The 62,749-nt window shown below is 34.0% G+C and overlaps 5 protein-coding genes and 2 long non-coding RNA genes across 12 annotated transcripts in view; 5 read left to right on the top strand and 2 right to left on the bottom strand.

The window, feature by feature from the left end:
* The first annotated feature begins 5,399 nt into the window (after window positions 1–5,399).
* On the top strand, window positions 5,400–6,887 carry LOC111375754 (probable CCR4-associated factor 1 homolog 7). The gene is made up of 2 exons (XM_022998622.1): window positions 5,400–5,588; window positions 5,744–6,887. Exon 2 carries the CDS (start codon window positions 5,839–5,841, stop codon window positions 6,667–6,669), a length of 831 nt encoding a protein of 276 aa, XP_022854390.1. The 5' UTR covers window positions 5,400–5,588; window positions 5,744–5,838; the 3' UTR covers window positions 6,670–6,887.
* A 573-nt stretch (window positions 6,888–7,460) lies between these two features.
* On the top strand, window positions 7,461–12,982 carry LOC111375753 (deSI-like protein At4g17486). 2 transcript variants are annotated; one of them, XM_022998621.1, is made up of 4 exons: window positions 7,461–7,530; window positions 10,807–10,928; window positions 11,235–11,522; window positions 12,524–12,982. In XM_022998621.1, exons 2-4 carry the CDS (start codon window positions 10,811–10,813, stop codon window positions 12,769–12,771), a joined length of 654 nt encoding a protein of 217 aa, XP_022854389.1. In that variant the 5' UTR covers window positions 7,461–7,530; window positions 10,807–10,810; the 3' UTR covers window positions 12,772–12,982. The 2 variants fall into 2 exon arrangements, with proteins under 2 accessions (XP_022854389.1, XP_022854387.1); XM_022998619.1 differs by lacking the exon at window positions 7,461–7,530 and having other exon boundaries at window positions 10,062–10,928.
* Window positions 12,983–24,142: 11,160 nt separating this feature from the next.
* LOC111375745 (ethylene-responsive transcription factor ERF003-like) lies at window positions 24,143–25,321 on the bottom strand. Its single transcript, XM_022998612.1, has 2 exons — window positions 25,108–25,321; window positions 24,143–24,894 (listed from the first exon to the last, which is right to left on the bottom strand). The coding sequence occupies exons 1-2, from the start codon at window positions 25,188–25,190 to the stop codon at window positions 24,429–24,431; spliced, it is 549 nt and encodes a 182-aa protein (XP_022854380.1). The 5' UTR covers window positions 25,191–25,321; the 3' UTR covers window positions 24,143–24,428.
* Window positions 25,322–35,582: 10,261 nt separating this feature from the next.
* Window positions 35,583–39,110, top strand: LOC111375752. The gene is made up of 4 exons (XM_022998618.1): window positions 35,583–36,165; window positions 37,976–38,038; window positions 38,146–38,217; window positions 38,532–39,110. The coding sequence occupies exons 1-4, from the start codon at window positions 35,857–35,859 to the stop codon at window positions 38,775–38,777; spliced, it is 690 nt and encodes a 229-aa protein (XP_022854386.1). The 5' UTR covers window positions 35,583–35,856; the 3' UTR covers window positions 38,778–39,110.
* A 3,433-nt stretch (window positions 39,111–42,543) lies between these two features.
* On the top strand, window positions 42,544–43,681 carry LOC111375751. Its single transcript, XR_002699356.1, has 2 exons — window positions 42,544–42,680; window positions 43,193–43,681. It is a non-coding gene; the product is annotated as an uncharacterized LOC111375751 (long non-coding RNA).
* A 1,998-nt stretch (window positions 43,682–45,679) lies between these two features.
* On the top strand, window positions 45,680–47,646 carry LOC111375749. 3 transcript variants are annotated; one of them, XR_002699353.1, is made up of 4 exons: window positions 45,680–46,476; window positions 46,552–46,752; window positions 46,837–46,912; window positions 47,092–47,646. It is a non-coding gene; the product is annotated as an uncharacterized LOC111375749 (long non-coding RNA). The 3 variants fall into 3 exon arrangements; XR_002699355.1 differs by having other exon boundaries at window positions 46,837–46,939; XR_002699354.1 differs by having other exon boundaries at window positions 46,837–47,231; window positions 47,351–47,646.
* Window positions 47,647–57,475: 9,829 nt separating this feature from the next.
* LOC111375748 (histone deacetylase 19-like) overlaps window positions 57,476–62,749 on the bottom strand; it is an 8,296-nt gene continuing 3,022 nt past the window's right edge. For 2 of the 3 annotated variants that reach the window (XM_022998616.1, XM_022998615.1), the window contains exons 3-7: window positions 62,381–62,749; window positions 60,319–60,549; window positions 58,854–58,924; window positions 58,705–58,762; window positions 57,476–57,961 (exon numbers count right to left, since the gene is read on the bottom strand). The exon at window positions 62,381–62,749 is cut by the window's right edge and continues 72 nt beyond it. In XM_022998616.1, the coding sequence (XP_022854384.1) occupies window positions 57,890–57,961; window positions 58,705–58,762; window positions 58,854–58,924; window positions 60,319–60,549; window positions 62,381–62,749 (801 nt within the window). In that variant the 3' untranslated portion in view covers window positions 57,476–57,889. The remainder of the gene's footprint in view (window positions 57,962–58,704; window positions 58,763–58,853; window positions 58,925–60,318; window positions 60,550–62,380) is intronic. The other variant, XM_022998617.1, reaches the window with a different exon arrangement.

The following is a 62,749-nucleotide window of genomic DNA, read 5'->3' as shown; positions in this document are numbered from 1 at the left end:
TATTCTTGATTATATAATAAACGTGCATTCAAAAATCAACAAAGCTACCTGAATAGGGTCATGTATGCCCTGTTCAAATAGAGGCGCCAACTGACACCCCCTATAGGTGGGATGGCACTGTTCAAGTAGCGTGGTTCTTCAAAAATAAGCTTTAATTTGATGAAACGCTGTAGAGCCGTAAAATGTACCTAATGGCAAAAGGTTTTCATCTAATTTTAGAGTCGACTACTTAAGAGCATTTAGCACTTGTCTAGTCTTCATTTTCTAAATTTAATTTTTCTTCAAAGTAATTTTCAATCACACATTTTACGTATTTCACAGATTTTATCCACTATTCAACTACACATTTTACTAATAATTTAATTAAAACAACTAAAATTTTTAATTTTTATTCAAACCAAATTGGGCTAAATCTACTTGTTAAGCCTTGTAGATTTCACATTACGTAGTGTATTGTTTTGTGTTTGTTGTACAAATATTTTAAGAAATGTTTAAATCTTCCTCATAAATTTAAATTAATTTGATTTTGTTTCAGTCTTAACTTGGGGTTTAATATTCCATTAGGATACACCATTATTGCTCACATTTCTAAAAGTTCGACTTCCATATTTATTGTATATGAAAATATATTATATTTTATGGGAGTTGATTCCATCCACCATTATTATATATCTATCCCAGTTAAAATTTTAAATTTTTTAAAAATATACTATTTTGATTCACATTATATTCCATATTTCCCTTATTAAATTCATTAATTTACACACTTTACATCCAAATAAGCCATTTGAGCATAGGATTCAAGGGCTTGGATGATGCAAGGGGGTTCCATTGTAGGGCAGTGGTTAGGAGGTGTCTGTGGAGTTGAATGAGCGTTCTTGAGGCCGAGTATGCAGGCTCTGAATAATGACATATAAAGCTTCATGATTACATCAAGAATAAAAAATTTAGTTGGAGGTCCCACAAGAAAGTAAAATTTAGGGTAGATGAATTTCCAAGCTAGAAGAGAAGAATAGTTTCCTGAGGCTTGAATTGTAGGGAAAGCAGAAGCTATGCACAAAAAAATGGGTCAATTTGGGTCCATAGAAGCACGCGTTGTGCGAGGTAGTGAGCATTGGCGATTGATGTTCAAAACATGAACTCAGAAAAAATCAAGAAAATAGTTTAGAGTTCTAGTTTAAGCCCTATTTGAGCCCCATTAATTTGAAAAAAAAAATGTATTATAAAATAGTGATTGATGAAGAATATGAGGTTAAAAAAGAAGGAAATTTTTTATTTGCATGTAATAGTATTTTAATGAAGAATATGTGATTAAAAATGAATACTGTAGAACTAATAATGAGAAATAATGAAAAAAAATTGATGACAAACAGGTGCTTATTCTAAAAGAATATGAAAATGTCCAAAAGAATTTAGGGTTTGATTGATTGTAAAGATGAAATTTGGGTAGAAAGATAACGAATTTCAAAGAATTGAATTACCTAAAAATCATTTTCTTGGGAATTGTAAATTATTGTATTTGATTGATATAATTTTTTACATAAAAAATATTGAAATAAAAATAATTTTTGGTGTTCGTTTGACTTTGTTTTATATGAAATTGTCAATTAAAGAGAAATATTTTTTTTATAATAATTCTTAGATTTTGTTTCCATTGCCAACAAACAAAAAAATAAATAAATAATGAAAAAATTGATGGAATCTGAAAGATCACCATACCCCATGGGAATTCAATTTCGCTCAAAAGCTGAAAAATTTGTCCGTGTGGACACTGTTCATGGATGAATTTGGAGTGATATATTTTTATTTAATTTTATATATGTCTATTTAAGTAAATTTATGTCTAATTAAAAATATAATATAATTTTCCTTTTAACTTATATTTTAACAACAAAAAGAAGACATGTTTTAACTTTTTCGTGCGGTCATGCACATAATGGAAAATATCGCTACGAGTTTATTGAGCCATTGATACTTCCACAAAGTCAAGGAAACTAATACAACTTTAGGACGAATGTCATTGATGCGACTCTTCAAATCGCAGTTATCTAAACTATTGTATAATATATTGTTTAATTATATTTATTATATTTTGTGAATTATATTTTTCTTTACACTAATCACATTTTCCCAAAGTGTCTCAAGGCTGTGAACAATTTACAACTCAAGTGATATGCTGAAACAAATCAAACTCTGTTTAGCACATGTTTGGCTTAGATGAGAATCAAAATTTTAGATAGTTTTGATAAAAGTTGATAAAATATATGTTTGAAAAAATATGGATCCCATTAAATATATTACTAACGTTAATTATTAATTTTCACTAAAAAATTTAATCAAAATTTTTAATTGTACTAATCAGGGGCTTAGCATCCATTCACTATGATGAAAGTGTGTTTTATCCTAATTAAGAACTAGATCCCTACATTACTTTATTGTGTCAGTCTTATGTAACTAAGCTCCAGTTTTGTTTAGCTAAAATTAAACTTTTAAAAAATTTTGATAAAAGTTGATGAAATATATAATTGAAAATAAGTTTGAGAAAAAAATGAGTTTTAAAAAATGAGGGGTCAAACAGGGGCTAAATAAAGTCAATATTTGTTATGCATACCAACATCCGTGCAAAGGCACGATTCGCTCTTTACACAAGTGATATTAGACCACGAAGAATCTATAAAGCTCTCTCTGTAGCTCTCGTTTGACGGTCATTATTTGGCAAAATCAAAGTTTTGAATAGTGAATTTTTGAAAAATATGTGATTAAAACGTATTAAAAATGTTGGATTTATGTGCGGAATATTTCACCGTATGAGTATATGATTGAAAATGAGTAATTACAATAAAAAATTTGAAAAAATGACTGTCAAATAAGTGGCTTAGTATGTGAATATAGAAGGTGAATCAACAATATTGTTGAGATACTTGATAAAAGGTCTTGTGACCAAACCAGTATTAATAAAAAATATAGATAAAAAAGTAGATGGACTCAAATTATTGAACTGATATTCAATTAAGTCATTTCATTTTCTCAATTTATTAATTTATATAGGAAGTATTAATAAAAAATATAGATAAAAAACGGATGGACTCGAATTATTGAAGTGATATTCAATTAAGTCATTTCATTTTCTCAATTTACTAATACATTTATTATGTGGATCCCATCATTTTCCACTAAATGTAATTAATTAGATCCCGACACGATATAATCCAATTTATTAGTGTTAATAAAAAACAAACAAATTGATGTCACTTCCGTGTTATACCACAATCAGACCATTGACTGGATTGACCAAGCACCTTTAAATTTGTGAAATATATTCCAATCATGTTATATTGCTGTCTCGACATAATTTTTGATAGTATTACATGGCATTTTATCACTAGACAATTTAAAATATAGTCAATATTTTCGTTCAATAATCTATTGCTACAAACACACCTGTCAATCTTTTTGTCATTTTTTTTTTGGGAGCAAAGTAAATTAATTCAATATATTCATAAGCAAACCTAAACAAATGTTTGACAATCATTAAAACAACTTTAAAAAAAATTATTTTTAATCACACGTTCTTAAAATGAAATATTTTGTACATAAATTCAAAAAAAATTCTTATTTTTTCCACATATTTTCCACAAATTCACTATTCCAAAAATCTTTTTTTAATAAAAAATAAATATACTTAATTTGATTTTTGCACAAATTATTCACCATTTTGGACTTGACACATATAAAAATCACATTTCAAAACTAACAAATTTGTCAAATCATTTCAATTAATAATATATACAATATATAATTAATTGAAATCAATTGTCTCCACCCCAAGTTCGCACGCCTACCCCTACCCCTATCCCTATTCCTTACCCACCCACTCTACCCTACTTGTAAAAATTTTTCAAAAATTGAGAAATCTGTGTTATCTATGATTAATTGTGTTCAATTTTGTTTTCAGTGTGTCTGCCTGTAATCATATCGTTTAATTTGTGATTTTATATAACCAAGTTACATACTGTTACAATTAAAATAGATTTGGTCATAGACAATCACAATGAAGATAGACTTGGTCAGACTCGATTTTCGTCGCCACTATCACTTTGGCACTGCCACTACCCCCAACAACGTCAAGAACCAAATGTTCACTACCAAACACCTTCAACAAATCCTAACCACCATCGACATCACCGCACCATCACCACGACTTAAAAGATCCGTTGCTTGTAGCTGCAAGTAGTGGTGTGCCTCATTTGAAGCCTCCAAACATCAGCCAACCACCAACTAGCTGTCGAACTCCACCACCACCATGACTACCTCGACCTCTTTTACAAACCTCAACCAACATTTAGGCATCCCAAATGCACCAAAAATCAAGCCAAACCCAATAGCTACGGACTGTCTTTAGGCAACACCACCACCTCCGAGATGCCCACATCGGTACTATTACACCAATCGACCATACTCATCGAGGGGCATCTATTTATGGTCTTATATCAACAACACGTCAACACCACAAAATCCAAATTTATAAACCCATTCTCCGCACAGCCGAACATGCACATTAAAGTTTCAATTTTCAGTGCCGTCAATGAGTCCCACGGTGGCAAACCACCTTCTCCAACATCCCAACACCGTGTCGCATCTATTGCTACCATGAGCTTCGCCTTGTTGCGTTGATGAATAAACATATAATGTCATGAGAAGTGTTAAATTCACAGTTCTTTTATGTGGGAAAAAGGGGAGGTAAGTAGAGGTCCCCCGCGCACAAAAACGTCGAAAAAAAGAAGCAGATGGGTAGGATCTACCGCACATAGCGGCTTGGGCTGGTGGTCGGGTGATAAAGAGAGAGGGAAGGAAGAGAGAAGAAGAAAATGAAATTGATTTGGATTGAGTGGGAGGTCGCGTGGGTGCGTACGTAGATTATATATAATGTATATAATTTTTTTTTTAAAGCCCATTTCATATTCTAATATTATATCAAAAAATTTGAATTAAAATTTCTTAACAAAAAGTAATATCTTTATTGTTAGAATGCCCGTGCATTTAAAAACTATCTGAAGAAATATTCCCGACAACTTGGAGAAGAAAAAGTATGTGCTGTTTATCATTTAAGCTTGTCTTCTTTGATTTATAATGTATATTTTAAATTTTAATTATCAGAACTCAACAAGAGTAAAAATTCCATAGGAGATAATTTTTTTTGTACAAAATACTTAGACAAGAAAAATAATTTTTTTGAAATTTTAAGCTTCGCTAAACCGTGTTTTTCAGTTCCGAGGAAAGCAGGATTTTTGTTCCACTTGATCAAATGTTTTACCGGGTCAATCTTGGCTGCCAAAGTCAGCCTCAAGCCATTGACGAAGTCTCAATATGCAGCGACGTCGTTTTGCATTTACACATCTATTCCGCTATAGTTTTGCCAATGCTCCTGTGATTATTTTCCTCTCTTGTCACTGTCTATCTCTTCATATGATTCCGGGGTCGCCCCCAAATCCCCTCGCTCACTTTTCATCGTTCCCTTGTTGACACCAAGATCGGTTGACAGAAAACTCAAGATCTGTTCTATTCTTTCATCTGTTAACCAATTTAAGGTCAGATCTTTAACTTTAAATTTGCTATTTGATTGGTTTTCTTTTAAACTTTTAGTTGCTGTTTAGATCTGTTATCTACTGTTTCCGTTCAAAGATTGAATCTTTATGATTAATTTTTTTTCCTGGGCTTGTCTGTTTTCTCGTAATATTTGCAGATCTGGTTGGTTGAGTTGAAGACTACGCGTTTCCTGGTTGTTTTGTTGCCGAAAGTTATTTTCTTTGCTGCCCGTAAAATTGAAAGTTGACCTGAATGGAAGAAATCTCGGAGTTGCAGAAAAATGATTCTATTCAAATCAGGGAGGTATGGAATGACAATCTTGAACAAGAGTTTGCTCTAATTCGTGAAATCGTGGATGACTACCCCTATATTGCGATGGATACTGAGTTTCCGGGTGTGGTTCTTCGCCCCGTCAGGAATTTTAAGCATATTAACGAGTATAATTATCAGACTCTGAAGGATAATGTTGATATGTTGAAATTGATTCAGTTAGGTCTGACATTTTCAGATGAAAATGGGAACTTACCTACATGTGGAACTGATACTCATTGCATTTGGCAATTTAATTTCCGTGAGTTCGATGTGAACAAGGACATTTTCGCTAATGATTCAATTGAGCTTCTGAGGCAAACTGGGATTGATTTTAAGAAAAACAATGAGATGGGCATTGATGCAAACTATTTTGCCGAGCTCTTGATGTCTTCAGGAATCGTTTTGAATGATAATGTACATTGGGTGACTTTCCACAGTGGCTATGATTTTGGATATCTGCTTAAGTTATTGACTTGTAGGAATTTGCCCGAGTCTCAGTCGGATTTCTTTGATTTGCTCAACATGTATTTTCCCATGGTTTATGATATCAAGCATCTGATGAAGTTCTGCAACAACCTTCATGGTGGTTTGAATAAATTGGCAGAGCTCCTGGAGCTTGAGAGGATTGGCATTTGTCACCAGGCAGGTTCAGACAGTTTGCTTACTTCTTGCGCATTCAAGAAGTTGAAAGATAACTTCTTCAATGGTTCCACTGAAAAGTATTCTGGCGTTTTGTATGGACTTGGTGTTGAGAATGGGTCTGAAAAATAAGTAGGAGTCCCCTATGTATGTTCCCTTCTGTATTAACATGTAAGGCATGGAAATCTCATGTTGGTTGTAAACATTTTCAGAGAGCTGTTGCTCATTAGTTATGTTGATTGCTTTTTTAACTCCGTCTTCCCTGTAACTGAACCCGTTATGGGTGTTGTAGTTTGAATACTGTAAAATATTGCACTAAGTGTTTCAATAACAGTTTTATCTTTTCCTCAGTTCTTCTCAAGTTTCCATTTTGTTTCAGTTTAACATCTTGTTCATGTAGATGAAAAATAAATATAGGCATACAAAGCATTCATGTGTTTGATTTGCGGTATTATATTTTTCGTAGCTTTTCCGCACTGTACATGGCTATGATGTTACCTTGAAAATGATTATCTCCTTCCAGTTATATAATGTGCATTTTCTAATGGAGTTAATTACGCGTTACATGAAGATGCAGGCAGAAACATAGTAACCGGAACCGTCCCTGGCCCTGCCCCTGCAAAGTTCTGTACATGGCTATGATGTTACCTTGAAAATGATTAATCTTCTTCCAGTTATATAATGTGCATTTTCTAATGGAGTTAATTACGCGTTACATGAAGAGGCAGGCAGAAACATAGTAACCGGAACTGTCCCTGCCCCTGCAAATTCTGTTCCATGTATGTGTAAGAGAGTGTCAACAATGTATTTGCGTGTGTTTTCGTTTCTGTTTCTCTATCATTGTCATGATTATGGCAAAATTAAGTGACATGAGTTGTATGGGATTAAGATATGATAATAACGGCTCCTTGATATGTGCAGAGACTTTGAGCCAAGGAGGAAGATAAGCAACTGGAATGAAGTTGATGTACGCTATGACCTGCTCGGAAAATGGTATAAGCTCTTGCTTGTCATCAATTTGTTCTGAAGTTTAGAGAGTAATGTTTGGGTAAATATAGGGAGAAAATGTTGGTATACTTTTATGGTTCAAACTCATATCTGAATGATGAATTGTTTAGGCCAGTTTCTTGGATAGTAATCATTCATGATCTGAACTCTCTCTCACGGGGATCGCATTGTTATTTGCTGCTTTGGATCATGTCTCAAGTAGCTAAGTTTATGACCTTCTTGTGCCGACTGTACGATATCGTTGATCTCTTCTACTCTCTACAATTAACCTTTACATGCTATTTGGATTACATGGCTCGCCGCTTGTGTTCATTGCCAAATTTCTACAATTTTTTTGAAGTTTTGCAGGCAAGTTGAGCAATCACTTTTCTGCACACATTTTCATCTTAAAACACCTCTCTAATAAGATAACAATCTTTGGACCATAATAGCACACCTTTAACAATATAATGACCGCAAGCATGGCAAAGATCTGCCAATTGGTGCAGTTAAACCTATTCTGGAAAATGGATCCTACTAACTGTACTACATGAATAAGTTATATTTTGTTTGAGTTTGGTTGTATATATTCACTTTATTTCTCGTAAATGAATATATTCGACTTTTGTTTACTTAGCATTTATCGGTTGTTTCTAGAAATCTCATATTTTTGACACGGACATGTAACCTATGTTTTCTTTTGACAGCAAAATATATTTATATAAAAATATAGCATAATATATTGATCAATAGATTTATTTTCATTCCACCGTTCCCTTCAAAGCAGTATTACCTGCTAAAACTATTTTGATTCTTCCACTTGAAGTCGTTATTCCCTGTTGCTGCATCGCCAAATTGGCATCTATACGAAATATATGCTTGTATTTGCAAATTAACCTGCCTCGTCCAAACCATTTCAATACCTCTCTCTCAACTTCATCTCTTAAGTCACCAAAGTACAGCACCAGCAGCATGTCCTTTAGGCTTTAGGGTCTCCATATTTGGAGCTCTTTTTGGCTCTTCTGTTACTGATGGGATGTCAATTGTGTTAACGTCCAAACCTGATAGCGCTTCTTGTGATTTCAAGTCACAAGTTGAATCGGGCTTTTACAGAGCTTTGTTGTGAGTTTTCAGAAAAATGTTGTGGGATTGAGTTATAATCCTGGCGGTTTATGAAATCCCAAGGCTTGGAATTTGAGCATTACCTTTTGGGAATGTGAAAAATTGAATGAAATTCCTTTTTTTTCTGCCGTTTATGTATATACAAGAACGTGACTGCAATTTGATGAAAAATGGGCAATCGTGAAATTGTGATGTTGTGTTGATAAAATTATAGAATCTGGTGTAGTTTAAAGGAAAGGGAGGATAATAATATATGATACTGTAGTTGATTCTAAGGCCCCAGTACTCCACATTTCCATGACTTCTCTCCCTCCTCTAAACTGGCAAGATTTGATGAATTTTGATGCATTCCTTTTAAGACCAATGTTTGGCAGCCATGCACTGTATTAATTGTGGCATGCTGGATAGTTTTCTGAATATACTTGGATGATCTTGTGTAAATATGACTGCCAGTTTATCTTTATTGAATTTGAAGTTTTGATTTAGAACAGTAGTGAGAATAAACTGCTAAGATGTCAAATTCAGAAGTGAAAACCAGTTGTTATTTACTAACTCCTGACTTTTCATTTTGAATTTGGAAAATATATTCATCATACAGAAAACATTTATGCCTGACATCATACGCCCATTATGATCTCTGTTTTGTTGGAATTAGGTGTAACAAAACGTTGATTTTATATCATCTTCAGCCAAGTATTCGGATACGTTCCGATAGACAATTCACACGTATGAATAGACTAACTTGTTCTACTGGCCGAGTAGATGATCGTGGTGTATTTGGATTCACAAAATCAATTTCGGATAAATGAGAAATTGATGTCCAAAGTAAGGTTGAAAATTTTGCCATATAACACGGTTGCTTGAGCCGCCGCCTCGCAAGCAGCTAGTGGCCATGTTATTGAAATTTTTGCTCGAGCAGTGAACAAGGTGGTCGGCTAGTGGTCTGAAGGACTGTGTCTTTTCGTGGAACATGCTGAATTTTGGGACGTGTCTCTCCGACCACAATCCCTCAACCTCTATAAATTGGATTCTCTAGGTGGTTTAAATTCATTCCATATCATTTTTTTTGTTCATATTGCTTCAAAACACACCAAAAATTCTTGGTTTTCTTGCATAAAATATCATTCAAGTCGAGAGTGAAACTTCATTTTCGAGTTTATTGATTCTTTGACGTTTGAGGTGCTTTTACTGCAAGGAGATATCATTATATATTAGAAGACGATTGCCAAGACTCCATAATTATCTTGGTGAGGTAAATTTGTTTTAATGACATAGTGTTAAACTCTAGTCTCAATTTACAATTCTATTATTTTGTTCTTGAATTCTGGTTTCGATTTATCACTCCAAGTAAGTTTTACTTTGTTTTATTTTACTCAAGTCACTCAAATTATAATTTGCAATTCACACACATATACATAATACACCAACAAGTTTAAGACAAATTTTTGTCGTTTTGCTTGTTATAATTTGAATGTCTTCACCGGAATCCACCCTGCATGGGCTTTATGACATTTTTATGCATTTTGACTGACCATCAAAGCAATAGTTTGGCGACATGAACAAAATGAATGGGACTCAAGTGGAACAAGTGACATAGTTTGAAAACCTCATATGCAAATTTCTCAAACTAAAGAATGTGAACAGCCTTGGCTCTTGGGCTTCCCACCTTCCGTAGTTAACACTCAAGGGTCCCAAATCCCAATTTGGCAATTTGTCAGCCCCGTGGGAAACCTACATTTCAATGGAAGAAAAGGGTTTTTAAGGGAAAAGGAAAAAACTTCCTTAATACTTACGCTTAACCTTTTCCAGTAGACAACCAAGCGATAAAAGCATCTTGTGTGATGCAAAATTATTTTATTAGTTCTGTAATTTAATTTCTTTATTCGGATTGGGCTTGGATTTTTTGCATAAGCTGATACAATTCATGCGCGTAAATGTCGTCAAGTGAGGTGCAGTGGAATGTTGGTATTATAAAATAATTCATTATTGTAAATATTAAAGAGGGAATCGGAATTCCAGGGAAAGTAAAATGGGATTTCTCCTCTGATTCCTCGTCTTCCTCAATCCCAATTCCAAATTCAGTAACTCTATTAAACAGGGGATAGAAAATTTGTTTGTGTGATTTTTATTTTTTTATTTTTGAAAAAAAATGCTGCGCAGAGTGATGGGGCGGAAGAGGAAGACCGGTGAAGTTCCGGTGTACCTTAACGTGTACGATCTCACTCCCATGAACGAGTACGCGTACTGGCTTGGCCTTGGAGTCTACCATTCTGGGGTCCAAGGTTAGCTCTCTAATCTAGTTATTATAGCTGTGTTTTGATTTATTCCAGTTTATTTATCTCGTGACAAACGGATTTGGTTCTGAAATCTTAATCCTGTGAGTGCTAGCTGAGGAAATTGTGTAAAGGAGTGTTCTGTGTCAGTTTGGATTTTGTGTTCCCTGTCATTTGATCAATGTGTAGCTTATTTGAAGAATACGAAGAGGTTGTACTGTGAAATGTTCGTTTTGGCTAGAAGAAAAAGCAATGCATTTTCTTAATAGAAACGCAGAAATTTTATGACAATTTTTGCTTTCTTCAATATGGCAGTTCATGGAATTGAATATGCATTTGGTGCTCATGAACATTCAACATCTGGAATATTTGAAGTGGAACCAAAGAAATGCCCTGGATTCACATTCAGAAAATCAATCTTGGTTGGAAAAACGGATTTGGGTCCCAAAGAGGTCCGTGCATTCATGGAGAAACTATCAGAGCAGTACTCCGGAAATACCTATAATCTCATTGCAAAGAACTGCAATCACTTCTGCAATGATGTTTGTGTTCGGTTGACCAGCAAACCAATACCAAAATGGGTGAATCGACTTGCTCATCTGGGTAATTACTTATCGAAAGCTAAGAATTTTAGTTGTTTTCTTTCATTTTGTATCTGGATTATTTTGAGTTCTTTTATTTATTTATTTTCAGAATTATACTTGTTTGGCATGATACTATCCCTTTGCCTAATCATGTTGGAAGGTTTCAGTTTCTTAAACACCTTAAGGACTTTCATAGTTTTGTTCTAATGTTTGGCACAAATAACCGAAGTTTGGCATCTAAGATACTTCTAGCATTTTTATAGTACTGCTTTATTTATTCTTTACGCCATTAGATTCTCTTTGTTAGCATTTTCTTTTATTTTTATTTAGTTTGCTTTTGAGCAGAGTGAGGAAGTAAAGTTGAAAGAATGCTTCATTAGGTGTATTAAGTTTTCCTCATTTAATTAACAGAGTTTGGATAAGATAATTGTTGATATAGGCTCCTTGCTCGATGTGCATATTGTTTTAAAGCCCGTATTGACCTACACACAATTAGGTGGTCCTTGGGTTCTCATTAATTAAGTTGGTCCTTCTGATCCCACAAAATACTAAAGTTTAGGTTATCTCTTACGAGTTCTGGATCTGATAGACTTGGATACTTGATTTGCTAATGCTAACCCTCCTGTCCCAAGATAACTTTCACGTTAGTTGTTCTGTGTGGAGGTGGAGACGTGAGTTTGAAGCGCAGAATTGATTTTTGGAGTTTTAAATAAGAAAGGTGATCTTGTAAGAAATCTAGCAATGAACCGAACAGAGTAACGAAAGAGGATTCATAATATTGAGTCCAAATTTATTAGGATCAACTCTTAGCTTTTTGTTGTTCTTGAATCATAGAGGTCCTTATATGACTCACCCTGCATTGTGGATTTCAAAATCTACACAAAGTGTAGAGAACATCTGCAGCAATGGATGGTGGAGATTTATGCTACAAACTTCTGGGATTTTCCCCTACTCTTCGCTGTTTATAGATTCTGTCACCAAAATTACAAACCCTTATATTATATCTATTGAACCTTGCAGGCTTGTTCTGCAACTGTGTTCTACCGGCAGGTTTGAATGAGACTAAAGTTCGGCACATTAAAGCTGAGGATGGGGTTTATGTGAAGAAAAAGCTAAGAAGCAATTCAAGTAGGTTTGCGTCTTCTGATCTATGTCAACCAGCGGAAAATCCTTCAAGAGGTAGCAAACATCGAAACCATCATCCTGCTTCTTCATCTTCATCTTCATCTTCAAAGCGTTCTAGTTCACCATCAACTACCAAGCTTTAATTATTTAGGGTGTTCAATTATCTATTCAAACAGCAAGATTGTCCATGTTTCACATTCTTGTTTTAGTTTTTGATGATCAGCAGTTTAATGATAACAGAAACAGCTGCTGCATGACAAGTCTTGCATTATTTATTTCCTTGTACAGTTTCCTGTTGAATGAACAATTATTGAACTGTTACAGTTATAAACTAAAACCTCTGAAATTAACCAACATTTTCGTTCTTAGTTATTTAAATGTGGTTTAATTATTTAATACTTTCTTTATAAAGAAAACCAATCTTGCGACGTTCTTATAGTGGCGGTACCTTGTGCTAAACCTTGAAGACAAAAGCAAATTCAAAGTTAAGCAAGGGATGACCCACCACGTGCTAAAGATTGGTTTTAGGCACAATTTGGTAATAGGGGAAATTTACAAAATATGTCTTTGGTGTATATATAATTTGTACACTGTATGGTCTATATTTACATTTTATATATTATCTTTTACAACTAATGATTAGAAAAGTACTTTTTTTTAGTTGAAAAATTACAAATATAATATTCGAAATAGTTGAATAGACTAAAATATATTTAATTTAAATAACTAAACATACATTTTATGTTCACTCACCTATTAATATCAGGAATTGTTTTATTTGAATTTTTTTTTAAAAAATTTTACTCATTGAACATAATTCAAAAAAATTAGAAGATGGCAATTATCGGTTTTTATTTGTTTACACAATGTTGAAAAATAGTAAAAAGAAGGTGCAATTTTATATATTATCTTTTACAACTAATGATTAGAAAAGTACTTTTTTTTAGTTGAAAAATTACAAATATAATATTCGAAATATCTGAATAGACTAAAATATATTTAATTTAAATAACTAAACATACATTTTATGTTCACTCACCTATTAATATCAGGAATTGTTTTATTTGAATTTTTTTAAAAAAAATTTTACTCATTGAACATAATTCAAAAAAATTAGAAGATGGCAATTATCGGTTTTTATTTGTTTACACAATGTTGAAAAATAGTAAAAAGAAGGTGAAATATTTTTCAAACAATTATTAACTTGTTAAAATTAAGATCATTATTAAGAGATTCTCTATTTATAAAGAACATCTCAGATAAAAAAGAATTTTTAAATTTAAAAAGAATTTGTTATATTCTAATAGTGGTTTCTATTTTGGTCTTTTCATTTTTTTCCCCAAAAATGTTTACTATCAACAGTTTAGCACTCGTTTGGTAGCAATTTTTTACCTCCAAAAATTATTTTTTTGACCGTTATTTCACTATTACAACCGTTATTTTTGATTTTCTTACTCACAGGTGGAGCCGACTTTTCTATCTAACGATCAAAAAAATCAATTCATATAATCACTATCGAGCATGCCCTAATTTATTTAATATATTTTTCAATTTAGATATGATTTGAAAGTGGAGTATTGAGATCTATAACTCATTAAATGCAATAATTATAAAGCAAGGATAGAGAGTGAATTTGATTCTTCAAAATTGGAGAGTCAATCTCAATCTTTATTTTGAAAATGAACACAAAGAGTCTCTTAAAACTTATTTTTAAACATTAATTTTTTAAAATAAATAATATTTTATACCCCTCCATCGCATTTATATAGGCTGGTTTTATTTTTTTACACTAATTCAAAAAATTTAATGTTATTGAAAAAATAATTGTTGCCAAAAAAATGGTTATGATTAGGCATTTAAATAACAGTATATTAGTAAACGAACAAAATAAAACGTTCTCAATAAAGAAATATGATCATATAATTGGGACAATAAAATAAGAAAAGTCAACCTATATAAATGAAATGGAGGCGTATTTAGACAATCCCTTAATTTTTGCTCAAATCAATTATTATCATCTAGTAAAGTCACATGTGGCTATGGATTTGAATGTGACCTCACTCTATTAACTACAAACACTTGCAATCCTAATTATGCAATTGGATTGGAGTAATTACCTACTGCGAAAAAAGGAACTTATGTATGAAAAAATAGTTATTCCCCTATGTAGAGTAGGGATAAATTTAGTTGTACATAATTTTTCCTTCCATAGAGGTGTCCATATTCTCATATGAGGTGGGATCCACTTGAATAAAATATTTGAGTGGGTCCCCACCCATGTGAGTGTATGGACACTTTTATGGATGAAAAATTATGTACAATTAGCACAACCTGTAGAATAAGGATAATTACCTACTGCGAAAGGAACATATGGTAGAACAGAGAGTTATTCCCCTTGTATAGGAACAATTGCCAGGGCAATTATAGGTGTTGTTTTTTTGGGGCCATCTTGCAATGAAAAAATGTGAAGCCTTCCTGTAAATTCTTTGACACTATTCCCCTTTACACCAAGCACTGGCCAAATGGTTTGTTAAGGCTCAACCAGCTAATTGGCATGGTTCGATGGTAGCACATCGACCAACGGTAACTACCGGTAGCACCACCTCCAACAATGCACCCACCCCAACAACCATATAGATAAATGGAGAATACTTCTTCACGAGACCTACCTCCATGACATTGACTCCATCCATGTCTCCCTATCTAAATTTTGCACAGAATATCTCATCTCTTGAATTTTTCCCATCTTTTTGGTTGTGAAGGACCTGATCATGGAGGATACAAAAAGTTACTCTTTCTACCCTCTAAGCGAACTTACTTTTTCAGAAAATAAGTCTAAACTTACATTTCTTTAAAATAACTAAGACAAATTCAAATTTAAACCTAAACCTCAACCATTCTTTTTGGACAAGCCAACGATGGAGTTGGTTTTGTGCTTGAACGTCGTTAATGACAACAAATAGATTCTGGTAAATTTCTTTCGCAATAATTATACTTTCACTCAGATAATTGGACTTCAATTTTACTGAATTAAGTAACTACGCTTTAATACAATTTTATTTAGGTAGCTAAACTTTCATTCGATTTCAATCAAGCAACTAACTTTAATTTGATTTTAACTATTGTATCTCTATCCAATTTCGATAAAAATAATCAATAACGTGACAATCAATAAATGATTATTATCACACATAATTGTTAGTTTCTGATATAAAATAACTACAACTTATTGATATCATCGATTTCCACAAGTTCAAGTGATGGAGTCGGATGGAGTTACCCAATTGAAATTAAGTTGGAGTTACTCGATTGAACAAAGATGAAGTATAATTACCTAATTGAATTAGAGGGAAATCATAAATACGGTAAATGTCATTTACTCAATAGAAAAAATATATACAAATACACCGGACATTCCTGAGCATACGAGTCCAAATCAAGTACATATATAATTACACCAGGCATTCCTGGGCAAAACAAACTGTGGATAAACAAGTACAACTAGTACAAACTAAAGATCCATAGCTAAGGACTCATAATGAATCAAAAATTCGGATACAAAGAAAACACGACTTTGTAAACGTGTGTTTTGATTCGTCGAACAATACTATCAATATGTGATTTAAAATTATCAAAAATCCTTCTATTTCTTGCCATCCAAATGTGGTAAATGGTTGTAATAAGTACAATCCGCTTAGCTTTGCTGTGCCAATAAGTACCCTGACTTTTCTTTTTAATCCACTTCACATCATTGGAAAGTGTAGACATAGATTGCCTAAGACCCACTCATGTGCGGATAATTTTCCAAATAGATTGGCAAAATGAACAATCAAAGAATAAATGACTTGTCTCATCCATGCGTTCACAAAAACAACACTTACGGTCAATCTGGAGATATTCCAATATGCCCTTTGTGAGTAGTTTAGATTTGATTTCCAACCACAAGATCAAAGAAGTAAGCACTATGCTATTTTGGATCAACCTACCCGATTTGCCTTTGGAGTTTTGGAACACAAGTGCCCTGGGAAAAATTGTGTCTAAGGTAGGTAAACCTATTTCTACCAATAAAATCACGACCACAAAAGGAAGATATCTTATGCTAGAACTTTAGTTGAAGTTTATGCATCTATCGAGCTTATAAGGGTTGTTAAGATTAGGCTTCCTAATGGTAAATTAAGGGAACAAAAAATCCTTTTTGAATAGGAGTCGTAGTTTTGTGTTTCTTGTAAAGCTTTTGGGCATTCCACAAGTGGATGTAACTACAAAAAACATGATGCCAAGGATGCGGGTGTTGGTGGAAAATTCATATAAAGCCATTACGACTACTAAAGAAGTGCGGGCTAATCTAGAGGTTAATGAAGGGGAGATACGAGATAAAGTGGGCCAAAATTATAGGGATAGATTGGAGGAACCATTCATTTAGGTTACAAATAGGAAACATAAAACCCAGTCGAAGGGACACAATGCAGGCACACGCAACAGGAATCAGTAGGTTGCAGCCAGTGAAGGTAGGACGCAATCAGGCCAGCAACCGGACCCTACAACAGATTGTGATAGGCCGAGTTCTAGTACAGTTTGTGATGGGCTGCTTAATGGGACTGATTGTAATGAGAAATTAAAGGGCAAGCTTGATGATCAAAGGACCACAACTATAAAAAAAGATGTAAAGAGGGGATAATTCCCTCGTTATTTCATCATGAAGATTGCCTCATGGAATATTAGGGGTTTGAACCGTCCCCTAAAACAAAATGGCGTTTGGAGTTTTATAAAGGAACATGACATTGACATTATGGGTATTTTGAAAACAAAAGTTAACGCAATCTAAGCTTGATTGGGTGATGCAGAATAAATTTGGGGGTTTCTGGAGATCAACAACTATCATACTCATCAAACTGGCTGAATTTTGATTTTGTGGAATCCCATGAAAGTTCAAGTGGACGCGGTGGAGATTACATCTCAAATCATTCATTGTTAAGCTACTTGTAAGGTTAGTTCACTTACATTTTTTGTTAGCTTCGTATATGGTTTTCATACTATTATCATAGGCTACTTCGAAATAACATGTTGGATTTTGGATCAAATTGTTCTTTGCCTTGGTTGGTCTTGGGTGATTTCAACAATGTTATCCACTATGATGAAAACTGCAATGCCGTGGATGATACCCTGTATGAGGTGAAAGATCCTACTAATATGTGCATCAATGTCGGACTTACGGATGTGAGATCTATTGGTTGTTTCTACACTTGTACTAATACTTCAGTGTGGAGCAAGCTTGATAGGGCTATGGTGAACAAAGATTGGCAACTAATGAGATTTAATAGTCTTACTAATTTTCTACCATCGGGACGCCTCTCCGATCACTCACCATGCATTGTATCACTCTTTGGGCTTGATGCTAGTAAGAGGAGGCCATTTAGGTTCTTCAACATGTGGACCAAACATGAAAGTTTCCAAGAGGTAGTACAAAATTGTTGGGAACTTGATTTTATGGGATTAAGGCAATTTATTCTATGTAAAAGTTGCAACGTCTTAAGGAGAAGCTCAAGAAGCTTAATGTGAAACACTTTGGCTGTATTTCCATAAGGACCGAAATGGAAAAGTTGGCTTTGAAGGAGGCACAATTGGAATTGCATGATGATCCTCTTAATGTGGAACTTCAAAATTCGGTGGCATGTATGAGGAAAAAAGCTATGAACCTTTGTAAAGCAGAGAGGAGTTTTTACTACCAACATGCTAAATGTGAGTACCTTAAGAATAGTGACAAGTGCACTAAATTCTTTCATTCGATAGTTAAGAGGAATGCCAAAAGAAATTTCATTGCATCGATGGTTCATATACTTCTTAATTGGAAGAAGTGGCCGAGGAATTTGTGGATTTCTATAGTATCTTACTCGAAAAAACTAGCTCATTGACATTTTTATCTTGGGGGAAGGTTCCATGCTATCAGAAGAGCATTCTTTGGCACTTATTCGAGATATTTCGGAAAAGGAGATCAAAGATGCATTATTTTCTATTGGTGATGATAAATCGAGTCTAGATGGGTACTCTTCTTTCTTCTTCAAGAAATTTTGGAGTATTTTTGGAAGAGATTTTATGGGAGCGATCAAAGAGTTCTTTACCTCGAGTGCTCTTTTTAAGCAAATGAATCATGCGGTCATTGTTTTGGTCCCCAAGGCAAATCACTCTACTTCTGTTGGTGACTATAGACTGACTGATCTTATGTTGTAATGTGTTCTACAAAGTTATTGCTAAAATCCTTGCATCTCGGTTGGGGCTTATTCTTGGATCAATTGTGGATCAAGCTCAAGGTGCATTTGTGCAAGGTAGGAGTATGATGGAAAATATACATCTTGTACAAGACCTCCTTAGACAATACAATCGTAAGAGAGTTTCTACTATATGCCTTCTCAAAATAGATCTTAAGAAGGCGTATGATTCGGTCAATTGGGAATTTCTCAAGAATGTGTTACACGGTTTTGGATTTCCTATGAGGTTTATTGGTTGGGTGATGGAATGCATTTCGACTCCTTCATATTCTATTGCTCTCAATGGAAGCCTTCGTGGATCTTTTAAAGGGAAAAATGGTCTTCGTTAAGGTGACCCTCTTTCTCCTTTTTTGTTTGTCATTTGTCTTGAGTATTTTTTAAGAATGTTGAAGGGAGCTACGGAGAATAGCGAGTTTAATTATCACCCCAAATATGGCCCTTTAAAGATTACACATTTGGCATTCGCGGATGATTTGACGCTCTTTGCTAGATGAGATCCAATTTCGATTGGTATCTAAATGGATTGTTTGTCTACGTTTGGAGACACATTGGGATTAATGATGAATGTTAGCAAATCTTAGTTGTTTACAGCAGGGGTTCATGGGTAACTGGGTAAGTGCTTGAGGAGATATTTCAAGTGACCAATATGTCCAAGAGTACCATGCCATTCTCATACTTGGGGATTCCACTTGCCGCAGTGAGGTTGAAAATTAGCTCGTATAACTCTCTTCTTAACAAAATCACAGCCCACATTTATGGTTGGTCTAAGACATCTTTGTCCTACGCGGGTAGAATGGAACTCAATAGAGTTTACATTTACCGATTAAAAAAGAAAAAAAAAAAGATGTTCTGGTGTCATATATGAGTTCCAAAAAGGGCTGGCCTAGATTACCTTAGTTCCACAAGATAAATTTTACAACCTTTTTGTCCTTAAAAGTTAAATTTCTTGTAAACAACATATAAGAACAAACAAAACACGAACAATCACACAAACAAGTATAACATTTTAAACCTTAATTTCTTGTGTGAGTTTTGTTTTGTTTATTTTCATTCATTTATTTATTTTTTCAAGAATGACTCACTTGATTTGAATAATCTAAAACAAAAGAAAATGATACTAAACCAAACCCCACGTTATGTACAGAAACAGAAATAAATTAGTTTAAGGCCTTTTTGTTTTGTCTCTTCTCCAACATTTCCTCGTGAGATTCCATTCACATCATCATTTGGTTTGACCATTAATTGTGAAACTTCACTCACCATGAAATTAAGCTACAGAGACCATTTTCCTTTCATTTTTTTTTTCCTTATATGTACCTCGGAAAAGTGAAAACCTATTTGCCAGATTTGATGATCAGTATTTGAAAAAAAAAAATATTTTGAATGGTGAATTTTTGAAGAATGTGTTGTTAAAAAATAAGAAAAATTTTGAATCTATAAACAAAATATTTTATCGTGTGAATATATAGTTAAAAATTAATATATAGAAAAAAGAGTTTCGATAAAAAGCCCATCAAACAAGGGCTAAAAGCTACTTTTCTAAAGATGTAAATTTTTCAGTCTCCTTGAACTTACAAGATGTTCAATCTCGGGCCATGATGCATCAATCCTTACAATTTGCTTAGAGTTTAGAGAAGGAATACTTGTATGTATTCTCCACTTACAATTATTAGTGAAATCTTCCTTTCGTGTGCATGAATATGTCAGATATCCAACAATATAAATCTTTGTATTTTTATGTTTATATTTTTGATAATATCTACCTCTTTTGAGGGGTAAAAAGACTTTTTTTTGTATGTAAAAAATATTTTTTGCGTGAAACGTTTTTCTTTCTTTCTTTCTTTTTTTTTTTTTTTTTTTTTTTTTTTTTTTTTTTTTTTCATTTTTCCTTTTTTTTTTTTTTTTTTTTTTTTTTTTTTTTTTTTTTTTTTTTTTTTTTTCTTTTTTACACATTAGGCCGATTTGAATTTTTTGAGTCCAATCAACTGAAAATATTTTTGACAGGTCTGATCACTTTCGTGCGTTTGGCTATCATATATTTTGGCTTGGTAAGAAATCAACATATATAAACCATTAAACTTTGTCCCTTTTTTTCTTGTTCGCTTATTGCTAACATTATTATTGAATATACCCAACTGAGTGTTATGTCATAATAGACACTGCAACATGCTTTGTACCCTTGAGCTTGGTCTGAATTTGACCTGAGCATATTGCATCAATATCTATTGCTTCTTCACTTTTTTTTTTTTTTTTTTTTTTAAGACGGGACGGAACAGGATGGGAACAAGCTTCTACCATGCATCATTCTTGTTGGCAAGAATAGAACAACAAAATACATGGCCAACTGGATTAGGCTGTGAGCTTTACTTATTTGAAAGAGAATGGAAAGCCAGACAAAGGGTTCTGCTTCTATTCTTGATTAGGAGCTTTTTTAGTCGCTCTTGAACTTCTTCAAAGTTACGAAGCGGGAAAATGGTCTAAATTAATGACATTGATGAAAGTTGTATGTGATATGATCAATTCGACCAGTCTACAGAAATTTGGTGGCCCGTGCTTCGACGGGGTCAATGAAGGATGGAAAATGTCATATGTATAGGGGTGTAGTTTATAGGTTTTTTACAGAACACTCACGTGGAACTCACTCAACGTGATTAAAATATTGTCAAAAAATATCACTCACCCACTCCCATGTGTGTATCCTCTACAGGGTTTGTACCGATAGCTTTGTCCACAAAGGGTTGATATTGTAGCTCGTTGGGCACTGCTATTTTGATTGACGTAGTCTTGAGATTGAGGAAGTTGGTAGGTCAGGTGAAATTTCATGGACACAAAATTCAAACAAATAATGATGGGAAACTTACTGGCAATGTCATTATCTGGACAACTTTAGTGATTGAAAAGTGATAAACAAAAATAATGAGATTTTTCAATTGTGGGAGGCATAATCAATTTCCAAACAGGACACAATCATGAGTTACACTGGAGAAGATGGGACACCAAAAATACCTAAAAGTGAGCATGCATTTAGAAAAACATTAACAATCCAATAATAATGGTACGAACGGTAGTAGTATTCTTTACAATATTGTCATAAGAAATTGTTCTCTTGTTCGCAGTGGACGGTATAAGACTGTCCACGTGCTAATGTGGTAAAAAAATTTTACGCACTATTCTTTTCAAATGTGAGAACCTTAACTAAGGTTCTTTTTAAAGTGAGTAAAATAGAACTTTTTACCATGGGAAGGAGAACATGATTGTATTGTCATATGCCTTTCACCATAAAAATCAGTTTGATATAATGCAAGTCAATCATTTAGCTTTGTTTGTTAAATTAAAAATCAGATTTACAATAGGATTTCATAAAAATTGATGAAGTTCATTCTTACAAAGTTGTGGATCCATAAAATATGTGATTAAAATTACTATCTGAAGTTTACTGAAGGTGTTGAAAAGTGCAGCATTTCCTTGATAAGAGAACGGGACTTTTATTTCATTCAATATGACCCTTTTGTGAATGCGCTTTGGAGATTATTGACTTTAATTTAAATTTTTATCAACTTTTTAGCTAAATCAAATACGGGCTTACTCTTGCTGAAGTGTTGATAAATTTATGTTTACATATTTTTATTCTTCTTCTAAGTCTTACCTTAGAGCATTTCAACACCTATAATCTAGGTCCAATTATATACGCCTAACGTAGTGTTATGTTTGAAATGTTGAATTGAACAATGATTAAGTAGTTTAATTTGATTTGATTAAGATTAGAAATTAACCGAACAAAATATCAATAGAAATTTACACATTTAACAAATGATTTCGCTTCCAGTAATAAAATCGAACTAGGTCAAAATTGGCAGTCCCTGATTGGGTTCGACGTGATTCTTTCATATACTTGAAAATAATATTGTAAAGTACAAGCTCTCGCGTAAATATTCTAGTTTCATTGTCATTTTTTGTTTAAATGGTAAACTTTTAGAATACATACATATAACAGGTTAAAATGAGATTCAACCAATTATGAGCATAATAAGGTAAGTACACGTTTATATATAAATTATTTTTAATCGCCGCATGATTATACCTGCTTTTGGACTAATCCACATTTTTCTATGATTTCAATAATTTAGTTTTCTCATGTCAATTTATTCCCCTGTTTGGTCTTACTAAAATATAGATTTTTAGTATATTTTGGTAAAAATTGATGAAATCTTGATTAAAAATTAATTCTTAACTTTAATTTCAATTTTAACAATTTTTGTAACAAAACCAAACAGGAACTATATAAACCGTCATTCACTATCAATTACATCAATACTTATCTGAGATCGCTAAGGAAGAGGATCAAGTTGTCATTGAGAACAGTTTGATGCACTATATCCCTCCAATCCTTTGAGCAAAATGCAGCAAAAGAAAAGGAAGGAAAATTCATGGACCGATCCATCGTCTCGACCCAATAAGTATCAATTACATCAATACTTATCTGAGATCGTTGGAGAAGAGAATCAAGTTGCCATTGCAAACAGTTTGATGCATTATCTCCCTTCAATCCTTTGAATGAAATGCAGCAAAAGAAAAGGAAGGAAAATTCATGGACCGACCCATCCACCTCTACCCCATAAGTAATAAATAACGTATGACATCTCTATTTTTTATTCTAGAAAAAATATGAAATTTTCGATTCTTAACTTTTGAATTTACCTCTAGCCATGAAATGAAATGTGAATTATCCACTCATCCGTTAAAAGTAGGGACACTTCCAATTCTATCTCGCTTGAAACAATTGTCTTCTCCGTATTACTAATTTTATACAATGAGTTACTGACTCCAATTAGTTGAATAAGTTTTAGCATTTTCAGTGTCTGTTTGCTTTTACCAGCGGCAATCCCACAGGAAACACTGCCACTGAAAAAAGTAATACTTTTCCCCAACACACACTCCAAATCCCAGAAAATTAAGCACTTTCTTTCATTTTTTCGCATAAAAATTAGAGGGCATTTTTTCTATCTTCGTATCACCATACACGTACTCTCTACCCTTTTTACACACACTTTATTGTGACTCTCAGTAGATGTAGATTAAGACATATTTTCAACAAACTGTTAATATATTCTTCAGTTTTTAACTTTTAACAGTGAGAGTTTGTTTTCTGTGAGACATTATTCTGTAGTTGAAACATAGTACTCGTCGTAACCAGCCGTTTAATGAATACGATTTTAACTTATTTTTAGTTAAGATGCGCAAAGAAAAATACTGAAAATAGAAATAGTATTTCTAAGTCAACTCGGGCAAGAATTGTAACACAGTACAATATACAGAATCTTCATCTAATACAACTGAAGTCCTAACATAGTTGAAGAGTTCCTAGAGATCATTAAGGTTTAGAAAAATGGGTTATATTAAAAGCTAACTTAACTAACTTAAAAGCAAAAGAGTAGCTTCTTTTTGGCTTTTTTTTTGGGCAATATCAAGAGTGATGTCGAAATGAGCCAGCAGCAGTGCCACTAGGTTGAAGCTAGTAGCTGGTTTACAATAGGCTAATTAGATGAGCAAAACTCAATGGAGCCATAATCAAGAAGTTCTTCAATCATTTGCTCTATATGGTCTTCTTCAAGTGGCTTGATTTCTTGCACTTGCACCATTGGTTTCTTCTCATAATCTGCTGGCCAAAAATTGGCTTCATAGTTATTAGCACTCTCTAATTTAAAGGCACCGGCATTCCTCGGGATTGCTGGATCACGCGAAGGAATTACTTGAGGGCCTTGTTCCTGCATTGATTGTTTCATAGTCATTTGAAGAGAAGCCATGTAGCACTTGTGCAATTTTGCAGTCAATGTGGCTGAAAGAAGCTTCGAGGAAGAAGACAAAGGGTGATTAGCGTAATTGGGATTGTAAGGGAAATTAGTTCTAGCCCTCGGACCACACATTAGTCGAGCTGCTTCATCATAGGCTCTTGCTGCATCTTCTGCTGTCTCAAATGTTCCTAGCCAAATTCTAGTCTTCCTGTACATAAACATAAAATCCAGACATCTACAATTATCAGAGGACTCGAAATGTTATATACCTGCTTCGGAATGATGGAATTGGACAATATAAACAAAGAAAAATAAGCTAAAATTCCAGTACTGCATACTAAACATGTCTTCTCTGTGTGCAACGTGTGATCAATATTGAATGACAATGCATGATTTAAATCAAGATTCAAGATCAACTTACAGTAAAGGATGGCGAATTTCAGAGACCCAAGAGCCCCAGTGCCGTTGTCGAACGCCTCGATATCGTTGCTGCAGTCGGGCCATTGTATCTACTGTTATTGCTAAAGTGTTTTCAGAATAATCAAATGAGGGAGGGAATGGTACATTAGCCCACGGAGGGAAGGAGGGGACTGAGGGCTTTTTGTACTATGGAAAAGTTGTTGAAAGTGCCCTGTTTTTCATTTTTTTTTTCCTTGGCTTTCTGGCAAGCAGAGAGAAAAAGGGTCCCACAAAACACAGGCTCTTGGACCTTAAATCTAGCTATATCTATTGCATTTAGTAGTTACCAGTTGGCTCATGGTGGATTTCATAAGTTGGCCAAATTCAATTCATGGATATTCACATTATTATAATAATATATGACTTTTATTTGTTTCACAAACACCTCTATCCTATACTTGTTTTAATGTCCCTTCATTGTGAAACAATATCTCAGGTCACAGTCTTGTAGATCTCTCTCATGTGAGTATATATGACTTGAATCAAAAATTTTGAATGCCAATTAATGAAATGTATAATTGGGCTAATTGGATTTATTTTGTTCAAGGGCTTATAATCGATTACATTATATCAAATTTGTGTCAATAGAACACTTGTTAAGGCCTTCAATTGAGACCGGAAACGAGGTGATGCGGGTAGGAGGACCTCCTGAATGGATGAAGTCAATCACCGCGTTCCTCAAGGATTAAACTTTGCATGAAGATGAGGAGGAAGCCCGGAAGTGGAGGAGAAGAGCTGCCTATTTTGTAACTTATGGACTACATGCTCTACAAGTGGGATTTCTCTATGCCCCTCCTTAGATGTACGGAAAAGAAAAGAGGTGGACTATACGATCAGAGAAATCAATGAAGGTGTGTGTGGCATCCACTCGTTACACACAAAGTACTGAGACATGACTACTATTAGTTCACTTTGAAGGACTCCTTAGACTTCGTGTAAAAGTGCAACAATTGCCAACGCTTCACAGTTGTGCCAAGGCAACTCCCGAGGGCTAATATTGGTCAAGTAGGGAATTGAGCTCATTGGAAAATTGCCAATAGGAAGAGAAAACAATTGCCATGTGATTTTTACATTGACTACTTCACTAACTAGACCTTTTGCAAATATCACCGGAGCTAATGCTTTCAAGTTTATTTGGAATAACATCCTTAATTTGTAGGTGTAGCTTTCATTGTTACTTTTTGGACAATGAAACGTAATTCAACTCGAAGAAGGTCTAAAAAGTATATCACGAGTTAAGACATTAAAAAGAATTTTTCCTCTCCGCATCACTCCAAGCCAATGGTTAGGTTGAAGCAATGTTCTAAAAAGTGTAATGCATGACGATGTATGGATGCCAAGCTATGGGTAAGGCAAGTTTAGGCGAGACATAAGAGTAAAAAAAACGTTTTCTTATTTTAATATTATTTTAATTTTTAATCAATCGAAAAATCATTTAATAATTAAAAATAATACCTACCTGACATCTAAAACAACATTATACATTTTTCTGGAGTTTTCAACAAAAAGATAAGTTCCAAATGTAAATATTAAATAGTAAACTAATAGAAATTTTTGAGAGATTTTCTTTGTTTAAGGGTTCTATTTACTATTTTGAATTTAGAACCGACGAAGTGAATAAATCAACATTTAAGTTTTAATTTAGAAAAATTGTAATAAATTTTTTTTTTTTAAAACAGAGATCATTATGCGCGCCTAGGCGCACATTAACGGTCAACGATTGCTACTGACCGCTAAATAAGACACTAAGCCATTTGACTTGACGCTTCTGCCACTCATTGATGGTGTCAATGCGCGCTTTTTAGAACAGTGGGTTGAAGTCATCAATAAGATCATGAAAGGTGAATGTATTTCTTATACCTCGCCATTCGAGATGATTACTTTAACTATACCTCGAAGCGCGAGATGAGTACACCATCCCTCACCAAACAAGTTGATTACTATGCTTTGTTCTCTTGTCAGTTCTATGTACTACGAAGAAAACAACTTTGATTTGCTTTTTTGTTTCTTGTTGAATTGTCAACAATTCTTTTGTGCGTAAAAGTAATATTTAAAATATATCAAAAGAAAATTTGTACATTTTTTTTAATTTCTACATGTACATTACCATTTGTACAATGTTTGACTTAGGTCAGGCAGCTATCATAGACTTGAAATTAGGCCTTGGCCTCGGATTTGGGCTAGGAAGTCCAATTTCATAGACAAATTAGAAGACTAACATATTTCACCATTTGGGCCTAGATTGGATTGTTCTTGGGCCAACTGATAATGTTGGGCAAAGGAAGAGTTTGTTTACAAAAATGAAAAAGTAGTATTCTAATGAGGTGTTGACAAACTAAAGAATAACAATCAATTCCCACAGAATAAATCCAGAATATATTGAAAAAATATACCCACCTACCCTTGGACTGTGTGTGATCTATAAGTTGTTTGGCAAAATGCTTTCTGTACATGTAGTGCAAATCTTAAATGTGTCATATGGTGCAATGGACTTGTCCCTCTGAGCAATCCCATTATACCATTGTTTGGTTCCTATTATTTTTAAAATATATTTTTCTCTCTTTTATTTGTAACTACGTATTTTTCAATAAGATAATATTACATGTAAATTCAAAATTTTTCATTATTTTTTAACTATATATTCTCCATTAAATCACTATTTCAAAATGCATCATTGGCAAAAAAAGTAGGGCTCAAACAGAGCACCGTCCTAGACATTTTGAAAATTTTCTATAAGCAAATTTGAAATTTTTTTTCTTTTATAAATAAAATCAAATTTAAAAATTAATTTCGATTACAGATTCATAAATACCATTTATTTATTATTCACAATTTTCATAAGAACTACTAAAGATTCTCTTTATAATCTCTTTCAAACATAATCATTTTTTTTTTTGTTTCATTTATAAAATAAAGTTAAAATTGAATATTAATTTTAATCGCGATTCATAAGCACTATTTATTTATTATTCAAAATTTTCATAAAACCCACAAAAAGATTCTCTTTATAATCTCCTTCATAAAAGCTTTTTGTATTTATACATAATACATATTATGTCCTTGTTTGAGTCCTTTTTTTTTTTAGAAGAATGAATTTTTAAATAGTGCATTGATGAAAAATGTGTGGTTAAAAAATAAGGAAAAATTTTAGATTTGCGTATAATATTATTTTATTAAAAATGTATGGTTGAAATAATGTCAAAATACTGTTGAAAAATGAATTTTTCTAAAAGAATGAGACTCAAACAAGGGCTATAGGCCCCCATTACGTGAAAAAATTAATGTGTAGAATAATATTTTTTTAAAAAAATGAGTGGTTGAAAAAGAATGAATTTTTTTTTATTTATGTGTAATATTATTTTATAGACGATTGTGTGATTGAAAATAAAAGAGCGAAAAATAAAATGTAATGAAATGAAAATTAATGGGGACCAAACAGGGGCTGAGTCATTTGTTTTCGTCCCCTCTTTTCAAAAGTTATAGCCCTTGTTTGAGCCCCATTTTTCAACTAAAATATATATTTCAACAGTGATTAGACATTATTTCAATTACAAATTCTTTAATAAAATAATATTATACGTAAATTAAAATTTTTTTCTTATTTTTTAACCGCACATTTTCCATCAATACACTATTCAAAAATTCATTTTCTTCACAAAAATGGGGCTCAAACAAGGGCATAATTCTTCTCCATCATTGACAAGACATGTAACCTTTTTTTCATTCCTTTTTTTTTTTTTTCAATTTTTTGTTTGATTTCCCTTTCTTTCTCGAAATGTGTACAAGTTCGGGGGGTTTTTTTTTTTTTTAATTTGGTTTGATAATCACGATTTTGTGTGTCTCAAAAAAAAAAAAAAATTCAGAAAAAGGAAAGAAATTATTCCTTAAGGACTTAAATGGTATAAAATCAAAAGTTCGGGGCTGTATCCACCAAAATATTAGGTCAAGAAACTCTTGCTATTAAAGTATCGGTTATGGACTACTACCGACTTCCAACCTTCGCGTGAATTATTAAAATGGTCAATTAACTTTGTAAAAAATTTTTACGGGATTATTGAACTTTAAAAATCATCTAATTAATAACTGAACTTTGCAAAAAAATTTTACGGGATCATTAAATTTTAAAAATCACCCCATTTATTACTGAACTTTGCAAAAAGTTTCTCAAGGATCACTAAATTTAGGATCCCTGTTAAACATTTTGAAAAGTTCAGTTATCGAGTGAAAATCTTTTGTAAAGTTCAGTGATTAATATGGTGATTTTTAAAGTTCAGTAATCTCGTGGAAACTTTTTGCAAAGTTCAGTGATGAATTGGATGATTTTTAAAATTCAGTGACCCCGTAATTTTTTTTTGCAAAGTTCAATAACCATTTGGGTAATTTAGTCCATGTTTGGCCCCCATTTTTAGTAAATGAAAATGGGTTGAATAGTATTTTTTAAAAAAAAAATGAATGATTGAAAAAGAAGAATTTTTTTATTTACGTGTAATATTATTTTATTAAAGATTGTGTTGTTAAAAATAAGATAGAGAAAAATAGAATACAATGAAGTAGAAAGAGATTCAAACGGGGGCTTACTCTCCAGCCTTCCCATTGCCGACTTTGTTTGCCACTTTATATGCCCAACAATTTTTTTTTTCCTCTTCATCAATTCCATCTTTTACATAGAACTTTCTCTCTGCGTACTGAGATATTTTCATTTCTTGCAAGTTCTTAATTTTGATTTATTTTGTTTGTGAAGATCTTGATTTTGATCTTCCACGGGAGAAGTTGCAGTTGTTCATCCACAAGATATTTTGAAAAATCATTTTTAATCGTAATAACTTAAACCAGCCGCCTATGAAATCCTGCAAATCTCCCAAAATAGTAGGAATTCATCTAAATCGCCCCCGAAGCACGACTGCAAGAATCTGATTATGGGGAAGGGCAAGATTTTGAGACGAGGTGAAGCGTTGACCGATTTAACGACGTCGGAGAAGTCGAAAACTGCGGAGGCTCCGACTTCGGCGGGTTTGTTGGGTCCTTTGCCTAAACAGATGAATTTTTACACAGGGTCGGCTTTCATTACATCGCCTCCACCGAGCTTTGTACCTCTAACGGCGTTTTGCAAAAAGAGTGAAAATAATGATTCGAGACACCATTTAAAGCCCTGAAAGAAGATGCCTGAGATTTTCAATCTTCTTCTGAGTTCCACCTCTCACATTTCTCGCGTCCCGCATTGTAGAAGACAACTATGCAGTCAATTCTGTATGACATTACGTACAAAATATGCCATATCTTGACTCCATTTTCAGCACCATTAGCACCAGCACCCAACTGTGAAAATGTAAACCCAGTTAGCTTACTTCATTGAAGATACCAAAAGTAGAAGATGAACAACTGATATGTTTCATCAACTATTTCCCTAGTGTTTTATAATTAGAAGAAAACCCTGGAGCTACGCGAGTTAGAATTTTAAAATCACCATAAATGGAACTGCCTTGTTTTATCTGCATATCATCAAGATAGATGACACCTAAAGAGTTACTAATGTAAATCCACGTAGCTTCAATCACGAAATTGAATCAAACTCAAGAAACTCAAATAAATCAAAGTTCTGGATTTGACCCAAAAATAATGAATCAAACAACCAATCAATTGCCTACGATTTATTGATCTCTTGATCACAAGATTTTTGAATCTCACCCGTTTGTTTGAACCTTACAAGAATTAGTCTTGATAAGTTCAATAAATTGCTCAATAAAAAACAAAGGAATAAAAGCATCTCATTGGAATATAATATCAAAGTTGTCTATAATGAATATAATGAACCCAATTTATAAGAACTCAATAAACCCTAGTCCAAAACAGAATTAAACTCTAAAAATGCAAAAAAAGATATCAAAAATAAGAGTTTTAGTATAAATAAAAGATTTCGCTAAATTTGGAAAATTGCGTCCCAGGAATGTACTATTAGTTCATTTCAATGCAGTCGCATGAAACATTTGTCAGCCTTCAATTTTGTTTCGGAAATAGTCCATACGGTTGGATGCCTTTTATGCTATGTGGTTGCATAGCTTTAAATTTAACACTTCCTTTTTCTTGTGCAAAATTTCGTGACGATTCTGGATTGTACTCATGGACGAAAATCCGACCCGAATCGAAAGTTATGCCCGTTTTTATCCACTATGTTCGTTTTTTCTCATATATATCCCAAAACTTGAATCCAATGCACCAAACTTGATCCCGCCTTCATGTCCACTTATTCCTTTGCTTGCCACGATCAATGTTACGTCGATTGTAGCTTGAACAAGCAATTTCATCGCTTTAATCTGCTTTGCTCGCGACTGAGTCATAGGCCCTTCTTTGATAATTAACGGATCCTTGCCCGGGCTTGTGTTTATTGCATTCGTTCCTCGGATCACAGTAGTTCCACTATATCCTGAAAACATACATGAAATGTTCGATAAGGCGAATTGAATAACACCGAGCAGTATTAAAGGAGGAGGTGGAAGGAGCTGTAACTTTCTTTGTTATGCTCTCGAGTCACGTCCAATATTGGTCACTTAAAGAATAACACACAAAAAATAATTAAGGACAGTCTTTGCTTCATCCTCTATGGTGTTTAGGCTTATCATCTAAGTATGCACAAGTAGCAAATAAAGAAAGAAAATCCCGACCTTCAGCATACTTTCTTGCAGAATCTCGTAGGTACAATAAAATCATTTTACATATGTAGGATCGTGAAGTTTCCACTGTAACATACCGCCAAAGAAAGCTAGCCAACCCAATATTGCGTAATGCTGCTAAAACTCGAAACATTACAAACTTGGTTAAACCGTAGCGTACAAAATGAATTAGAACGCTCAAAACGAAGAGCTTGAACTAGCTGAATTAGATAGCGGTGGAGCTCTTCATCATCAGCTCTCTAAGGAACAGTAACAACATATACAAAGATCTGTAGTGGAGGTGAAAACTCAAAAAAACTCGATTGATTTACTTTAGCCTGCTTTAACACTCACCTTGCAACTATGTGAGTTTGAAACGACATTTTATAGCATCGCCCATCACCACAAATCAAAGAAAAACAATGATGGCCTACGAACAAAGTATCATGATTGTCCGCCATCGCCAAAATCCCCAGCCAATGAGAACTTTCCGGAGTATGCATCACTAAATTAGCTGGACAAGACAAGGATGACAAATTTAGAATTCACGGCCAGACTGGCCAGTATAAGGAAATAATGTCACTTGTACATCATGTTTGATATCATCATTGTTGACAATATTTAACTGGTGAAAAATTAATATTCAGCCCTGTTACTGAGCCAGGCTCAGTAACAGGCTCAAAACAGGGGTTGAGGTGGCATCACCTCAGCTCCCGATTTCACTTACCTTTATTTTTTCAGATCTAAGGATCGAGGTGTTGCCACCTCGACTTCCTATTTTTGAGCTGGTTTTGCACCTAATTGAAAAGCATTTTTCATTAATATTTTTAACTGCTCAATAGAGTATTGTCACGTGTTAGAGGGGTACATCAAGTCTGACTGGTGTTAGGAAGAAAAAGCCCGCGAAAGGGGGCCAATGGACAATGTTGTGTTGTGAGATAGTATGACAAAATCTGCCGGGTGTACAAAATCAATATTGATTGTACAGTTTGATCCTTATGAATTCGTAGTCAAAACCTATTAGTAGGTTAGGTTTAAAAGAGATGAGAATTGTTTGAATTGACCAAATCAATCCATTAACGTCATGAGTTGTAAACTTGAGCCACAATTAAGATCACAATGCCAAATGAAGAAATTATTGAAAAATTCTCTATAGCTATGTGCAACGAAAATATTAAGAAGTTTTGTTGGTTTTCCAACTGAAAATGCCACCTTGAATTATACAGAGGTTCACTTTAAAGTACTCGAAGGAACTTACCTGTCAAAAAAGTCAAAAAGCTTAATGCTGGAGCTCGAGCAACAACGCTCATCTTGTTAGGATGGCAAACGGAAGCCTTCACGTGAAAACATTATCACGATCAAATTGAAAGAATGTCATTTATGATGTCAACACCATCCCTTGTAACTAATCAAAAGTGAAATGGTGCCTTCCCTGACTTCAACTCCTCCCATCACCACCAACAAAAGAAAAAAAGTGATGACTTAGGGAGTAGGCTGCCTAGGTATCACGGTCGTCCTACTTCATGAAACTCTCTAGCCAATGAGAACTTTGAGCGTAACATACCGCCAAAGAAAGCTAGCCAACCCAATATTGCGTAATGCTGCTAAAACTCGAAACATTACAAACTTGGTTAAACCGTAGCGTACAAAATGAATTAGAACGCTCAAAACGAAGAGCTTGAACTAGCTGAATTAGATAGCGGTGGAGCTCTTCATCATCAGCTCTCTAAGGAACAGTAACAACATATACAAAGATCTGTAGTGGAGGTGAAAACTCAAAAAAACTCGATTGATTTACTTTAGCCTGCTTTAACACTCACCTTGCAACTATGTGAGTTTGAAACGACATTTTATAGCATCGCCCATCACCACAAATCAAAGAAAAACAATGATGGCCTACGAACAAAGTATCATGATTGTCCGCCATCGCCAAAATCCCCAGCCAATGAGAACTTTCCGGAGTATGCATCACTAAATTAGCTGGACAAGACAAGGATGACAAATTTAGAATTCACGGCCAGACTGGCCAGTATAAGGAAATAATGTCACTTGTACATCATGTTTGATATCATCATTGTTGACAATATTTAACTGGTGAAAAATTAATATTCAGCCCTGTTACTGAGCCAGGCTCAGTAACAGGCTCAAAACAGGGGTTGAGGTGGCATCACCTCAGCTCCCGATTTCACTTACCTTTATTTTTTCAGATCTAAGGATCGAGGTGTTGCCACCTCGACTTCCTATTTTTGAGCTGGTTTTGCACCTAATTGAAAAGCATTTTTCATTAATATTTTTAACTGCTCAATAGAGTATTGTCACGTGTTAGAGGGGTACATCAAGTCTGACTGGTGTTAGGAAGAAAAAGCCCGCGAAAGGGGGCCAATGGACAATGTTGTGTTGTGAGATAGTATGACAAAATCTGCCGGGTGTACAAAATCAATATTGATTGTACAGTTTGATCCTTATGAATTCGTAGTCAAAACCTATTAGTAGGTTAGGTTTAAAAGAGATGAGAATTGTTTGAATTGACCAAATCAATCCATTAACGTCATGAGTTGTAAACTTGAGCCACAATTAAGATCACAATGCCAAATGAAGAAATTATTGAAAAATTCTCTATAGCTATGTGCAACGAAAATATTAAGAAGTTTTGTTGGTTTTCCAACTGAAAATGCCACCTTGAATTATACAGAGGTTCACTTTAAAGTACTCGAAGGAACTTACCTGTCAAAAAAGTCAAAAAGCTTAATGCTGGAGCTCGAGCAACAACGCTCATCTTGTTAGGATGGCAAACGAAAGCCTTCACGTGAAAACATTATCACGATCAAATTGAAAGAATGTCATTTATGATGTCAACACCATCCCTTGTAACTAATCAAAAGTGAAATGGTGCCTTCCCTGACTTCAACTCCTCCCATCACCACCAACAAAAGAAAAAAAGTGATGACTTAGGGAGTAGGCTGCCTAGGTATCACGGTCGTCCTACTTCATGAAACTCTCTAGCCAATGAGAACTTTGAGCAAGGCAGTGTCACACATCACTAAGTCGGACACTATAACTTAATAAGACAAAGGTGACAGACTCAAAGTTTTGCCGCATATACAAGGAAGAAAATACCCAATGGAAGGGGTTGAATGGATTAAAATCCTTTGTAATACACTATTAAGCACTTACTTGGAGGAAATAAAATAAATTATTTAGTAGATTTTGATAAAAATTGATGAAATATGTTATTGAAAAATTGTGGATCTCATTAAATACGTTATTAAAATTAATTGCTAACTTTAATATAGATTTTAATCCCTACCAAATAAACTAAACAATCTTTCGACAAATACGCTAGCTTCTGTACTAAAATTATAGCAATCAATATCATCCAGTCTGTCAAATTTCTTTAACTTGATTGATACTCATTTTTGTAAGAATGAGAATGAAAAATATAATCATTATAGGACTTACACAAAAGATAAAAAGTCAAATATGATGATTTGATGTGATGAATAACGATCATATTTTTCATTTTTATGATCAAAAAATCAGAATCAAACGAAGGCTTAGAATTATCACATTATTTTTAGTCACCAACAAGTAAATGGAACAATGTTAAGAGAATGACGTATTCATTGACGAACGCATCATTTTTTTTCAGTGTCTATTTGAATTTTCAACTTTCTTGTTATTTATTTTCCTATTTTCTATTTCCAAATAAAAGTATAGCAATCTTTTTTGTAAATACATTTAATAATAATATCTATAACTAGAAACTAATCTCAACAAAATTGAAAATTTGGAAAGGAATCACACAAGTTGACGAAACAACTGTTTTTTCCTTAGTGCAATTCTTCGATTTCTCCCTCATATATATCACACAAACAGATGCTGTCTCCGCCTCCTCTGCATAATCCACTCTCCTTCACCCCCCTCCTCTCCCCCTCTACATCGCCACTCTTTTCTCTCTCTACAATCTTCCAAAAATCTCAAAATCCCATCTAAAATTTTTATTCAATCTTGTAACAGCTGAATAATAATAATAATAATAATAAGAACAAGAACCGGTGGTGGTGATGAAGGACGATTGGATAAGGACGGCGTTGACAGACGACACGGTGGTGGTGGACGTACTGTTCCGTCTCCGGAAGTCACCTTCATATGAACCGTTAAAGCCTTCTTTGCCGCCGCAAAAGTGGGGGCTCCGACAAGCGCGGTCCAAGCTGGTGACGATGAGGAAAGAATCAGCCACTACTACGAGTACGAGATTTAGTCCTACCACTCCTCTGGCTTCGTGGAGTGGAGGCGCTACCTCTCCCAGTGACGGCGGCTATGATGAGTCGAGCCGACTCCCTTCCGATCCAGCGTCCTCCGTCAGATCCAAGGTTTGTAGTCTCGTTTTCGTGGCGATTGTCGCAAATTTGTTGTCGGCGTAGATCTCTACATGTGCCATTTCTACTTCCCGTTAACCTTTACACCTCTTTCATAATGACGTCAGTTACGTGTTTTCAATCGCCTCTGTCGGTTTCTTTACCAACGTTGATAATTTAAAGAGATTTTGCTCATTTTTCATCACTTCTGAGTTTTTTCGATGGTGACATGAGATTTTTGGCCGTCCGATCTATAAAATCTTCGTGTTTTTCTAGGTCGATGGAATTTCCATAGAAGTTTGGGCCGTATTTTACCAAATTCCGCTCCTCGTTGGTCGAAATGAAAATAAATTTACCCTGATTTTGCTGTCCTTACCAATTTTACAGTTTTGAACTCACTCAGAGTTCTAGATTTTTTTAATGTCTTTTTTCCCCCTTTTATTGATTATAACCATTAAATCTCATTCTCAGAAATTTTCCCTCATCTTCTCCTCACTTTTCCGCCATGAATGGTTGACTTGTAATTTGCCTTCTGTTTTGTGATTGAAGCATGAGGAAATATATCAATTATGATTTTAAAACGGTGTTTAGACCGATTATTATAAAAGAAAAATTCCTATTTCTTCTTGCCTCCTTTCTTCTCCGTAACTGGTAACTTTCAATATTATCACAAGTGTACCTTTATTCTTTTCAAACGCCAGATCCGCTAGATCTTTTTTCATAATTCGTGTGTACATATATATGCTTGTTGTTTCTTGTTAGTGACGAAAATGCCCCTTCCGAATAGTCAAAATTCAGGCCGGGCTTCATGGCTGGTCTGTTGGGCCCCACAGGGTTTTGGTTAAGTGGGTGCTCTCCTTTCATTATAGCTTTATGGTGGGTTTACCTCTCTGTGTTTTGTGGGTTCTTATGGGTCAGTAAATTAATTTGTCTTATTTTCTTGATTGTTGGCTAGAATATGTCGACTTCTGTGTTTCTGCCTTCTGTCCTTTTGAGCATGTTCTTTGCTCTTCGTGCTGCCACGTTTTTGGATTCTTTTTACTTTTTAGATCTCGCAGACCATCCTTCTTATTTTGATCTCTACTTGGGTTAGAGCTATTAATTTATGCTACTGCTGCAGTAGTTGTAGTCGTTTTTTGTTTTTTTTTTCTTTTGGTGAAAAGTACCATGAGGATTGAATAGAATCTCGTGGATTTAGACATGGGTGTGCAGGCTGAAATTTCTAGGGAGAACTCAGTGGATTATTCCCTCCCATTTAGTCAAATTTCTGAAATGACTTTCAAATGGAGTAAAGTTGAAATGGATTTGATAAGATGACAAGTAACCCGTTCCCTTTTATGTCAAAGCAATGACTTCATGTGGAGCCCCCTTCCATGAGGCTGCTACCCCATAATTATCTTATTGATTAATCTACTTTGCCAAAAGGAAATTGACAAAAAGTTTAACAACATGGAGTAGATAATTAGATGAAAAAGTTGACGGTGTTTTAAACTGTCCAATTGATGACATATGTCATTATGTCAAAGATTATTCTAAGGCATCTGACATTGTAGCTTACTTCTCTTTTTCAATCTCAATCTTTGTGATTCCTCATGCATTTATGCTTTGTTGAGTATGTCGTGAATTTGATTTATTTGAATAAGTTTTGTAAATCACGGCTAACTTTCTTTAAAGTCATCAGCTCATCATTGCATTATTACTTGATTATTGCCTATATATTCACGAGTACTCATCTTGGCGAATTACTGGCTGGTTTTCGTGTGTACTGTGTATTTTATATGGAAAGAAATTGTCTGTGTTTGTTAATGTACGATTTCATTTGCAGGCATTTTCTGAGCTCAAAGAGGAAGATAGCTCGCTTTTGACGGAGAAACTTCATTTAAGGAAGGTAGGTCTGTTTAACTGAAACAATTACCTCAACTGGTGATTATCGTCTCCACATTAGTACTTCATGTTTGTTCCCATTTGACTGATGCGCCGCAATTTGTCAAGCAGGAATTAGCATCGACCGCATACATGACTTTTCGTGAACATAGTGCTTGGAGCCATAATGCAAAAAGAATGAAGGTAATCTTTGAAGCAGGCTACATGTACAAGGAGATTGTACACACTACATTACACAGAGACAGGTGACAACCCTTCGTTGGACATTGGGCAAAAAACAATTTTGTCCCTGCTAATGCAGTGTTACCACATGTCTCCTTGTAAGGCTTCCTGTACAATCTTCTTGTACAATGAATTAATTCATAATCTTTTAGCCTATTCCATATCATAAGTATGGCTTCATATAAAACTCGATTTTACCTTCCCATTATCACATTAAGCTCTCATTATTCCTGGAGGAAGATGGTGGGTGACATAAGGAATTTTCCTCTTTTCAGTTGGATCTAAATCTACAGTCAGCTAGTGTTTTGGGTACTTTTGAAGAGGCCAAACAATACAACAACCAGATGGAGGCATCAACAAGTGAACAAAGACCGAGTCCAAGATTTGAACTGTCTTCATCTCATTACTGCAAATTAAAAAACAAAGAGAGAACATCCAAAGGAGGGTTCATTCTACCGGATTTAAATATGATGCCTTTGGAGGAAGAGAGTGGCTCGGAATGTCTTTATCAACTCGACTGACTGACCAGTGAAGGGCGACGAGCGTATGATGTTGAGTAATGGTCCGAGCTGATGCATATGGTTCATGGGGAGAGCTGGAAAGTTACGACTCAGACATGTTTTCAACTGCCTGATGATGAGTTGTAAAAGGTTGGTTACGGTCTTAGGAGGTAATTGTAGAATCTAAGGTTCAGATCATATGTAGAAATTTTTGACATTTTTTAGCAGGTCCTTATAAGGTTCTTTTTGTGTAAAACCTTATTATTATTATTTCTTTAGAATAGAATAGGAATGCAACTTTATTCTCAAATATTTGTGCGTTTCCCTTCTCTGATCGATCATCATTTGGAAGAAGCATGAACAAATTGGGGCCACCACAATCCAACACAAGTTATAGGCCAAGATGGGCCCAGCTTGGGCTCACTAATTGGGTCATTTCTTCGTCCAAGAAATCTTTTTCAACTTATCTTTTTTATTATGTTTGTTTGACAACTATCAAATAAAGCATAAATAAAGATATGTATTCTACATGTATTATTGTTTTAGAAGAGTGTGAAAAGAAGTTATTGCCGAGAAAAGTGTTTACAGAAAAAAGCTAATTTTGCTTGTTGACTAAAGTTGAAGACTTAACAGATCAAAATTTTTTACTGTCAAATTTTACAGCAGAGAGTGAAAAAAGTGGCGATAATATTGGGTTTTATTATTATTGTTATTATTTTACTGTGAATTTCAGTACATAAAGCGTCGTCGTCCGTCAGTTCGATATTTTGAATAGTCAACGAAGTTGACAATTTCCAAAAGGACGAATTTGAAAGAAAGTAAAAATATATTCAATCGATACGACCAAATAAACTAATGGAGTGCGAGTCCTTAACAAAATTAGTCACCAAACTTTAAATAGTCACTTGATGATTAGATTCAATTATACTTTTTCCACTGGACAACTCTCAAAAAGTAAATGTTGGTTAAAGTTAGGATTTATTTGAGCTTTATTTTTTGAAAAAATAAATTTTTTAGTACTAATTTTTTGAAAAACCCGTGGTTAAAAGGTAGAAAAAAATTTGACATGTGAAATTTTTTTATTGGAGATAACGTGTGATGGAAAATGAGTTTGAGAAAATTTTTCCTCAAGGCCTGGAGAAAGTTGGAACTCTTGTTTTCCGAGTATTAAATTCTCTTTTTTCAATGGGAGTTTTGGGTATATGTACCATTTGGACAAATAGGAATTCCCTTCGACTCCTAACCCTAATGAGTTTTTAAATAATGTTAACTGAATTCGAACATAAACTCTGCATTGATGGATTAAACATTTTCTTTCAAATGGAATCCCGTGATATATAAAAAGTGAAAAAGTAATTTTGATGTAGAATAAGAATCTTCATTTTTCCAGTGTAGGACCGTCTGTAGGCGGCGGAAGAATTATTTTATAAATAGATTACGTAAGTGGTTCGAATATTTTGTTGGAAAGTAATCATATTTAGTACCACTGGTATTACAATATCAGTCCAAGTGACACTAAGTGTTACTCTTGTTTTCCGAGTATTAAATTCTCTTTTTTCAATGGGAGTTTTGGGTATATGTACCATTTGGACAAATAGGAATTCCCTTTGACTCCTAACCCTAATGAGTTTTTAAATAATGTTAACTGAATTCGAACATAAACTCTGCATTGATGGATTAAACATTTTCTTTCAAATGGAATCCCGTGATATATAAAAAGTGAAAAAAGTAATTTTGATGTAGAATAAGAATCTTCATTTTTCCAGTGTAGGACCGTCTGTAGGCGGCGGAAGAATTATTTTATAAATAGATTACGTAAGTGGTTCGAATATTTTGTTGGAAAGTAATCCTATTTAGTACCACTGGTATTACAATATCAGTCCAAGTGACATTAAGTGTCATTAAATAAAATGTATAATTAAGTGAATCACGTAATTTCACATTTAATTGTATGTATCACATAATGCCACATTCACTAATGTTAGATAACATTATTCTTTGTTGGATCCACATCCTATCTAAGAATTGGTTAATCTTAAACTAGCAACTAGAAAAAATATAATGCAAATCTATAGACAAAAATTTTAAAGGAAAATCAAGGTTGGTTTCTAAAGAAAATTAAGGAATTCAAAAGTGTGGAACTAGAAGAATGATACGTGAAGGATCCCAAATTTTGTAGATTTTCTATAATGAGAATAATAAAGAAAATCAAGAAATTCAAAAGCGAGGCTATTTGAAGAATGAGAGTCTTGAATGAATCCAAAATTTGTATATTTTCTAGAAAGAGGATCTTAAATAAAATTAAGGAACTTGAAAGTATAAGATTTCTTTTATTAATCAAGAATCTTGATTTTAGAAAATATTGGAATTAAGATAGATTCCTGTTTCTCAATAGAGTAGTGCTATTCATCACAATTGGTGTTAAACACTAGTCATGGACAACACATCATAAATCCAATTAAATGAATCTCATAATAACACATTTCATTAGATTTATCATTTAATGCCACATAAATGCTACATAAACTGGTGTTAAATAACATTATTCTTTTCAGTAAATCCTCGTTTGGCAGTCATTGAATTAAGTCTTTTTTTTTTCATTATTAGGGAAAATGAGTTTGGAATGGTTCTTTTTTCTTTTTTTCTTTTTTAAGAATGCGTGATTAAAGGTATGAAAATGAGATTTTACTCGTAGAATATTCTTATCATGAGAATGTATTGTTGAAAATGAATTTAAGAAATAAATGATTTTGTTAAAATCATTGTTAATCAAGGGCTAACATTCATTCTGCAATCATCAACTTCCAACCAAACATATCTGTTAACCTTCAAAAATGGCACCAACAAATGTCCGACCTCGTCCCCTCCAAACCTGCACACGTAACACTTCGTCAAGAGGCAAAAGTCGTCGATCGAGAAAAGGTCCGATGGCCGTTTGCACTTCGACGGTCAAGTGAACGGTCAGACAATATATATAGAGTACAATAGTGTGAAAATGGGGGATTTGGCTAGAGAGTTAAGACATGCCTTAATTGTGTGAATAGATACATATATATAGAGAAATGTGAGTGAAATGGGCCAAATGGATTAGTGGGCCTAAGTTCGAGCCCAATAAGGAAGTGATTATATAAGTATAATAATAGGCACCTCGTTAGGCGCTTTGACTAGACTTCTTAGGGCCTCGGTGGCACTTCGACTGCCCTCTTTAGAGCCTCGACTTTGGGGCCCAACTCTAATGGGCCTCGCTCATGTCCAATAAGATGGCCTACTAAAGGATGGTAATTTATAGGCATAACAATATCTTTAGAATGATTAACCAAATTAAGTTGAACGACTAAACTTCCCAACAATACACAAGACTACTTTGAGACAGCCCTAGCATTATCAATGCTACAAACATTTCTATATTTCGTACAGTTGAAATGCGTTTTAATTTTACTCTCTTGGATTAAGAAGTTCCTCTCTCTCTCTCTCTCTCCCATCATTCCTTATCTTCTTTCAAAGACAGTCATGGTGCTTTTCAACTGGACACGACAAGATTTGTAGCAGCCATGGGATCTGGAGCTACTTGAAGGAGTTGAGTCTAAACCCCCGTTTGACCCCCATTTTTAGTAATAAAAATGCGAGAAATAGTGTTTTGTTGAAAAAATGAGTGGTTGAAAAAAAAGGAAAAATTTTCGATTTACGTGTAATATTATTTTATGGAAGATTGTGTGGTTGAAAATATGAGAGAGAAAAATAGAATGTAATGGAAAATAATTTAATGAGGGCCAAACAGGGGCTAAATGGCGAGACGTGGGCCCAATTCAGAGACTAATGGTCAAGAGGTGATCGATGAGGAGCCATAGTGGTGGAGTCCACCGGTCGAGGCAGCAATGCTAAGTTTTCTACCTAAGGTCGTCCCCAATAGGGTTGCATCGAGAGGTTCAGCGCTAGGCTTTCCACCTACATTTTCTTCTTCCTTCTTATTATTTCTTCTCTCTTTTCCCCTTTACCTTCTTTTTTTTTTTCCTGTTTCTGTAACAATTAATCTAAATGGATAAGGCTGAGTAGGGATGTCAAATGGATCGAGTTGCTCGTCGGCTCAGGCCCATCAAATGACGAACCCAAGCCGAGCAGGGGCTCAATCCCACGAGCCGAGCCTGCTCGACTCGTTAAGCCCTTGAGCGGCTCGTGGGATGTGTGCCCACGATCCAAAGTTCACGAAGCCCATGAGCCGCTCACGTGGGCTCGTAAAAAATGTGCAAATTTACAAAAAAATTAAAAAAATTACGAGTTTGCGAGCTGTTCATGGGCTCCACTCGACCCACTAGCGGGTAGCTCGTGAACTCACGAGCTCGCCACGAGCGAGAGCAGAGCTCGTGGATTAAAGGGTCGAGCTGACTCGACTCGATCCATTGCCATCCCTATGGCTAAGTGACAACATTTGGTGACAGGATTTTAAAAACAATCGACGTGACACTGGAATAAGGAGGGAAAAAAAGTTGACTTGCTTGATTGAAAACCATTACACCCCTAAGTCCTGACCATCAACGCCCAGCAATGGTCACTCCGATCTCGTCAAATTTCGGCCAATCTATGTGAGCTCATCCACTCCTCATTCTTAATTTGCGCCTCATTATCGCGTTCAAGTCATCTTCGACCAGACGTTTTAGAGGCTACTACACATAGCGAAGAAGAGTAAAGCTCCACTTTCCCCAAATCCCTATAGGTATCATCACTCTTGTGGCTTGACATATTTATAATTTTGTTTAGCAAACTGCGGCTTGTTATATACCGTAAAGTTAGATGATTGTCGCTGTTGTCCAAAATGAGACTTTAGCTTTATGCTGTAATGTTGCTTAGGAAGCTAATTACTTGGTCTTTAAACTTCGATTGTATGAGATTTCTATTGAAAATGAAATTTAGCTATTTTTGTCTTTTTATATTGAAATTTAACAAATATATGTCCTAAGAATCGGCATTATTACTATTTAACAATGTTATTAAAATTGATCCAACCAGTCGGCCTGGTTCAATCAGTAAAATTGAAAACCGGGCCTAAAATCGGGTCAGTTATATGTTAATAACCAGATACAAGAAAATCGTTTTGAAAAATCACTAAACCAGCCAGTTTAAAACTAACCTGTGAACCGGTTGTCGCTTTCCAAAATTTTTTGAAGCTTTTATACGATTTTCCATTTTTAAATTTTTTTTTGAAGTTTTTAAATTCAAAGTTTCTAACTTAACTATTGGGCTATGCAGTGAATTGAAAGACCCATAGCATAATTTGGATTGCCAGCATATTTATAGATGTAATTTCTTCAAAATATTTTAGCAACTTCCGATGTGGGATTCCTTTTCATTTGCCCATATTACCTATTTTCCGTATTTGCATGTTTAACTTCAATTTTACTTTGATTTTGAGCTCAACAAAAAGTAAATAGAAAATTTCACCTCAATCTTTTTATTTATTCAATTTTCAGATTTAACTTAAAAATCACTTCATTATTAACATAATAATGTTATACATCATTTTCTATAAGCTTATGCGATTTCAATTTTGATTAGCCAAAATAAATTTGTGTTAACTTTGAATTAGTAGTATGAAAGTTATTGCATCCGGTTCGACCCCGATTTGATCCTGGTTGAATGTTTTGACCCTTGACCTGTGAGCTTTTTTGGGTCGATTTTCAAAACATTGTTATTTAATAAAGGATAGAGTCATTTTTAGTGGTTTAATTGGGTTTCATATCCACAAAGGTGTTATCACTTGTGGCTTGACATACTTATGTGTAATTTTGTTTAGTAAACTGCAATTGGCAAAATGAATTTTCATGAATGAGCTGCACATTTGTAAGTACGCTTAATGAATTTTAGCAAACAAGAACTGGCGAAATTCTGTTTTTTCATGAATGTGATATTGCATTTCATTTACAACTGGCTTTAGTTATTACCATGTTAACATTTAAAATTACTTATTTTCCATCAAATGTTACGAATTGAAAGTATACTATTGTGTTCATGTGGTGCTAAACGTGACCAATATTTTTATTGCAGTAGAAGAAATTATGGACAATGTGTAAGACGAGTGTTGTGATATTTTAGTGGAATCTGATAGTGAGAAAGTTATAGAAATTGTGAACACAATGGAAGGAAAAACGTATGACAATGTTTTGGTAGATTTTGATAATGAGAACGTAACGAAAACCATGAACATAAAGGAAGGAAAAACGCATGATGATGTAAGTTTGGGAAATCAGATAATGAGAATGTTATGAAAATCGTGAACATAGTGGAAGGAAAAACTTTAGGAGAAGATGGTGTAATTGTCCTGGAGGTGGATATGCTATTCAAAGATGAGAAAGAGACGTATCAGTTGTACAAAAAGTATACTTATACGGTAGGTTTTCCAGTAAAGAAAAGGAATTCAATAAAGGATGAGAATGGAGTTTTGCGGTATGTAACTTTGACATGTAGTCGTGAAGGATGAAAGAGTGGTGACATTGGCGGTTCTTTGAAGCTGCAACCAACAATTCAGATGGATTGTAAAGCTAAGATATCTGCATATTCAATATCCATAGAACTTGCTTGGCGAATGAGATGTTGTAATAATACAATCCTATTTTTCAAAAATGCAAGCGCAATGATTGGGCTTTTATTTCAATATGGATTTGTACGATGATTTATGACTGAAAAATGTATTTTAGCTAGATAATTGGTGTAGACAATCGTATAAGAAGTTCGACGAAATCGTTACATTTGATACCACTTATCTCACCAAAAAGTACAACATGCGTTCGCTCCTTTTGTTGGCGTGAATCATCATGGATAATCAACACTACTTGGTTTTGTGGTTTACTATCGAATGAAGACACAAATTCTTTTGTCTGATTGTTCAGGACATGGTTTTCAGTGTATACACAGTCGAGCTCCGCAAACAATTTGTTGAACGGTATGAAGGTGCACCAAGGAATAAGGTCGAGAAGGAGTTCTAAGCCGATTTCAAGTCATTATCTGAAATGGTACTTTGTGCAACAGAATTTGAAATGGAGAAGCAGTTTCAATTAGTCTACACAATTTCAAAATTCAGAGAGGTTGAGATTGAGTTCACGAGGAAGGTTTATTGTGACATCATATCTACTGCTGAGAGATGTTTGGGGACGACGCATGAGGTACGGGAGGTTGTTACTTTTGAGGGTTGTTGGAGGAAAAAAATTCTTCGTCTCATTTCAGAAAGAGAAATGTGATATTATTTTCATTTATCACTTATTCGAGTTTCGAGGAATAATATGTGGACATGTGATCGCAGTATGATCCGCAATGATGTGACATGGCTGTCGAAGAAGTATATACTGTGGACATGGAGGAGAGACGTTAATAGAGCGCACACGAGGGTCGCAGTGAACTATGATGGCTTAGTTACCACTTCTGACAGTTGAGATACGATAATATGTGCCAAGCTTTTGGACAGATGGCTGACCTTGCTGCAGATGATGAACGGTGGTCACGCTCGATAATGGATTGGATAAAAAATCAATGTTGCCTACTTATTAGTGCAAAGTCAAGTAGCGGTAGTAATCAAGTTTTGCCGCATGCTTTTCAAGTGCCCAGTCATTGTACTTATTTACAAAATACATCGAGCGTGAGCATACTGGATCCAAAATCTACTCGCAGAAAGGGCGTGTCGAAGAAACTTTGGAGGAAAAGCCCATTGGATTCAACTTAGAAGAAATCGAAGGTATGTTCAAATGTTTGCCCCTAATCTGCAACTAATGTGAAGTACATTTATTCTGATTTTCGACATCAACAATAGCGAAGAGAACTAAATTGAAGCAGAGTAATATGCAAAAGGGCACAAACAACTTTGAGCCGGCTCAACAACTACCTTATTTCACGTCATCACAATTCCCACTTTCACAATATGCCATCCCTACACAATTTTCTCTTTCACAATAATTACCGTCTTCATATTTCATCCCTTCGTCCTTGACAAATGTTATATACAATTTGCAAGGTATTCACATTAGTCGATATATGAACTTCAACTTCAATCTATCGTTTCAATACCTTTAATTTTCTATACTGTATTATAATGTAGGTCGAGCGATGACATACTGGAATTAAAACTTACCGGATTAAGATGGCTTTGGCTTGTGAAGTTGGACGTGCATCCAGTAATGTTCAATTAACACTCACAGCAAGTATCATCTCTGTGTTGTCATGACAGATTAAATATCATTCATACTATTGAATTATTGTTGGGTTTATTGATGTTACATTTGTTGGTCTACATGATTGAGTTAACCAATACTTATCAAATTAATCCCATAGCAACTGGTCCATTGTTTTGTAGCTATGGAGGCCTTCGTTAACTTGGCAAAGCATAAAGCAAGTAACGATGACGTACTCGAATTAAAACTTACCGGACTAAGAAGGCTTTGGCTTGTGAAGTTGGACGTGCATCCAGTAATGTTCAATTAACACTGACAGCAAGTATCGTCTCCTTTGTGTTGTCATGACAGATTATCATTCATACTATTGAATTATTGTTGGGTTTATTGATGTTACATTTGTTGGTCTAATCCCATAGCAACTGGTCTATTGTTTTGTAGCTATGGAGGCCTTCGTTAACTTGGCAAAGCATAAAGCAAGTCCTAAACCAAGCGATTTATTGCTAGAATTGGAAGCAATACATATTTGCCTATTTTTTGTCATTGTTGCTGGACCAAATATTGTATGGATGATGGTGCTTCAATTTTGTTTTTTCTGTGTCAAGGACATCTGCTTTTTGTTATGAATAGGTCTCTAAAGATGTAGTCCTATTTTTTTGATTAGAAGGTAATTTGTAAATTACATGTAGTAGACTTGCCTCCATATTTCTTTACATTATATATGAAAATAGAGAATGTCACCCTCTTAATTTTTATCTGTGTTATGATTTCTTATTCTTGCTTCTTGTTGGAATATGCTACTTTGCGTATCTCTTGTCTATCTACCTATGCATTTCCACTCTAAATGGATTCTAAAGTTTGCAAATGCAATCACAAGAAATTGTTGGAGTTCTCATTTCTATCTAGTCCCAACACGCTTGATGTTAAGAAAAGATCTCTTGCAAGAAAGTTGGCTAGAGATTTCAAAAACACTAGCCCTGCTCAGTTCATAATGAGAATCAATAGAATACAAAGCTAAATGGCTAGTTAAGTAGAGATTTGTAATAATAGAGAACTCATCATTGCATTAGATATAACCATCTAGATTACAACAAAAGGGTGAAAATTCAAGCTCAATACACAGACATAGTTTATCAATTAAATATGATAACTTCAACAAAAGTTTTCAATAATATCTACTAATCAAGAAGGCCGTTTCCCTTTTGCATTTTGTACCGTGCTTACTTTGTTCATTCGAATTGTTACGTCCATCGAAATCATGAGCTCTTCTTGGTCAATTAGCCGAATTCGAGATTCAAGAACGCGGGACATTTCATCAACTATTTTGTTCGTACAGGGTTAACAAATGGAGCGCTAACATGACTAGATGCACCGCTTGATTTTTCTTTAACAATCCAATCCCAAAATTTACAATTGTTACTGCAGCAAATGAATAATTTGCCTTTATTGACAGTCTCCTTATCCACCACAAAAGATTTCTTAGATCCATGCTTACGTGACGGGCATGGCATTTCCTTGGGCAGTTGTTGAAGAAGTCGGTATTAGCCAGGGGCGGACCCAAGGGGGGTCGCTTATGGTCCTTTTTTTTTTTTTTCGTCGTCGTCTTTGTTTTCGAGCTCACTATGAAATATTAAACGAAATTGAAATATTACATTCTTAATATCATTTTGAAGTACTCACGACCTGGTATTTTCTCGTCGTTAATGTTATGCGAAATGGCTAATCGTAACAAATGTTATGACACGTCAAGATAGGTAGTTTCCAAACTAATATTTCGAGAATTTTGATAACAAGCTAACTTTAAAATAATTTCGACGATTATGCACTAGCCATATCCATAAATCTTCTATATCCTCTCGAAACTCATTTCGAGAACTATATCATAAATATATCGAATGATCTAAATGAATATCGAAAATAATTAATGTACGTCAAACGTGCATGCTAAAAAAAGACATATAACTCGTCTTTTTTGAAAAAAATAAAAATCAATTATTTTATTAATGTTTATTATTTTTGCGCAAAAAATTTATCAATATAATTTACATTATTTTATTAGAAAATTTTATAAGTGGTATGACGTCAAATTTTTTTTTTTTTTGGACGTAAAAATTCTTAATAAAATTTTTATTACTTCGTAGGGGTTATAAATTGTTATACTATTTTTTCATCTTAATTATTTTTATATCTGAAAAAAATTTATATATATAAAAAATTCAATCATTTTTAGGATTTTTTTAATTATTATTACATTTTCCTCTCAATCAATTAATTTTTTTTCAAATGACGTCAAAAATTTTATTAGGAAATTTATTATATTATTTTTAAAAAAAATTAATTGATTGAGAGGAAAAAGTAACAATAATAAAAAAATCCTAAAAATGATCAAATTTTTTTATATATTTATAAATTTTTTAGATGTAAAAATAATCAATATAAAAAAGTAGTATGAAAGTTTATAACCCATATAAAGTAATAAAAAAAATTTCATTGCTTTTTTTTTTTAAATTTGAATGTGATCCCTAATGTAAAATGTCTTCATATTAGCTCTACAAGTATGACAGATTTCGGAGTTCCTTTTTACCATTCTAAACTACAAAGAAAGAAAATAAAGCATCAGAAGCTGCAAAGGATAAACTACAAATGCAACCACAGCACAACTGAAACACACGGCACCGAACACTAGCAAACGAAAACCAAACACTAAAGATTCAAACTGCAAGTCATTTGAAACAACAAGAAAACCATTAAAAAGACTTTCCATAAAATCATTAAAGCCAACACCAAACAAAAGTGGTGGGTTACTCACTGTGGGCTGCTGGACAAAATTAGATCACCTTTGCCCGTCGGCAGCTTCCCTCTCAACCGGAGCACAACAAAGAAATGGAAATGGATTTACAGACGAGCATGGTTCCGAAAGTGATAACATGGCGATGGTTTGGGGAAATGATGTCCTTCACAGACCACCGTTGTGCTTCGCTGGGTACCACAGTCCAGGGACGAATCCAGGATGTTGAGCCAGCACGGACGACCGTAATAAAATATTAAAGGCTTGTTTGTTGTCATTTTTTGCAAAAAAGAAAAAAAAAGTATTTTGGAATAGTGATTTAATGGAGAATGTGTAGTTAAAAATAATAAAAAATTTTGAATTTACGTGTAATATTATTTTATTAAATAATGTTTGATTGAAAATAAGGGAAAGAAAAATATATTCTGAACTAAATGGAAATCAAACAAAGCTTAAAATTTAAATAAAATAATTATTTTATTGAAGTTGAACATATATAATTTTGTTATAAGAATAAATCGTACTCACCAAATAACATTATTGTTTTATATAATTCAAAGGAAGAGTACGGTATTAAAATTTTTATAATTTTATTAAAACCACTAAAATCTTACATATATTATTTTGTTAAACTCTATACCACAACTCATCAAATGTCATAATGGTCAAGCTTTCATTATATCTTAGAATAGGTCATAGGTTCAATTCCCCATTAACCCTTTCCTTATTTCAATGGATTTCAATGGCTTTTGGTGAAAATTGTATAACTAAAAATTTATACAATAAATGGTGGACAGATTCGAACCCGGGACGTAAAATAAACAAATGTAAGTGTTGACCAACTCAGCTGCAAGGAACGGCTAAAATGAAAGTAACATAACAGTAATATATCCTATATATTTGTCAATCCTCAGCCAAAAAAAAAAAAGACTCCCGGCGGATTCAGCACGCGCGACCGCGGGGGCTCGCCGGGTGTTGGATCCGCCAGTGCCACAGTCGATTCAAATATTTGGGGACTGCTTGCGAGTTCCAATGGTGGCCGGAGATGGTGAGTGGCTGGGGATGGTGAGGCATGTAGTGACGACCCTTCAATTGAACTGAGGAGGGTTTCGACTGTGGGCATTTTGAAATTTTGAGGAAATATAGAAATGAATTTGATTAATTTTCAAAAGCAGTTTTCGGCCTTTTCGTATTTTTCAAATGCCACATCAACCCGGATTTCCCATGTTTCTATTCCCCTGGCCAAGTAGCGTGATTGTTTGTATAAAATGAAAATGGACAAATTGCAATCAAGCCCCCATATTTTATATAATATTTAGTAATTAACTTCTTATAATTAAAAACTAAATTCCAAAATTCTATTTTATTCGTCTTAATCTTTAAATATTTTTAATTGTAAAATAAATCATTCTTTGTGGACAATTGATTTTGATCTATTCAAAATGACATTTTGTGTTAATAAAAACTTTAAGTTTGAATGTTCGAAATTTAGATTGTTTTTAGTCATATTCCTATGAAAATAAAAGATTCATTACTTGGATACGTACCCAAATCCGAGCATCATAATCTCTACTCATCTCTGTTTCTCTCACTCGTTCTGCATTAGGGAGCCTCAGATGAAACAGAATTGATAAACATTATTGAACAAGGAGTAAAGATACCAAGAATTGTGTCATGTTGGGATCAGCTACCCAGCTGTAATATTCAGTCATGAAAGTTGTTCAAGACAAAAAACCAACAGGTAGTTGCACTTTCTCTCTTCCTAGAGAATTGGACTGCCTTTATCCTAATTTGTTCACGTTCATAGTCATGGAAATACAAGAACTCGATGAACGAGAATGTTGGATTGCAAACAGAAGGCCTCACATTGAACCTAATCACACGAAGTGTGCTAGGTGTACAATCCAAGTAACAACTTGGTTTATAATGAATGAGTTGGCACATATCCACACCATACATTTTAAAAACTGTTTTTTTAATCAATGGTGAGGATCCCCACACCTCATTAGTTGTCAACCAAGTTGTAAAATTTGATTGTACAATTAGAATAATTCTAATCACATACATACGAAAGGTCAACATCCAACATCGAAGGAAGAAAATCTCGGACAGGTTAGGAAGTTGATCCACATAATCTTACACGGGCCTTAATATAAACTATTATCAAAGAATGGTCACCTCATTTGAAGCATACAGAGAAGTGGAACAGGCTAGATCTGTTACATATGAAAGGTCAACATCCAGGTATTGCACATTTGTTGGAGGTAACCTAGCCAAGTGCTTGTCTGTTAGCAGCACCAACTCGAGTCCGAAAAAAAAAAAAGACTCCCGGCGGATTCAGCACGCGCGACCGCGGGGGCTCGCCGGGTGTTGGATCCGCCAGTGCCACAGTCGATTCAAATATTTGGGGACTGCTTGCGAGTTCCAATGGTGGCCGGAGATGGTGAGTGGCTGGGGATGGTGAGGCATGTAGTGACGACCCTTCAATTGAACTGAGGAGGGTTTCGACTGTGGGCATTTTGAAATTTTGAGGAAATATAGAAATGAATTTGATTAATTTTCAAAAGCAGTTTTCGGCCTTTTCGTATTTTTCAAATGCCACATCAACCCGGATTTCCCATGTTTCTATTCCCCAGGCCAAGTAGCGTGATTGTTTGTATAAAATGAAAATGGACAAATTGCAATCAAGCCCCCATATTTTATATAATATTTAGTAATTAACTTCTTATAATTAAAAATTAAATTCCAAAATTCTATTTTATTCGTCTTAATCTTTAAATATTTTTAATTGTAAAATAAATCATTCTTTGTGGACAATTGATTTTGATCTATTCAAAATGACATTTTGTGTTAATAAAAACTTGAAGTTTGAATGTTCGAAATTTAGATTGTTTTTAGTCATATTCCTATGAAAATAAAAGATTCATTACTTGGATACGTACCCAAATCCGAGCATCATAATCTCTACTCGTCTCTGTTTCTCTCACTCGTTCTGCATTAGGGAGCCTCAGATGAAACAGAATTGATAAACATTATTGAACAAGGAGTAAAGATACCAAGAATTGTGTCATGTTGGGATCAGCTACCCAGCTACACTATTCAGTCATGAAAGTTGTTCAAGACAAAAAACCAACAGGTAGTTGCACTTTCTCTCTTCCTAGAGAATTGGACTGCCTTTATCCTAATTTGTTCACGTTCATAGTCATGGAAATACAAGAACTCGATGAACGAGAATGTTGGATTGCAAACAGAAGGCCTCACATTGAACCTAATCACACGAAGTGTGCTAGGTGTACAATCCAAGTAACAACTTGGTTTATAATGAATGAGTTGGCACATATCCACACCATACATTTTAAAAACTGTTTTTTTAATCAATGGTGAGGATCCCCACACCTCATTAGTTGTCAACCAAGTTGTAAAATTTGATTGTACAATTAGAATAATTCTAATCACATACATACGAAAGGTCAACATCCAACATCGAAGGAAGAAAATCTCAGACAGGTTAGGAAGTTGATCCACATAATCTTACACGGGCCTTAATATAAACTATTATCAAAGAATGGTCACCTCATTTGAAGCATACAGAGAAGTGGAACAGGCTAGATCTGTTACATATGAAAGGTCAACATCCAGGTATTGCACATTTGTTGGAGGTAACCTAGCCAAGTGCTTGTCTGTTAGCAGCACCAACTCGAGTCCGTTTCAACTAATACCCAGTTACAACGGCTTCCTGCAACTACAACATTTCTTGATTGAATTGATATTTGCAATTCATTATTTAGTTCCTGAGAAAACAAGGGCGGAAAATTTCTTGAATACATGGCACATGGCTGCTAAAGTATATAATGTTTCCGGGGATATTTCACTCTCTCTCAATATGTTTTCGAACCTTCTCCTTGATTCGGATGGAGCCTTAAATGAATCCTGGTGAGCAGAAGAAGGATTCCATCACCACCAATCACCCAAGCACCGAAAACCGGATGTGTGATGTATATGCCATTCCGAAGTGATCTATTAATCTACTAATAAATCCTTCCTATTAATCTGGAAATTTTCTCAGATACAAGAGGATGTCCTGGGCCTGACATGTCACTTGGCAGGAGTGAATTGATTATCTTCATGCATAAGGATACTAGATTACCTAGTAGAAAAGATTGAAAAATCATCACAAACCTCCCTTATTTCTTTTCTATTGCAATTTCTAGATTATTATATGATGATTTTTGAACTAGCTGAGTTTTAGCAACTTGGTTTTGAGTGACAGGATTAGTCTCATCCTCTCTCTCTCTCTCTCTTCAAGAACAAATGGGGTTTTATTATCAACGAAGAACCAGAAAATGTAACATTGGAACTAGAGAGACTGAAGACAAACCTTACCACCCCTTTGCAGCTCTCTGACTCTCTCGCACTCTTTTTATGTTTATAATGAAGCGAAAAATGCATATGAGAAGAATCCAATAAAAGAGAGAGATTACAATTAAAAGCTGAAACACATAATAGAGTTAAAATATAGAGTCGCTGTTTTCCATTTCGTTAAAATCGCAGTTGACACAAGACGATAGACTTTTAATTAGTTATTTTTCTCTCTCGTGGATGATGGAAAAAATAGTCGAGTTTTTAAAGGACGAGTTTAAACTCAAAATGAGACGAAGAATACTTGATTTACTCTTCAAGTAAATTTTGGGAAAACTGCATTATTTGGTCATGAAGAGATCATTGATCCTCGACTATTCACTTTCGTTGCAAGTTGCTTTTGGTTAAAATTTATTTTTAATATAGTGCAATTTTGTAGATATGGGCCATGGCATTTATACTACACTTATAGGAAATCTTTCCCAAATTTCCTACAGCAGCCAATTTCCCTGCACATTGAGCTTTATCCCATCAATCATGCTATGTTGCTCGAATTTTTTGACATAATGATTGATCGACACTTACAATGGGAGGAGGCCCACTTCTTTTTTGGACTTTCTTATTTACACTGGAATTACGCACATGTGAGAGGATGTCAACCATTCTGGCAAAGTAGTTTAACTCTTGTCCCATTTATAATAAAAAAAATGGTGAAGTTGGCTAGTTGTGTCATACTCAAACCGAAATGATAATTTTACCTAAACCAAAAATGTCCAGAAATTTAGGAGTCCAAAAATATAGCCAATATATGTTTTACTAACACTAATAACATCTTGATATTGCCAAAAGTAATAAGAAAATAAATAAAATTGAACATTGTTGAACTTTTTAAACTTACAATACATTCCCAAATTACTCTAAATGAGGTCCTAACCAGTTTTCTAGCAATTGATCATGAGGATCAATAATTGCATCAGGATGACATATGGAGCCTGTTTGGTAGAACTTTTAAAAAGTCAAAAATAATTTCTAGTTATTTCTAATATGATTGAATAATTTTCTAAAAATATTATATCTGACTAGATTTTTTTTTTTAATTTTTTAATTTTTTTTTTTTTGAAGAGAGCAAACTTAAGATAACTCTCAAGAAACTTTCATACAAAAAGCATATAAGAATGCAAAACCGTGCCAAGGGAACTTCACAATTGTACAAGTCAAGAGCTTAACTTTTCAGTTTACACTTAAGTCCCTAAAGACCAAAATATTACAATTTGACCCCAAAACTCGCATATTTGCAATTAATAACTTCTGATAATTATTATTAACTTTTTAGGTGCTTTCTTGCGGCTATCAGGATATTTTCACTTATATTCTGTATAATGTCACAGATTTATCAACAATCTCAATTGCCTACTTACATCTATTTTTGTTTTTCTTTTCACTTATTGAATTAAAAATAGGTTTAATTATATGAATGGTCATTGAACTTTGCCCTATGTTACTACTTAGTCACTGAACTTAAAAACGTAACTCAATGGTCACTGAACTTCATCAAGTGTTACTACTTCATAACCGAACTTTAAAATGTATCTCAATGGTCATCAAACTTTACACAATGTTATCCATCCATCACTCAAATGAAAAAATCCGTTAAGTCCAACAAACGACGTCAACTTAAGTGACGGATGGGTAACACGGTGCAAAGTTTGGTGACCATTGAGATACATTTAAAAGTTCAGTTATGAAGTAGTAACACTTGACGAAATTTAGTGACCATTGAGTTACGTTTTTTAAGTTCAGTGACTAAATAGAAACATAGTTGAAAAATCAAAACGACCTCAATTACATTAGCACTATTCGAACATTTTTGTACTTTTATTTAATTTTTCATTGTCAGTTTCTTTTAGTGTTCCAACTCCTTCTCTTTCAATCTATTTATGTGGAGTTTGAGATACGGTGAACTGATACCAATTGATCTAAAAATCAAATATACTTTTTCACCGTAATAGATGAATATTAGTAGCAATTCTATTTTTATTTAATTTATAGGTCTCTGATTTTCTGTTACCTCTTTTTCTCCTTCATTTTCTTTGATTTCTTCTTTCATAGAAGTCGATTTGAGAAGTTTAGCCCTTGTTTGATCCCCATTCTAAGAGATAAAATGAATTTTTTTAATAATATATTGATGAAAAATGTGTAACTAAAAAATAAAGAAAAGATTTCGATTTACGTGTAATATTATTTTATTGAAGAATGAGTGATTGAATAATATCAAATCATTATATATATTTATTTATTATTATTTTTTTTGAAAGAATGAGACTCAAACAAGGGCTTAATAATTCAATTTAAAAATATATCTTAATGGTCACTGAACTTTGCCAAGTATTACTACTTCATAATCGAACTTAAAAACGTAACTCAATGGTCACTAAACTTCGTCAAGTGTTACTACTTCATAATCGAACTTTAAAATATATTTCAATAGTCAACAAACTTTGCACCGCATTACCCATCCGTCATTCAAGTTGACGCCGTTTGTTGGACTTAACGAATTTTTCCATTTGAGTAACGAATGGATAACACGGTGCAAAATTTGATGACCATTGAGATACATTTTAAAATTCGGTTATAAAGTAGTAACATTTGGCAAAGTTCAATGACCATTGAGTTACGTTTTTAAGTTCAATGACTAAGTAGTAACATAGAGTAAAGTTCAATGACCATTCATATAATTAACCCATTAAAAACATTGTTTCACAAAATTTTTAGAAATTGTAATTGTTCAAATATCACTTAAAGAAAGAAAAATATAAATAAATTAAAACCACACGGTATACACTTAGGCTTCATTTGATTGCACGAAATTTTCCATAGAACTTGAAATTCGAATTCCAACTTTCACTTTTGACCTGTTTGATTGACAAAATTTTTCAGAAAATTGATTTTTCATGAATTTATAAGTACAACACTTTAAAGAATGATTTCCCACCTTTTATTTTCCTAAGGGATAGGTGATTTTTGATTTTCCAACTTTTTTTTTTGCTTTTTGTCCTTTTTTTTTAATTGTTGACAATGAGAACAAATTCTAGGAACAATTGTAAAAGATGATATCCCTGAAATTGACAATTTTCATATAAAACAAAGTCAAACGAACACCAAAATATAAATGATTTTTTTCTCTTTTTTTTGTTGGCAATGAAAACAAATTCTAGGAACAATGATAGAAGTAGATATCCCTCAAATTGACAATTTTCATGTAAAACAAAGCTAAACGAACACCAAAAAACACATTTACTTCAACATTTTCTACGTGAAAAATTATACCAATCAAACATAATAATTTACAATTCCCTGAAAAACAATTTCTAGGGAATTCAATTCCCTGAAATTCATTTTCTTTCCACCCAAATTCCATCTTCCCAATCAAACAGACCCTTAATATTAAAAGTGAAATAATTGGAAACACAGAGTTGAAGTGGAAGAAAAAGAGATTGAGACAATTCGAATGTTGCTAAAATTCAAATAAATTCACCCATACAACATTTTGTCCTCACCAACAGGCTTGATAACACATACATAAAATAAAAATATCTTCTCTGGGTTTGCAATCCAAATTCAGTTTTCCAACTCCTCGTAGACTTACGGAAATTAAATTTTTACCCTCATGAAATGCTAAGGGGGCGAAAGACTTGCGAAGTCGCACATAAAGCAACACCTCTATGCAAGAGGTCCCTGAGAATGTCCACGTTCTGCTTCTCTGTTACGTTCATCTTATTTCACGTTGTCGCCCTGAAAAAGACTTTTGCAAAATCACACATAAAGCTACACCTTTAAGCAAGAGGTCCCTGAGAATGCCTGCTTTCTGCTTCCCTGTTATGTTCATCTTCTTTCATGTTGTCGCCCTGTAAACAACAAAACAGGAGCCACAAAGTGAAATTTCCTGTTTCAAGGACACAAGTATGTCTTTCGAATCTTGAGGATTTGATTTTTTCTGGGTGCCATTAAGCATCTTGTAACACATGAAAGGGACATGACATTTTCTTCAGATGACCTTTTAACTTCGATTTTTTAAGATACTACAAAAATATTTTGTGACAGCAAAATAGTATAAATTTTTGAAGTTTGAACTTCATGAAACTTCTAAAAATAATGGCCCAACACTTGGTACAATAGCGCACAGCCAGTCTTGCTGCTTCATAGAATTCGCCTTTTAACTTGGTAGTTATATTTCAGTCATAGAGAGCCAACTTATCGAACCTACTCTAGTAATTCGCAATACATCCTCCTTAAATATTTATAGATAAACATGATTTAACATCTAAAATTAATCAATCTTTACGTCAACACGATCCCTTATATTCTGAGTAAATCATGAAACTCATTCCTATTAACATAATGAAGTCGATGAAGTTCTTGTGCAAATTCCAAACGACAATTTCTGCAGATGATGATAAATCAGAAACTGGACGCAGAAATTGAAGTTGAAGCAAACAGGTAAGAGAATGGAAATTTCATTTTATCTTCGAGAAAAGAAGTGTATGATTCGCTAACAGAAAACATTTATGGTCACTACAAATACTCTTGCAATTTGAAGTAAACTAACTATTTGTTAGAAACACAAAATAAAAGGAAGAGTAACAAATACCACATCTTTTGCTTCAGGTTCAAGAAATTCTGTCTTTACTCTGCTAGGCAAAGGCCTACTATGTGAACATAAAAAACACACATGCAATTAGATATAATAATTGAAAAAAAAAAAAATGATGAAGAAGATAGGGAATGAACTAATGGTACCGTTGATTATCAATATCCATGTCAGATTCAGGGTCCCATCTTTCATCTTCGCCAACTTGATCTTCATCTGCCTGCATGACAAGCAACTAAAACAGTTTCGCCTGAATTCTTTTTTATCAAGTCATATTTTGATATTGAAATCTAATAGCTAGAGCTGACTAGATTTCACGGTTCATTAAAAGGGAGCACCATGCTATTCGTGTATCATGCATCTAATTTGGGCCGAGTATATAGTGGTAACAAGTAGGAAGTTTTCATCATATTTCGTTGTTTCAGTAAAGAACTGGCCATTGATGCCAGTAGCGAACATTTGTTTCTACAGATAGCAAACCCACCCATCACAATAAGATTCAAAGAAACATAAATGAGAGACCCATGACTAGCATAATATGTATCAAAATAATAATTAATGCTTAAGTAGCAGAATTATGGAGTTAAAAACAATTATGGAAAAAAGAAATCAGATTCTGGAAAAGTACAGAATAACTCTCAGTACAGCACGTAACTATATATGTTCACAGAGAGACTGTGTGAGGCAGTTAATAATAATAATAATAATAATAATAATAATATATATATATATATATATATATTTATTTATTTATTTATTTATTTATTTTTATTAAGGCTGATTGAGACTAATATTCCAAATCTTCTTCCGGATGAATAAGCAGGCAATTCTGTTTCGACGACTTCACCTCTTGTCCAATATGTGCAAAGCATGCACTTAACATGCAAGCAAAAGCAAAATTAGTACTTACGTGAAGCAGTAAAGGAAATCTTGGATAGAAGTTTGAATGGCATAGGTCCCTTGACATTCCTAACATCAACCAATCATATCAGCCAATTGGCTGATATTAATATATCTGACAAATTTGACTGAGAAATCTCAAGCCCAAGACTTATTATCAACGTTAATTACACCTAGCTGGAAATCTCAGCATCGTCAGGTCCATATTTCATGATATTCTCCTCTTTCCACGTTGCTCAACAGTCACGTCATAATTCATTATTGGACTCAGTCATACTATAATAATACTCTGGGTAGCTAATTCCTATGTTATGTCAGCAGTAGCACATTTGCCATTCAATTATGAAATAAAATCTAACAAGAGCAAGGAAAACTAATGAGAAGAAAAAGTTAATGGATAAGATATAAAAAATGAAAATCATTATACCTGTTGAATAGTTCAATATACGGGAATTGAAAATATAACAAATTCTGACATTTTATAGTAGTATAGAGGATATTATTATATGTGTATATATATATATATATATATATATATATTTTCCGGGAAAAGATAAACATGGAATGGAGATCGAAAGCAGGTCAAGATTGTTGAAATGTGAAATTTGAACGATACACATACTCAGATATCCAAGCAAGACCTAGAGATACAAAAAGGGGGATGGCAAGATTTTAGATGATAAAATTTAAGTAGATTTCCTGATTAGAACAAACCTCTTGAAGATCCGTATCCGGTGGTCGCTCCTGGAACTGCACACTTGGTGCATGTTGAAGCTTTGAAAGATAATCAAGGAGCTTGGCTCTGATGTCTTCCAACAAATGCCAAGAATTCTTATTCTCCATATTACTAGCAGCAACATGAAGAGTATAATCTGGACCAAAATACTCGTAATATTCATGTTGTGGCATCTTATCATCTAATTCAATCCCAAGTGCCACGCCTGTCTGTTAAATATATATATACTGTTTAGCAAAATTAAAAGAAACTGGAAAAACACAACAGAAAATAAATTGATAAAATCACACAGATGAAACTAGGTTCTAGTTCCCAAAAAACATTGAGAGGATTAAATAAGTTATGGATAATGATTTTTTTTTTTTTTTTTTTTTTTTTTATTTAATATAAGAAAAATGCAAATTTACCATTTTACCGGGGATGGGAATTCCATTTTTTTTTTCTGGATAAAAAACTATTCGATTATTATTAAAAATACAAATTTATATTTATCAGAGACCCACTCTACTCCACTGTTCAATTGTGACAACTTGCCTTTCAACAAAGATCCCAATCCCAAGAAAGAGAGTAGAAATATTGGCTTGGTCCATCTTCTCATAGATTCTATTCTCATCCTGGTATTGCTGAGGACAAGGTACCCTCTAACAACAAAAGATAGAAAGAAAACCAAGAACACAATATCTTCCAGCCTAGATTGACTAAGGAGAGAAAAATCCTGGCACTCCTAATCTGTAAAAACCCATAAGACACCACAAAATTTCCCATTATCCCATAGGTCAGCTACTACTTCCTCTCTCTCAGTCAAAAGTTTTGTTGTTACTTTCTATCCAAAATCCAAATCAGCCAAACAATTCCTTTGTAATGACTTCAAGAAATTGTCACAAATGACCGTTTTGTGCTAACAGAAATATTAAATCCGTTCTCATTCTTCACTTCCTTTTAACAACAGCAAAAAAGGAATAGGTTTCGTAGAAGTTGGAAATGTTCATTTAGATAAATTTTACACAGAAATTCATGCTCGATTCCCTTTTTTTTTTTTTTTTTTTTAAAAAAACTGGAAACAAATATGTGTCGTCATTTTATGCTGACACCTACAGTATTATAATGAACCCATCAATGTACTACAGAAAGCTCTTCAGACACCTGCAGAATGCTTTACGAGCTCTAGTCAGACAGTTTGGAAACTTAATCCACAAGGTCAAACAACAATATAATTTGGAAAGGCATTTTCTCATAGTATAAAAATAATTTAAAACGTTTCAAATATAGTAATATGTCTGTGTAGATATCAAAACTTTGAATGAAGGTAAAGGAAAGATAAGAATAATCATTTGCTATCCTATTTTAGTTGCATTATAGCCATCGTTGTTATTTCTAATTAATCATAAAACAAAGATGTCGGTGCAAGAGAGATTGAGTGACCATAGCTTCCATCCTCTAGAATGTGATACAAGTGTCAGCAGGTGGGAAGAAAAAATTAATTAACTTTATTTAACAGTTAATTTACGTTTCATGCCCAATAAAATTATAATTAAATAAATTTCAAAGAACATTATAAGAGTGATAAAAAAATGCAGTGGTTGTGGCACGTAATTTCAAGTCTATTCAAAATGACAAGGCCAATGGAAGCTATCATAAATCTTCAGGTGTCAAGTACAACAACCCAAATATTAATATAAGTAAGAACATAAAAATTATGTCTCCAATATCAAGTCTCTCAGAAATCACCGAAGTGGGAATGCATGCCTAATCTGGGAACTTAGACTATAAAGGAGTGAGAGTTTGGTTCAATGTGAACTTCAGTATGCATGGGTATGACTTGACGGAGTAAGCATGGACCTACAGAATACATGACTTTCACACATGGACAAGTTAAAATTGTGCCACATCTAATGAATAAACACACTATATATTATAACACCATATTGTATTCCTTTATCCTCAATGCGTCTTTGGAGTGGTGGGTACAAGTTCTATAAACTTTGACATCAAAATACATCCCAGTAGAAGAGTTTAGTAGTTGCAGAATATGCCTCTTACCTCATAACACCAGCAGCGAGCAACATTCCGAATTGTGTAGCCACCTCCACCAAGCAAGAGTAGTGGCACATTAAAAGATCTCATATATTTGACACACTCTGCATGACCTTTAATTGACAAATTAAAGCAGCCCAATCGGTCTCCAGACAGAGAGTCCGCCCCACATTGTAAAACTACAGCACCAGGCTTAAAAACTTCCATCACTTTACCCATTATTGGCTTAAACAAAGACTGATAGCTTTCATCGTCGATTCCATCATCTAGTGGAACATTAAGGGAGTAATATTTCCCCTTTCCATATCCAGTATCTCGTATATCCCCTGTACCAGGAAAGTAATCTCCAAATTTATGAAAAGACACAGTCATCAC

Source organism: Olea europaea, unplaced genomic scaffold (genome assembly GCF_002742605.1).
Source record: "Olea europaea var. sylvestris unplaced genomic scaffold, O_europaea_v1 scaffold1412, whole genome shotgun sequence".
Taxonomy (NCBI): Eukaryota; Viridiplantae; Streptophyta; class Magnoliopsida; order Lamiales; family Oleaceae; genus Olea; species Olea europaea.
This window is presented reverse-complemented; position numbering and strand designations above follow the sequence as displayed.

Excerpts from the sequence above, each read along its gene's own strand:
- LOC111375754 (XM_022998622.1), top strand. The coding sequence starts at position 5,839 with ATGGAAGAAATCTCGGAGTTGCAGAAAAATGATTCTATTCAAATCAGG.
- LOC111375753 (XM_022998619.1), top strand. The coding sequence starts at position 10,796 with ATGCTGCGCAGAGTGATGGGGCGGAAGAGGAAGACCGGTGAAGTTCCG. Across the intron at positions 10,929-11,234 it reads CTACCATTCTGGGGTCCAAG|TTCATGGAATTGAATATGCA; the intron begins GTTAGCTCTCTA and ends TCAATATGGCAG. Across the intron at positions 11,523-12,523 it reads GAATCGACTTGCTCATCTGG|GCTTGTTCTGCAACTGTGTT; the intron begins GTAATTACTTAT and ends TGAACCTTGCAG.
- LOC111375745 (XM_022998612.1), bottom strand. The coding sequence starts at position 25,190 with ATGGCCCGACTGCAGCAACGATATCGAGGCGTTCGACAACGGCACTGG. Across the intron at positions 24,895-25,107 it reads GAAATTCGCCATCCTTTACT|GAAGACTAGAATTTGGCTAG; the intron begins GTAAGTTGATCT and ends GTTTATGTACAG.
- LOC111375752 (XM_022998618.1), top strand. The coding sequence starts at position 35,857 with ATGAAGGACGATTGGATAAGGACGGCGTTGACAGACGACACGGTGGTG. Across the intron at positions 36,166-37,975 it reads CGTCCTCCGTCAGATCCAAG|GCATTTTCTGAGCTCAAAGA; the intron begins GTTTGTAGTCTC and ends TTTCATTTGCAG. Across the intron at positions 38,218-38,531 it reads ATAATGCAAAAAGAATGAAG|TTGGATCTAAATCTACAGTC; the intron begins GTAATCTTTGAA and ends TCCTCTTTTCAG.